This window comes from Lemur catta, chromosome 1, assembly GCF_020740605.2.
Source record: "Lemur catta isolate mLemCat1 chromosome 1, mLemCat1.pri, whole genome shotgun sequence".
In the NCBI taxonomy this organism is placed as follows: Eukaryota; Metazoa; Chordata; class Mammalia; order Primates; family Lemuridae; genus Lemur; species Lemur catta.
This window is the reverse complement of record NC_059128.1, coordinates 124,703,274-124,775,362: the sequence shown is the minus strand read 5'-3', so window position 1 is coordinate 124,775,362 and position 72,089 is coordinate 124,703,274. Positions and strand designations below refer to the sequence as shown.

The 72,089-nt window shown below is 42.9% G+C and overlaps 1 pseudogene; it reads left to right on the top strand.

Annotated features, from left to right (window-relative positions):
* Positions 1-52,647: 52,647 nt before the first annotated feature.
* LOC123641087 lies at positions 52,648-71,691 on the top strand (annotated as a pseudogene).
* The last annotated feature ends 398 nt before the right edge of the window (positions 71,692-72,089 follow it).

Below are 72,089 nucleotides of genomic sequence, written 5' to 3'. Positions count from 1 at the left end.
TGGTCTCAAACTCCTGGTCTCAAGCAATCCTGCCACCTTGTCCTCCCAAAGTGCTAGGATTACAGGCATGAGCAAGCCACTGTGCCCAGCCTGTTTAATTTTTTTAATGTAGCTACTAGAACAGCTTTAAATTATAGATGTGGCTCATATTATTTTTCTATTGCACAATGCTGAGTTTGACAAACAACTATGGCTCATGTTTACTAAGTGCTTTACTGTGTAGGAAGGGTGACCTAAGAGGTGTGCTATGCTACAGGTTTTGAGCACACTGGGTTTTCATTTAATCTTCATAATAGCATTATTAAAAGTGTTGTTATCATTCCAATGTTACAGGTCATGAAAGTGAGACTCAGAGAGAACGAGGAAAAAGGCTCCAGAGTTAATGAGTGACTATGCCTGAACTTGAACCCAGATGCTTACAAATCCAAAATTAAGGCTCTCCCCCACCAGGCACACAGCTTTCTGTTTAATAGCAGGGCTCTGTGGTCCTGCCTATGTTGAGGTCCTTTCCCTGCTCCTGTTCTGAGGGTTTGTGGTAGAACTTTCTCCTCTCTCTACGGGGCCACCTTGCTACAAATTCTTTAGTCCGGTGAAAAGAGGTTTCTCCCCTTTACATATTTTCCTAGGCCCGTATTAAATAACAAATTTAGAAGTGGAATGGTATATAGAGGTAGAATTCTTTCCAACTACTTCTAATTTTTGTCCATCTTGGCTTTCAGTGTCTTAAAGTATAAAATTTCTCAGACATCATAAATCCTTAAGAAAGTTCTCTAGGAGGTTTTAGACAAAAACAGATTTTCCAGATTTGCCTGGAATTTTTTTAGCTTTTTGCAAAGAAGGAAAGTTCTGTTTATACAAAAGCACTAAGTAAAATTTCTGTGGGCCTCAAATCCTTCTGTTATTTGTGTACATGAAAGCTACACATGCACACAAACATATGTACATACACAAGCACATGTGCACCTATAATCTCTTGTATAAGGAAATTGACCTTTTTAGTTTTTGAGATGCAAATCTTAAATACTAAAACAAGTAAGACCTGTGATTTATGAAGTACTTACTCAGGAATAAATAAATATGACTTCTCTTCCTTGTCTAATAACCTCCTGTTTTTTCTCTAATTGTTTTCATTCTCTCCAGTTGTGAAGTGCCGAGAAACTTTCAGCAGTGTCTAGCAGAGCAAAATTTAAACAAATATAATATGTTAAATAACATAGTTTTCTAGTGTGAACAGAGAAAGCAAAGACTGGGTTTTGGAAGACTTCTCCATCCATCCACCTAGCTATTCACCTATCTACATATCAAACCATCCATACACCTATCCATCCATCCATCCATCCATCCATCCACTCACCCACCTATCCATCCATCCATCCACTCATCCATCCATTCCTCCATCCATTCCTCCATTCATCCACCTATCCATCCATGCCCCAATCCATCCACCCACCCATCCATCCATCCATCCATCCACCCACCTATCCATCTGTCCATCCATCCATCCATCCACCTATCCATCCATCCATCCATCTGCCAATCCATCCACCCACCTATCCACCCATCCACCCACCCATGACAAGCATGGGGAATACAGATTCAACAATAAACAAGCAGAACTCAACCGTGACCTCCTGAAGCTTATACTCCTGTTTGAAAGGCAAACAATGAAAAAGCAAATAAGCAAATAAAAACTATGAATTGAGATGAGTCCCATGAAGGAAACAAACAGAGTGCAGAGATAGAGGGTGACCTACTTTAGATAAAGTCAGTGGTCAGGAAAGGCTCCACGCGTGGGAGCTGGTGAAAGAAATGGTCCAGCAGTCGAGGCAGAAGGAAACACAAGTGCAACAGTCCTGGGCTGTCTCGAGCATGCAGTGTTAGGAACGGGCAGTGAATGTTAATAGAACATGGTGAGCAAGGTGAGCACGCAGGAGAGGTGCAGTTAGAAGCAGCAGGAATGCCAGAGATCGCCCAGGCATTCTAGGCAGAGTAAGGAGTTTGGGTTTCGTTCAAAGCTCAGTGGCGAGCTACCGAGAAGTTCTAAATAGATGAGTGACACATTCGTATTTATACATTTTTGAAAGACTACTTTCACCACTGGGTGGAAAGTAGACTGAGGAGGCAGGAGGCAAAATGAGAAGAGTCTAGTCATTGAGTATTCCTTCGCCTCTTGACGTCACCGTTCTCCAGGTCGGTGCTGTTAACAATTGTGTGTTCTTCTTAGTTTCCCAAAATGCTCCATTGTTTTTACAAGTTAAAACCTTTTTTGTTTTCTTTCTTGTTCTTTTTGTTTGTTTGCTTTCTATCTGCATTTCTAGAACCTTTAAGCTCCTTAGAATAATGTTTCTTTCCCCAGGGCATTCTAAACATCTGGACATAATGTAATAAACACATGTAGCCCTGGTCCCAGTTGTGCCCAAAGCACCAAGGACTCTGCCTTAGGCCCATATTCTGCTTGGAAACCTATGAAACACTCTCTGTGGAACATTTCAAAGCTTCTTTACTTCTAAGCGTCCTATTTACTAGCTAGTCAGCACAGCGCTTGTCACAGGCGTGATGAAACACTGCCTGTAGCTTCCTGACAAAGGACTCAGGCTCCACGCCCTGCCCTGCCTGCGGGACAGGCAGGCCCCACTGGATCCTCCCTTAGCACAGCGAGCTCACACAAGCCCTTGTCACAGCCCGAGTGTGGACCTGGCCTTCTGCCCCGGGCTGGTTATCCTTGGATTAACACTCTTCTACCACCTCTTTAGGACATGGTAGTTCACTTGACGTAGGGCGTAGGGTGGGGACACCTTTCTCAATGAGTGAAAATCCCTCTTGTCCTGGAGATCTTCCATTTGCCTCCATAGACCCACTTGGCCCCTTCTCAGCCCTGCTGAGCCCCAGGAGGCTGAGCTGTGGGCACGACACAGATGTCCTCTGGCTTCTGTCGGGACTGGCCAGTGAGGGCCCCAATAGATCAGAGGGGAGACTGAGCTCAGAGTTTTTATTCCCTCCACTTCCTCTCTGAAGTTTGTCCTGGGGGGCTGCAGCCCATTCTGCCCCACGGCCCCCTCTAGGTGGACCCCCCACAGGGCCATCTCTGCCTCTGTACCCTTCCCCCTTCAGGCGGAAGGACAGTACAGCACCCCTGCTGTCACAGGTCCCAAGACTCCCTACTCCTACTCCATCTTTGTTTCTTTATAAAATGCTCCTTAAATCATCCCAGTTTGAATGTGCCCTCGCTTTCCTGCTAGGACCCTGACAGACACAACCGTCTCCTTGAGGTCCTTCTGGCCCTCTCACTGTGAGGATATAAGGATGTCTGACGCTCAGCTGAAAGTGACCAGTGTCTCACTCCATCCCATTTCTCCTCCCAGCTGCAGAGTCCTTCCCTACAGAACCACACCCTGTATCTCCCGAGTCTTTAAGACGCCTCATTCATTCCCACTGAGCACCGTGCCAGGCCACACAAACAAAGCCCCACCAATGACCACAGGCTACACGTGCTACTTATTATCTCTTAATGAAGACAAAAATGTGGGGTTCTATGCTAATCCCTACAGCACAACATTCAAATACAAAGAGATGAAAATATGGTGAACCATGGTATTATTTGAGAATAACAATAACAATAGCTAGCATTTATTGTGTACCATGTCATAGGTGATAGTTTAAGCACCTTCCATGTATTAACTTCTCTAATCCTCACAACAACCTTAAGAGACAGGGACTATTATCATCCTCATTTAATAGGTGAAAAAACCTAAATGCAGAGAGCTGATATAATTCATCCAGATCTGGCATTTGAACCAGGGCAATTTGGCTGTAAAGCTGATACTCTTAACTACAATATTGTAAATAATTAAAGTCTGTTGTGAAATCTTAGTGAGGAATCCTGCATTCAGTGCTTACAACTGGCTTGTTTTGGTACCCCTTATTATGAAAATGTTAGTAAGGAGAAAATGAAATAAATACTGGAAGCCTCCAATAAGAGGAAAAAGCAGACTGCTTAGGATGTTGACAACAAAATAAGAAGATATTTTAAAGTACTGTGTCAAATGATGTGACATTAGAACACTGGATTTGGGCAAAAAGCATATTTCAAATTCTTTTAATCATTAATTTTGATAGAACAAATTTAGATTTAGAAGGAGTTGTTGAAGAACTTATTATCCTAGGATGTTCTTCTTTACAAAGAGAGTATATAGCTATTTATAGTAGTGCTTCTCAGACTTTAGGGCAACAACCATCGAGGGCTTTGTCAGATATGAAGATTCCTGGGTCGCACATCAAACTTCTGAAAAGCAATCCCCAGGGAATTACAGCAGGTAGAATAATGGCCCTCTCAAGACGTCCATGCCCTAATCCTCAAAACCTGTGAATATATTTTCCTATAAGGCAAAACAGACTTTGCAAATGTGATGAAGTTAAGGATCTTGTGATGGAAAGATGACCCTGCAGGATCTGGGTGGGCCCAGTGTCATCACAAGGGTCCTTAGAGGGGGAAGAGGGAGCCAGTAGGGTCAGAGTCAGGGAGAGATGTGAGTGTGAGGACAGAAGCAGAGCCAGAGGGATGGAAGCTCTTTAGAAGCTGGAAAAGGTGGGGAAGCTGATTCTCCTCTGGACTTTCAGGAAAGCAGCCCTCCCTGACCCATTTTAGACTTCTGACCTCCAGAATTGCAGCATAATACATTTGTGTTAAGCCTCTAAGTCTCAGTTGTTACAGTAGCAACAGGAAACTAGCACAGGGGGCAGTTCACAAATCTGCATGTGTAATGGGCCTCTAGCAACAGGATAAAAGAAGCGATGGATGTTCATCTAGCATTTCCTCCTTAAAATGAGTGAATTAAAAAATATTTTAAAATAATATCCTGGTCTATTATTTTATTTATTTTTTAAATGTAACCCATTGGTTTACCATGTAGATTAGTAATTGATCATGATATTGTCATGCAAGGAAGTGCAGTCACAGGGGAAAAAGCATGGTGTGTAGAGGTAGCAGGACCTAGGACTACCTCGGTGCTTCCGAGCTGCATAATCTTCTGCAAGTTCCTTCACTTTTAGGAGCTTCAGTTTTCCCGCTTGTAAACTCTAAGATAATATCACCCCAAATATGTATATTTCAAAGAACCTGACATAGTGGCCATTGTTCTTTAACATAATCACCTTATTAATAGATTAGGAACAAAAGTCGTACAATAATCTCCATTGACATGGAAAAACGCATCTGAGAAAATACATCTATTCCCTGTTTTTTTTTTTTTTAAAAAGGTTAAATTAGAAACTGATGGATAGTTTCTTAATAATAGCTGCTCTGGGAAATTTAAAGTTCCTTCTGTTCTCCATCTCTCCTTCTCTTTCTTCTTTCCAATAATATAGGCAAAACACTGACATGATTCTTTGTATCTGAGTCTTCATATAATAGTATGTTAAGACCAGATCTTCCCAGTCTTTGTTTCTGCAGGGCCCCCAAGACAGCGATGCTAACCACCTCCACTTCCTGAAGTGCCGCGCCAGACATGCAGTCACAACTTGCACAGCAGATGTTGAACCAGTTTTGTTACCCTTACCCCGGATCCCACCTGGAGGGTATAAAATATCTGCAGGTTGGAGATTAAACAAGACGTCTCTGGAGGGTGTGATTGGTGTGCTATGAGCGTCCCCTCACCAGATGGGAAGGGTGATAACTGTCCCACGCAGCTGGTGTCTGATGTGTGCCTCAAAAATAAATCTTCTGCAGGCAGCAGCTGGTTGAAAGTCCAAGGCAGCAGGAAGAGGTAAGTTTGGGAGGTGATTGTGTGCCCTCTAGTGGCGGATCTGAGGGAAGCGTGTCCTGTGGGCTGGATGTGGGCACGTGCTAGGGTTGTCTTAAATCCGAGGGAAGGATATGCCCTGGAGGGGCCAGGAGATCTCAGCAAGAGGCTGGAACTGTCCTCCCAGAATCAGAGCCCCAGGGGATGGTCTAGCTTGCATCTAGAAACCGGCTGGGGAGAGATGCCCACTAGGTGGGGCGGGCTCTGAAGGGCCCACAAATAACCTCACAGGATGGGTGTGAGCAGGTGGTGTGGGGGAGGGAGATGGGGAGAATGAATCGTTTTCAGATCACACCCCCTGGTCCTGCTTGGTCAACATAATGACTTTTCTTTTTACTCAGTGTAAAAGGAAAGTTATATAAGATCATTAAAATTTTCCTGGAAAAAAATCATAGTCGGAGAAACATTTTTTAAAATTTCTGAAAAAATGTAAAGTCTATTTAATTCACCCTGTGAACCACACTGAAATCATTTGTTCACTCTTTTTATTTATTTATTTTTTTGAGACCGAGTCTTGCTCTGTCACCCAGGCTGGAGTGCAGTGGTGTTATCACAGCTTGCCGCAGGGCTCAAGCCAGACTCCTGCCTCAGCTTCCCAAGTGGCTGGGACTACAGGCATGCGCCACCATGCCCGGCTAATTTTTTTACTTTTCATAGAGACTGTGTCATGCTATGTTGCTCAGGCTGGTCTCGATGTTCACATTTTTTTTTTTTTGTACACACATTCATAGATCCTTTTCCTTTTCTCAGAAGGAAACTGCTTAAAAAAATAATTCACCAAGTACAGAAAAGGTCTAAATAAGAAAACTACCCTGTCACCCCAACTCTCAGTGTTAAACACTGGTAACGTCTTGCAACATGTTCTTCTGGACTTTCAAATGCAAAAGTTCTGACTCAGGAGCAAATGCCCAGAGATAATGGGCCTGGATGTCCCTCTCTGAAACATCAGGATTACCGTGCTGTCTGGCTGCACTTGAGTGTGTCCTTCAGCTACAAATTCATTATCTCACAATTCCTTCCACGCAGCAGGTGGACTTTGGGCTCGGGCTGTTTCTGTTCAAACCGTGGCTCCACCCTTCCCTACTCGTGTGACCATGGGTGAGCTAGGTAACCTCTGTGTTCTTGACTTTTCTCATCTGTGACATGGCAGTTATAATTAGACATATGTTATCAGGGTTTTGGAGCATTTAATGAGATGATAAATAATACAATTAACATGGTGTTTGGCATACAGTGAACTCGTGATTCAATGTTGGCTTTTACAGCACCTGTCTTCCCCGACTCCAGGTTGTTGTCCTCTGTCTGCCTTGTGAACTCCTGAAGGGTAAGTTTAGTCCTTTTTCCCTGTGAGGACTTCAGGTGGTTGAAGATTTCCTGCATGTCGCTTTGTGTCTTCTCTGGGGGTCCTCAAATTTGTCAGTGTTCTTAAAATACAGCCCCTCCAGTGGGACGTGGTACCCAAGACGTGCTGAGCACTGAGGAGCTTCGCCAACGGTTACCTACTCCCTCGTGGAGTCAGACAGAGCTGAGATTCACACCAAGGGTGCTTTTAAATTTACCTTGAGCAAGTTCATTGCTACGATCTGAATGTTTGTGTCCCTCTGAAACTCATGTGCTTAAATCCTAACCCCCCAGGAGATTGGTATTAGGAGGTGTGGCCTTTGGGAAGTGATTAGATCATGAGGACAGACCCTTTATGACTGACATTAGTGCCCTTATGAAAGGGACATCAGAGAGCCAGCACACCCCTCCCGCCATGTGAAGGCACATTGGAAAGAGGGTTCCTTACGTGATTAGGGAAGGGTCCTCACGAAACATGGAATCTGCTGGAGTCTTGGACTTGATCTTGGACTTCTCAGCCTCCAAGATAAGCCTTTGAGCAATAAATTTCTGTTGTTTATAAGCTGCTGTCTACTGTATTTTGTTGCAGCAGCACAGATGGACAAAGACACGTCGTTTCTCACCAGAGATTCATACTGATCTTTGTCTTGGGAACCGATACCCACCATTTCTCTCTCTTGTGTAACTGGTTTGAAATCACATGAAACACTTCATATCCATCTCTTATTTTTCATTATTGGGCTTAGTCCACTCTCTTCTGGAACATTATTCCATCATAATTCTTTCCCACTCTGTGCTATCTACACCGTTGTGATTACTCCTTTTTTTAGCTTCTCAGAGGGACTATGTAACAACCTGTTATATAATTTTTCTGGGGTTTGAGGAAGCTCACTGGTTTTAGTTTTCCAGAATCTTTCTCCTCTTAAAAAAGATTAGGGTATTTGCCTCCATCTGGTACTTCTCAAGCCTTCCTGATTATTAAGAGATTATCATCACATGTTTGGCAACATGCTAGTTGATTCTCTCAGTACCCTGCGGTGTTTTTTATCAAGGGACTGATCATTAGAACTTGCTCAAAGTGTGGCTTTCTGACTTCCCTCATCTGCCTGAGGCTTCTGTTTCCATTAGTCAATTTACCTACATTCTCTTGGATAAGGACATGAGAAAAAATATATCTACATATTTCATTCATAATTTCCTTATTAATGTTTATGTTTAGGTGTGAATATGCCATTTTATATGCCATACGGCCAGCATACCCTATTGCTAAAAGTATCCATTGACTTGCTTAAGAAATAGCTCAACAAATGTAGTATGTTCCTGGTGATGATGACAATGATGACAACAATGACGAATTAACAAGAAATGCTAAATTGCACCAGTTCACCTTGCCACGTTTCTCTCCCCTAAAGTTCCAATTCACTTGTTCCTTATGATCTTTCTAGCAATAGGAGTTTTAAAAATATAACCTCTTGTCCTTTGAGTAATGAGCTAATTTTGCAAAAATTAGATTTAGTAGTGTCAGCTGAGCTTGGTCTTTAGTACATTTGTAATTTTAGCTTCTAGAAATTAGCATCATTCTTTCAATTGAGTGGATTGTAAATTTTGTAATACATCTGGTTCCCTTAATTAAACTAGTCTTTAAATACAGTCTCAACATTTCCTTATACAAATTCTTCTTCTACTGGAAAACAATTAATATGGACCAACCTTTCCACCCATTCCCTTAGGAATAATATCTCTCGGTTATTTCACCAGAGTATAATATAGTGCGCTGAGGTTCTCAGACTCTTAAATGCATTGATTATAACAGATTTTAGAGAAAAATAATGTATTAAATATACACTTTGATTTTTTGGTTCATTCTATCTTTTTGTGTTGGCTTATTGACTTATTTTGTGCCATAAACATTATGGCAGAAGATGCCCATTCTTGCCTCTTGAGTTTATATGGTACAGACACAAGTCACACTAACAAATCTCTCTCTTCTTTTTATCTTCTTCCTCCTCCTTCCCCTTCTCCTCTTCCTTGACTTCTGTCTCTCTCTCTCATTCTCTGCCATCCCTTTGTTGTTATTCTTGAAAGTAATCTGAAAGTGCTACGGTATACAGGTAAGATGTTTAAAAAACACTTTTCTCTGGAATCTTCAATCTGAGTGGATGGTAAAATTATATCAGGGCAATAATTCAAAACCACTCTCCAGGGTATGCATGTGTGCCCCAAGCCTAATTAAAATCTTCTTTGAGATAAGCTAATAATAATTTCATAATTTGAAAAAATACATGGAGAATTTTCTCTTCAATTTTTTTGTATACAATTTTCTTTAACTTTAGAGTACCTGCTGTCACTTACTATGCTGAATCTAATGTGAAATCTCACCACCTCTAGAATAGACTTATTAAAATGAAAATAATCCTAAGAAAATTCAAATTCAAATTGTCAGCAGGCGATTCCAGCAGGCTCCATTTAAGTGCCCTCCCAATCCAAAAACCCCTCAGGATGCCACCAGCACCCCTTGTGAATTGCAAGGGGTATGTGGAGTGTGGGAGAGCATTCAATTGGGGAATAAGGCAGACATTCCAGAACTTGTCCTGTGAGAGCAGAGTGACCCACACTTGATGCTCAATATTTTCAATTGATGTGGACGAAGTTGATAGCTTTCAAGAGTGTAATAATTCCTGCAATGATGTAATTTCGGGTCTGTGTCATTTTGGACGGTTATGTAATAGGAATAGCAAACAGCCAACATTTCACGTGACTTTATTCATGTCATCATTTTTACCACTCATCATCCCAAGTTGTAACTAAATACTAACACGGTGACAAGTGAAAGTCCATGTGTTTCCTTAGAAAAGTTCTCAGAATTTTGGATGATCAAAACAGAACTTCTTAGTTCTTGGGAAAAACAAAACAAAACAAAACTTTAGAGTTTGTTAGGAAACTTCCAAGACTCTTGGCTTTCGACTCACTCTCACAAAAAGATGCTGGGATGAGTCGGGTGTAATTAAATCAGGAACATATGGATTAAATTCTCCCTCGAATACACATGGGTGCAAAGATGAAGGGTGAATGGCCAAGTGTGTTGCCAAAACAAAATGCTTTCAAAATAACTCGAGACAGTCGACAGACCCCAAACACAGCTGTGTTCTCTTATGTTAAAAAAATCCATTTTGCCTTCAACGTCTTGATCCGTGTATTAGATTTTTGCTGAGTGCCTACAGCATGTCAGGCACCTTAGAGAGCTCACCGAGTCTGAAGGAAGCGTTCACTGTTTGGAAACATGAGCTTTTGATGAAATGACTGGCATGATTTTCCACATCAATTTGAATCATTGTTTTTTATGTCTGTGCAGCAATGGGCATCGTTGTCAGTCCCTTTTCTGCAATTGATTTTTATGGCCTTAACCCACTTACTGGCAGTAAACTCCCTGGACAGGGGATGCTCGGATTTGGTTTTAATGAGAGAAATGGTGGATGGTGACCGAGGCTGTGCCAGGTGAAAGGAGGAGGAGCCAACACCACTTTTCAAACACTGACTTTGTTGGCTGTTTATTGCTGGGGCACAGTGGTCTAAGCTTAGCTGATTGGCATTGGCTTTTTTTTTTTTTTTTTTTTTTAATTTTTGTAAGACTAGAGCTTTCTCAGTCTGCGTAATTTTGTGAGGTTCAAAATTTTTCCATCATTTCCATGTTTGTCTTTTTGGAGAGGAAATTATGATGTGGGTCATGTTGCACATGAGAAGTATCTATTAATAGCTCTTCTGGGTTCTACATTGGTGACATGTGGCCCACCACCAGGCAGAGCTGAGCCTTGTCAAAGCGCCTTTCTAGAAGTAGAGTTACTGACTTCATTTTACTCATTGTGGTCAACAGATTCCTGACGGCAACCAACAGTCAGGATTCCTCCAAGCCAGATGTTTCTAGAATAATATCTCAGGGTATTCATTAATTCTGGGATTTATAAAGGCAACAAAGATGGATTGACCCTAGCAGGTCACTACATTATATTACATAATTACAATTGCTGCAATTTTTACTACACAGGAAACAAGCAGAAGTTCGCATATCTAACTATACATAACAGGTTGTGGGTCATCACAGAAATTTCTAGTTCTGCCTCACTAGGGAGCTGCTAGAAACCCTTAGAATGACTAAGAGCACAGTTTTCTTCCAAGCTCTACTGAAGTTCCTCTGCATGTTCCATAGTGAGTCTGCATGGGCGTGTTACTCCCTGTATCCAAGTCCTTACGACTATTTGCACAAAAGTTTCAGCTTGTGCCTATGGATTTCTCAAAAATCACAACAGACATAGACTTTATCCATGATATTCCAATGCTATCCTAAGAACATTCCTCTCTATAAAATGTTCTACCGAAATGCTTTCAACTAATTGTCTTACTCTCGAACAGGTTTTTCTTTCCACTGGAGAGGGCTTATGCACTGGTCGGTTGTAACCTGCACGACCTGTCCTACTCATCCTGGAGCAATGAACGTTGTGACCGCACAGTAACTTCTTGAACTGAAAGGAGATTGTTTCCCCTCAACATCTTCTTGCTCTTCTTTGCACCCCATGAAGCAGTTCCGTTCAAAAAATGTTCATGAGGTTCCTGTTCTGTCCCAGGCACTGGGCTAGGTGCCAGGGAGACAAAGAGGAACAAGACGTGGTCCCTGTCCCCCAAGGAGCATGTGACCTAATGGGGAAATGGGGAAATTGGAAATGTGCTATTAGTGCAGCATAGTGCAAGTACATAGTAGCTGCTGTGGGTGCACAGAGGAAGGGCAGGTAGCCCAGTGGTGGTGGGAGAGGGAGAGGGACTTCTGGAAGGGGATTACGATGTCCCTACATGCCATAACAAAGAACAGCAGACTTGGTAGATTAAAGCAATGCACATTTATTTTTTTACAGTTCTGAAGGTCAGAAATCTGAAATTGGTTCCAATGGGCCAAAACCAAGGTATTGGCAAGGCTGTGCACCTCCAGACGTTGCAGGGGAGAATCTGTTCCTTTTCTTTTCCAGCTTCTAGAGCTGCATTCCTTGACTCGTGGCCTCTTCCTCCATCTTCAAGGGCACCATCTTCAACTTTCTCACTGCTCTGCCTTCACACCACCTTCTCCTGTCCTGCAGAGTCAAGTCATTCTCTGCCTCCCTCTCTTAAGGACACTTGGGACTGCATTTAATGCCCACCCAGGTAATCCAGAATCTCCCCATCTCAGAACATTTTGTCACATCTGCAAAGTCTCTTTTGCCGTATATGGTAACATCCTAGGTTCCGGAGATTAAGCCTGTATTCTTGGGGTGCCTTGATTCAGACTAGCTAGGAGGTAATTAAGGAAGACGGTAGGCCGAGCGCGGTGGCTCACACCTGTAATCCTAGCACTCTGGGAGGCTGAGGCGGGTGGATCGCTCGAGGTCAGGAGTTCGAGACCAGCCTGAGCAAGAGTGAGACCCCGTCTCTACTAAAAATAGAAAGAAATTATCTGGCCAACTAAAAATATATATACAAAAAATTAGCCGGGCATGGTGGCTCATGCCTGTAGTCCCAGCTACTCGGGAGGCTGAGGCAGTAGGATCGCTTAAGCCCAGGAGTCTGAGGTTGCTGTGAGCCAGGCTGATGCCACGGCACTCACTCTAGCCCGGGCAACAGAGCGAGACTCTGTCTCAAAAAAAAAAAAAAAAAAAAGAAAGAAATTATCTGGCCAACTAAAAATATATATAGAAAAAATTAGCCGGGCATGGTGGCGCATGCCTGTAGTCCCAGCTACTCGGGAGGCTGAGGCAGTAGGATAGCTTAAGCCCAGGAGTTTGAGGTTGCTGTGAGCTAGGCTGACGCCACAGCACTCACTCTAGCCCGGGCAACAGAGCAAGACTCTGTCTCAAAAAAATAAATAAAATAAAATAAAATAAAATAAAATAAAATAAAATAAAATAAAATAAAATAAAATAAAATGGAAGATGGTAAGAGCATTTCTGCTGGAGAAAGAGAACAAGAGGGCACAGCGAAACCAGTCATAGCTGAGTGTGACTGGAGCATCAGGCGTGAGGCTGATAAGAGAAGGATAAGAGAGATTGCTTAGGCAGGAGGGAGAAGCCAGGCTGCAGAAGATGTCATGGGCCATGCTAAATTATTTGGGTTTAATTTTGTAGGTTGTAAAGAGTCTTTGAAGGTTTTTAAGCAGGGCAGTAGTGTGGTCAGATTAGCAATTTAGAGAGATCATTCTGGGAGACGCATTCAGGCAGGTAGATACCAGTGAGAGACAACGAGAGTTACAACTAGGATGGGGATCAAGATGAGAAATTTGTTGAATAACAAAAAAATGTTTTCCAGGTGAAATGAACAGGAAGAGTCACTCAGATGGTGAGGTGAGGGAGAGAGAGAAATCTGAGATGATCCCAAGCTTTTTACCTAGGTAGACAGTGGCACATTAAATGCAATAAGAAAAAAATATGTCCAAGGAAGGGAAACTTGGAGTTGAATTTGAATTTGCAGAATTTGAAGGTAACCTATGAGCAGGATTGACTTCATGAGTGTCGGACCCATGCAGGCTCCCCTCCCGCTTGGTTCATGCTCTTGTATCACCATCTGGAAAGTCTTAATCATTTTTGAACAAGGGGCACCACTCGGTCCCACAAATTATTTAGTCCATTCTGCCTGTGGGGTATCTGAGAAGCCAGGTTACAGCCGCGGTGGTCTTCAGGACAAGTTTTTAACACGGGTTCCCTTAAGCAGAACCATGGACTCCTTATCTCTTGGTCAGCACTAGTTTTTTTTTTTTGAGACAGAGTCTCACTCTGTTGCCCGTGCTAGAGTGAGTGACGTGGAGTCAGCCTTGCTCACAGCAACCTCAAACTTCTGGGCTCAAGCGATCCTCCTGCCTCAGCCTCCCGAGTAGCTGGGACTACAGGTGCACACCACCACGCCCTAATTTTTCTATTTTCAGTTGCCCAGCTAATATTTTTTCTACTTTTAGTAGTGACAGGGTCCCGCTCTTGCTCAGGCTGGTCATGAACTCCTGACCTCAAGGGATCCTCGCACCTCGGCCTCCAGAGTGCTAGGATTACAGGCGTGAGGCACCGCGCCCATCCTGGGTTCGGTTCTGATCCCACTTTAATTTACTTTGAGGACTCGATCCTTTGTCTTCAGGACATGCTTGCAGTTCGAGATAGATGACACTGAGGAATCGCAAGGCGGGAGGCCACGAGACAGCAGAATGTTGACGTGGTCACCAAATTTCAGGTCCTGCCTTCAGCCTTCCAGGGTCCAGATACTCTGTTTTCAGAGTGAACTCAGAATTCGCAGCTGCTCAGACCAGAAAGAGAACCCACCGACAGCAGGAGTAAGAGGGAAATAGCCAGTCCCTTTCTGGAGACAGGAATTCTGGCGCCATCGCACTCCTTCCGGGTATCAGGATGTGTACGGGACAATCGATTATTGATTAGAAAGCTGCTTAGAGCAACAGGGGTAGATTTCCTTGAGGGATATTTTATCCAGAGCACGATAAAGCTAAAGATCTCTCAATCCACATGGGAGTAATCGAAACACAAGGGGCAGAAGCAGCTCCGGAACCAGCCAGTCTCCCTCTCCGACGCGAAAGGAGACTACAGGTTTCCCGGTGTCCCTGCCGCTAGGTGGTGCCACGTGATCAGTGCTGGCCAATGGGGTGAGAGCAAAGGTGCCGTGCGCCACCTGTCGGCGGCCCCTGCCTGACCCTGCTCACCCAGGTGCGCAGGTGGGACCCAGAGATGCCGCGGTGGAACCGCCTTTGGAAAACCCGACTCCGTGAGTCACTGCGGGACCCCCCTCTCGCTCCCAGTGGATGGCAGTGTGACAGGGAAGTCACTGTGCTGTGTTTGGTCACTGAGATGTCAAGGCTGTTGGTACAGCAGTTACCCTGTCCTGACACAGAAAATACCAGATAAACTCTTACCAGCCATTTCATTTTGTGGGTCCCCTGTGAGGACTGTACAGACAACTTCCATTCTATGAGCATGCCCCTTCTAAAAACAAAGTCAAATGCAACTGAATCATTTTACACTGTAGCTAATTTCCCACTTATTTCCTGCTCAGAGATTGACTAGGACGAGGCCTTGTGCTCACAGGGACTAGCCCCTGGTCGCTCACTGGGTATTTCTGCTACGGGATCAACCCGGCTCTCAGGCTCCTGGAGAATGGGCCGAAATGTTCTAAGGTTCAAGGTTCTTTTTTCAAAAGTAAAAAAAAATGTTTGAAATAGCTTCTTTTTTGAATGTAAGAATAATACATATTTTTAAGGAATAAAAATATAAAACTTATAAAGAAAGTAAAAATTATTCATAATTCCAAAATAACATTTAGTGAATATCCTTTTTCTGCTTATATATACTCTATGTAAATGGACACATATGCAGATGTACACACACACACACACACACACGCAGTTTTCCTGGTTACATTGGTGGGGAGAGGGAAAAGAATGTTGGCAAAAACTAGGAGTAATGGGGGCCTGTGGATACAGAAAAGCAGGAAGTAGAAGAAAATAGAGTTGGAAAGAACCTAGGAGGTGGATTGATAGAAATTATAGGGTCTGTTTCGCAGAGGTAAAAACAAAAGAAATAAATTAATTAAAAGATCATGAAATGCTATCTCTGGGGAGAGTGCAAACGGATGGCCGGGTCATACTCGCCTAAAGCCAAAGGGTTAGGTCTTGGCCTAACGGGGAGCAGGAGAGGGTGAGCCACCCAACGAAGTCACCATCAGAGCAGGACCCAGTCCCTGGAAAACTTCCATGCCTAAAACGGTTGCACTTAGAGCAGAAGCCCACATTTCTTAACACAGCTTGCCAGGGCCTTCATCATCCGGTTCCCAGTTCACTGTCTCTCTCCCTCGCTGTGCTTCAGCCACATCTATCTATTCAAAGGCTTCCAGACAGCTGTGGTCCTGCCTATGGTCTTTGTATGATCTGTTCTCTCACGCCTGGAATGCTCTTCCAGGGCTGGCTGAACTGCTCAGCATCCTTTAAGAGTTAACCAAAATATCCCCACCACCAATATGCCTCCCTGACCTCTGGCTCCAACTCTACCCTAGATAGTCTCTTTCTGCTGTGGTTTGAAAACTCCAGGTGTGGGTCTATTAATATGTATCACCCTCCTTGATACGAGCTGCTTGACAGCAGAGAGCACACGTGTTTATCCTTGAGTACCCAGCCCCTGGCAGAATGCCTGGAAAGCAGAGCATGTCAATAAATTCCCCAGCAGTGAGCAGGAAAGAATGGGAAGGTCCCAGAAGAGAAGCAGGGATATTTTATTGACATGATCTGGTGAAAATTATGGGACATATTTTTAACCTAATTTTGTGAAGTTTATACCTGGACAGTCCTGTGTATATTTTTATATTTTGTTGTAGTAAAAGACAAAATTTTGGGAGAGAAATTTGAAAGAGGGGGCATTTGGCTTTGAACTGCAGAGGCCCCACATCCAGAAAGAGAAATCTCTTCTTCTTCCCCAAGAGTAAGAAGTTACTTACAAGAAGGACTGGCTGACCAGGCACCTCTTGGCTTTGAGGGGAGGACGCGTCTACTGTTGGCACCTGTTGCACAAACAACACTGGAGTCTGGGTGTGGCTTCTCCGTGAATAACTTGCCCAAATGCCAAAGGCTTTCCCGCCCCCCACGAAGGCAGGCGGGGCAAACCCTTCCCAGGATGCAGACCAGCCTGCACATTCCTGAGAAGCAGCCTTGGTCCGTGGTCACTAACTCCAGCTCTACATCAGGGCTTCTCAGCCAAGATGATTTTGCTCCTTCTCCCAAGGGATATTTGAAAACATGCAAAGATATTTTTGGTTGTCATAACTAGTGGGGAGGGATGGTGCCACTAAGCATCCTACAATGCACAGGATAGCCCACTCCCTCTCGCAAAGAATTAGCCGGTCCAAAACCTTAATAATACCAAGGTTGAGAAATCCCATTCTAAGTGATGTCATGAGAGATGTTACTAATTTTCAGAAATACCATGACTAAAACACTCAGCTCTAAAACACCCCACCCAGTGACTTGGGATCGGCACACCCTGAAACGTGCTTGGGCATCTCAGCAGATTCTGGGTCAGGTGACATGACCACTTCAAATAGTCACAACGGCAATCACTTCCCACTCTGCCCATTTACTCTCATGTAGGAACCTTGTGCTCTGCTGAGAAATTCTTGGCCAGTGTCTCTCAGCTTCCTTCCCTTTCCTTCCAGTTTCCCTGAGCCAGCACCTGCTCTCCCCTCCATATCTTACTCTCATGGCTAAGATCTCCACCTGGGACTGGAGCTCATCCTCTCTGGACTCCTCTGAGATCTTGTTCTTCCAGTTGTCCCCTCTTTTCATGTCTGGCCTCATCAGAATCTTTGGTGCCTTCCCTTAGTCTATAAATATTCATAAGGCTCTGAATCCTTAACAAAATTTAAGAGCAGAAAAATTTAATTTGAGTAGAGTCCAGCTTATCCATTCTTTCTTACAGGGATTGTGCCTTTTGGTATTGCATCTACAAAGTCCTCACAAAACCCGAGGTCATCTAGATTTTCTCCTATGCTGTCTCCTATGAGTTTATAGTTTTGTGTTTTACATTTAGGTCTCTAACCAACGCTTGTGGAGTTAATTTTTGTGAAGGGTGTAAGGTCTTCATCTAGATTCATTTTTTGCATGTGGCTGTCCAGTTGTTTCAGCATCATTTACTTAAAAGACCATCTTTTCTCCATTATATTGCCTCTGCTCTTTTGTCAAAGAGAATGCCCTCTGTTAAAAGAATGAAAAGACAAGCCACAGACTGGAAGAAAATATTTGCAAAAGACATTTCAGATAAAAGACTGTCATCTGAAATATACAAAGAACTCTTAAAACTCCACAATAAGAACACAAACAACCTGATTAAAAAATGGGCCAAAAACCTTAACAGACACCTCACCAAAGAAAATATACAGATGCCAATAAGCATATGAAAAGATGCTCCACATCATATGTCGTCAGGGAAATTCAAACTAAAACAATGATGAGATACCCCTACACATCTATTAGAATGGCCAGAACTCAGAACACTGACAACACCAAATGCTGGGGAGGATGTGGAGCAACAGGAACTCTCACTCACCACTGGTGGGGAAAGCAAATGCTTTGGCCACTGTGGAAGACAGTCTGGCAGGGTCTTACAACACTGAACACACTCTTGCCATATGATCCAGCAACCATGCCCACTGGTATTTACCCAAAGGGGCTGAAAACTGATGTCCCCGAAAATCTGCATGTGGTTGTTTAAAGAAGCTTTATTAATAACTATCAAAAATTGGAAACAACAAAGATGCCCTTTGGTAGCAAATGGATAAAGTGTGGTATATCCAGACAATAGAATATTAGTACTAAAAAGAAACGAGCTATCAAACCATGAAAAGACATGGAGGAAACTAACTGGTAATTAACTAATTACCAAGTTAAATAAGTCAGTCTGAAAGGCCACATACTGTATGATGCGACTATATGATATTCTGGAAAACACAAAACTGTGGAGACAGGAAAATGATCAGTGGTTGCCAGGAGTTGTGGGGAAGGAAGGGAGGGATAGGCAGAGAACAGAGAATTTATAAGCCAGTGACATTACTCTGTATGATACTGTAATAGTGGATACATGTCATTATACTTTTGTCCAAACTCATAGGATGTACAACAGCAAGAGTGAACGCTCACGTAAACTATGGGCTTTGAATGATAATGATGTGTCAATGTAGGTTCATCAGTTGTACCAACTGTACCCCTCTGGAAGGGGATGTTGATAACGGGGGAGGCCGTGCATATGTTGGGGCAGAGGGTATATGGGAAATCTCCGTACCTTCCCCTTAATTTTGATGTGAACCTAAAACTGCTTTAAAAAATAAAGTCTATTTAAAAAAAGATTAATGAAAGTTTTCTTAATCCAATCCCTCTCAAGTCATAATCTTATAGTCCTCTATCTTTTTAATGCCTAATTTATTGCATTTATCTTAACATATTCTCACTGTAAAAATTTTGAAAAATTTGAAAAAAGCTCCAGTCTGCCTGTGATCAGCCCTTATAGTAACCAGAAACAGTAACCATATGAGTCAGTTTGGGCTTCCTTCTAGACTTTTTTCTGTGTATTTATTCAACTATATGATAGAGATTTATTTTGTGAAGATTTTATTTTCCCATAAATGGTATTCTGTGTATCCTGTTCAAAAAATTTTTTTTCACCAGTTGACTGTTTTATCTGAGCAATATTCCCAGATCTCTCTATGCTCTTTCCTGGATTCCAGGGGCTGGATGTCGGGAAAGTGCACTCACTGGGCTCCCGCGCCAGCACGTTTCTGATTTCATTTCCATTAACGCAAGAACCTTGCTTGAGATTTGGGAGGTGGAAGCGAAGTAGAGGCCCTTATTGCTTTACAAACGTGGGCAGGTTGGGGGGCGTCTGTAGATGGCAAATGCGGTTTCTAGACACCCTCCTGTGAGTAGGAGCTACAGGTGGCTAAAGTCTTCACTGGCGTTTTCCTGTCATTCCCGAACTTGCTAATATCCCAAGTGCTAGCCTGGCCTTTCCTGACTTTGGCTTCTTCATTTTTTTCAAGAATTTTATGAGCCCCTCATCGCCTGAATTCATATTTTTCCCAATTTAAATAACCTGAATGATTTCTGTTTTCCTGACTGAACCCTGCCTGCTAGGGCATTTTGTCCAGAAATGGTTTTAGGAAACAGACCCACAAAGAATGGGCAACCACTCTTGAGGGAAAGCAGCCCCTTTTCTCTGTCTGATGAGAAAGTTCCCCGGGCTTGGAGATGCTTGCAGCGTCCTCATCTGAAACAGTTTTACACTAGGAGAGGCCACACCATGCCTGGGACCCACCCTTCCACGTCTCGTGACCTCCAGACCGGTAACTGGAGTCGGATCCCAGCCAACTTTTTGGGGAGGCGGCGTGTGCGCATGCGCAGGGAGGAGCTGGACACGGGAGGGAGGAGGCACGAACGCAGGAACTGGGTGATCAGTGGTACTCACAGCTCTACCCTTTGGAAAGAGTTTTCTCAACATTATCTTGTAAGGTCACCCCTGAGTGTGACTGCAATGCATCTCCTGTCCATTTTAAGCTTGCACCCGCGTAACAAGCCAATCTAATCCTTCCATAGGCCAAGTTCAGGCTTTTTCCTCCTCCTTCAGCATCTTTTCTTTTGCCTTCTACGGCCAGATGTGCAAGTCGAGGGAGAGGTGTTGGTACAACCCTGGTGGAGAACACGGAATCTGGGCTGACGTCTCATGCATCTGACCAGTGTCTCTCAGACTCAGTCACCGACATGGCTTTTCCACCCGATTGCGGACGGCTACTGCGACCCCCGACTTCTAGAGAACCGGCTCATCATGCCCAGTCTTGGAACTGGAAGTAACAGGTGCGTGGCCTCGCGGCGCTCCGTGGAAACGCATTCTGCCTCTACTGGACCCAGTAGCGCACCAGGACTTATTCTAGAAAGGGCAAAGCAGTATTCCTCGGGAGCTCGCCAGAGACTCCACGTAACCTTTCCCACCGCTTCGCTTCCAGGGGTTCTGCTGTGAAGGCGCAGGTGGCAGGACTGCGGGCGGCTGCCCGGGCTTGCTGCGGGCCCTTTGCTGCCACAGGGGTCGCTCAGAGGCACCGGCCTGAGCTGCTCAGCACAGGAGCCGGAGCCCTGTGCCAGATGTGGACTGTGAAAAGGCCACAGGGCTAGAACGGTCTTCTTCGTGGTAAGAGATGCAAGATGCAGCAATTTGTCTTTGAATCTGGAAAGGACGTCCTGGTGCGATCCACAGCCTTCACCAAAGTGGCAGGTCCATGACTCTTCACGAAGACGATCTCCTACCCTGTGGAGTACGTGTGTCCCGCCACGGTCTCCTGCTGTCCCCTCTTGCTCATCCTGTCCAGTCAGTAGGTGTCCCCGGTGTAGCAGATCAGTTTTCTGTTCTGCAGGATGACGTCTGAATATATCGCCAGTTATCTAAAGAGATCACTTAAAGTATCGCTTAGGATCATGTTTACCAAGGGGACCGGTTTCATTTCATTCCACCCCAGCTCTTTGCAGTTACTGGATAACAGGGAACTCCCCCTAGGACGAAAAGCATTACAGAAAGTGATGGAGCTGCCTTTTGCTGTAGATACCACCACACTTGATATTATTAAACTCAAATTTTAGTCAATCTATGGAGGAAAAAGGGTGTCTTTGTTTTGTTGGCTTCATGTCTCACCTCCTTTTCATTCTCCAGCCCCCTCCAATCTCGCATCTCCCCACCAGCCCTAAAAATATGCTTTGGTAGAGCTACTAATACTCTTCTGGTTACGAAATCCAATGTACACCTTCATCATTTTTCTTACTGCTTTTTTACCATGATTATAATTCCTCCTTCGTAAGTCCAATTTCCTGACTGTAAGGTTGATTATATTGTCACATGATTATTGGCCTCTTGTACTTCCTTAGCTGTGAGTTGCATATACGTACCCTTTGCTGTTCTTAATTGGGTTGTATTCCTTTTTCCTATTAATTTCCTATTATTAAAATTAATTGTATTAACCAATATAATTATTAGAATAATTAGAATAACATATGAATATATATTTATATTAACTAATATATTAATTATGCCAATAATATGTTGATATATAATTCATTATAATGCAGTTAATAATATAATGCATGTTATGTATATATTACTAATATATAATGTATGGATTCTTTAGTAACAAGTATGCATAATACGATTACATTAATTGTAGTAATATTTACATATACAGAAATGGATACTTTTAAAATATAATTATAATATCTTGATTAATATAAATAATAATATATTAATATAATTTATGTTATTGGTTATACTGATATATAAATGTAATGAATATTAATTGATCTGTTATGTATGTTGCTAAATTTCTTTCAATAAAAGTCAATGTTCATCTATTTTATTTACCTAACTCCTCGATATTTGAATAAACCCTTTAAGATCTGGCTTTTGACTCTAGAACCCTACTGAAATTTCTCTCCTAACGTCCTGAGTGATCTTTAAAAGTTAAATCTAAACACTTGGTTTTCATCTTCATCTGCCATATCTGTACATTTTGCACTCCCTGAAACTGGCTTCTTCTTCAGCTTCCAGAATATGCTCTCCTGGTCTTCTCCCTACAGCTCTGGCGGTTATTCCTCAGTGTCTTCTTAGAGCTGTTCCCTTGGGCTGCCCCTTAGATGTTTGTTTTCTTCCAGGGTCTGCCTTTGATTCCATCCCTTGCTGTTGTCCTTCACACTCTTCCTTGGTGATTCCATCTAATCCCAGTTGCTCATCTGTCCAATCAGCGGGTGTCCCCAGTGTAACCCCAGGCTTCAGCAACCCCTTGTGCATTGCTGCAAACCAGATCTATTTTTCGTCCAAGGCATGTCCCTTAGCTCTGGTTTTTACATCTGACTCTTTCTGGACATCTCCACTTCAATGTCACACAGTAGACCCAAAATGGAAATGTCACCTTCCACAGCCAATCTCCTGCTTCCACTGGCTTCATGTCTCACCTCCTTTTCATTCTCCAGCCCACTCCAGTCTGGCATCTTCCCCCACCAGTCCTAAAAATATGCTCTTGGTAGAGTTACTAATACTCCTTTGGTTATGAAATCCAATGTACACCTTCACCATTTCTCTTACTGCTTTCTCACAGTGATTATAATTCCTCCTTCATGAAACACTCCTTCCCTTGTCTTTCTGACACCCGGGCTGTCCTAGTTTGGGTCTTCAATGTCTGGTAGCCCTTTCTTGGTGTTATGTGTTGGCTCATCCTCCTTGCTCTCCCCTTATGCTGCAGGTTGACGTGCCTCAGTGTATCCCTCACCCCTGCACTGTGCCAGAAAACCCTGAAGTGTCCAACAGCCACCCTGTGTCCCACAGTGTCATTTTCGACACTGTCTTCCTAGGGGGACTCGCCTTGTTACATTCTTGAATTCTCCTAACCCATTCTTCCCTCCTCAGCTGGAGAATTTTATGCAAATGAAAACCCCTTCCTTTAGGGTTAATGTGACCTCAAATGCCACTGGGGATCCCTGGCCACCCTGCGCTGCCCCAGCCTCTCCTCACACCCTCTCTCTTTCACTCACTGAGCCCTTTTCAGTCCCTTGGTCCCATGCATTCTCCTCTGCTTTGCAGCTGTCACACGTGCTGCTGCCCGTGCCGGAGCGCCCTCCAACCTGTCACTGTCTGCACAGAACATTCTCACTCCTTCCCAGCTCCGTTTAGAGGCCCTGTTTTCCAGGAAACTTACCACGACTCTCACCAGATTCGGTCTCACTCACTATGCTCTCTTGGCACTCCTAAACTTCTCTTCGACTCCTTTATCACAACTAATTATTCACTATAAATAAATAAATTTAATAAATAAATTCCTTTTTCCTATTAATTTGCTATTATTAAAATTAATTGTATTAACCAATATAATTATTAGAATTAGAATAACATACGAATATATATTTATATTAACTGATATATTAATTAAGCCAATAATAGGTTGATATATAATTCATTATAATGCAGTTCACTAAATAACTAACGCATTCACTAAATAACTAATTATTCACTGTATCACAACTTTAATTAAGTAATTACTAAAGGAATACGTGTCTAATATGAATTTTCCGCACTGGACTGGAACCTTTGCAAGGGCAGCAACAGCGTCTGGTTTACCCCGATGGCCGGAACAGTGCCGAGCACTTAGTGAATCCTCCGTAAATCAGGATTCCCCACAACTTCCTAATCCTGTTTTCCCTTCATGTGGTAAAAGCATCACCAACCACCCAGGCTAAAAAGTCTGAGTGACTCTGGACCCCTCTCTCCGACTCCATATCCTATACGAATCAACTCTCAAATCCTGGCCATTCCACCTTCAGAAATAGCTCTCAGATCCAGCCCCTCCTTTCCATGCCACTAATAGTCTGTGACCCTCCCCGACAGGCCCCTCCAGGGCCTGGGCTCCTCCCACTTCATTTCTCCCTCCAGGGTGATGATCTGAGACTAATTGAATCGGGTGACCGCCAAGGTAAAGACATTGGCTACTTGTGGTCTGTACAGATCATTGCATTTAGCACCTTAGAAAGGTAAGTCTGCAATAAAGCTTCCACCACTGCCCTGTGAAGCTCATGCTCTAACCACCTGACTTCTTGCCATTCCAAAACACAGCGTGCCCTTTTGTGGCTCTGTGTCTCTGCACAGCTGTTCCCTTTGCTTGGGATGCTTTTCACTCCAAGTGCCTTCTCATCCTTCAAGACCCATCCCAACCATCTCAAATATATCCTATTTGAATTATTTCCCTTTTTTCCCCAGGAAGAGATAGATGCTTCTTTTCTCTGTTCCTCCCGCTTTTTTGTGGGAGGGAGGCAGGGCAGGCAGGGTCTCACTCTGTCACCCAGGCTGGTATACAGTGGCACAATCATAGCTCACTAAAATCTCGAGCTCTTGGGCTCAAGCAATCTGCTGCCTGAGCCTCCTGAGTAGCTGGGACTACAGGTATGCACCACCATGTCTGGCTAATTTTTCTTATTTTTTGTAGAGATGGGGTCTTGCTATGTTGCGCGGGCTGGCCTCGAACTCCAGGGCTTAAGCAATCCTCCCATCTCAGCCTCCCAAAGTGCTGGGAGTACAGGCATGAGCCACCATGCCCAGCCTCTTACTGTTTTCTAACCACTCGTTTGTTTACCACATATTACATTGCATTCTAGTCACCAGTTTACATGCTTGGGCAGATGGTGTGAAATTTATCGTCCCAATCTGGATGTGTCAGAAAAGCAATTTACTTTATTTTCTATAGTAAAACTCAGCTAACTGTTAAGTCACATATCCACACATATCAGAAAACACATATTCTGTCCACTTCAGAATCCCTTCTAGAGTAAAAGAGCCTCTGCAGAGTGAATGTGCAGGCAATTTTAAGACCCTATCCATTTCCCTTCTGCTAACTTTCTCTCTGCGTAGAATCCTAAGTTTCTGGGTGACTCTGGTAACACCTTAGCATTGAAGGAAGGAGGGTCTGGATCGTGAGCCTTTCTCCAGCCCTTCCTGGCCCCTGAAGAGGAGAAGGGCCCTCCCACCTGGTTTCAGGTATAGAGGGCTGGCGTCAGTGGCTGATATACCTGGTCCGTGTCATGGCCCCCTGCCAAACCACTAGGTCCACCCATCTTCATCTTCCTCCAGGCTCCCTCCCTCCACACCCCTGCACCCCTCCTCTCAGCAGTTATGTCTCCACTTTCTCGCAGGCTCCGGAACTTTGACCTGACCACTGCGTAGGGTACAGGAATGTGCAGCTCATCTATCTGGAACACTTGGACCCACGGTTACTCTGCTGCTCTGCCCCCTACTCAGTGTGGGCCTGTCGCCCACCTGGACCCAAAGAGCAGGCACTGTCTCTGGAGGGTGGGAAGGTGCTTTTGGGCACTTCACTTACTCTCAACTTACTTCAATCCCTCCAAGTTTATTCCACTGGGCTCAGGAAGGACTATCATGTCCCACCTTCAGCATAAACTTGATTTTAATCAATTATGTCGTCCCCTCCAGATTCTGAAGTTTTGATTTTCTAAAGCGTGCGTTTTCTCTCCCAACCAAGCCTACTTCCTGAAAAGCAAATGTGCTTGGCTTTCAGGCCAATATCTTAGCTGAGGAGTTGAAAATCGTATTTTGAAACTCAACGCTGGATAATGCCTGTTTTTTGCTAGCTGCATCCACCCTTCCCCTGGGGACGGTGCATAACAGGGCGGCTTTGCTGCTGTCTTAGTAGGGGGATGGTCAGAGAATAGAAAAATGCAATCTAACAGCAGAACTTTTTCCCCATGGCGTTGCTTGTTTTCTTCACAGAACTCTAAGCTCTGGGTGGCAGTGCGCATGGGTAGAGCTGCAATGCTTAGGAAGGCCCGGAAACAGCAGAGCCCTGGGGTTACTGACAGCAAGGGGCAGAGTGTCAAAGCTGTGGTAAGGCCCCAGCTTATACGGAGTTGCAGTAAACCCACGCGTGATTCCCAAAAGCTTCCTCCTTTGCACTCTAGTATGGAGACCGGAAATTTCAAACACAGACTTGATTTCCCAGTTCCCTGTGCAACTAGAGTCAGTGGCAAGATTTTGTCGATTGGATATGATGTGACAACCTGCTGCTAAGTGTCTGAGCAAGTTTTTGCTCTCTGAATAAAAGAGACAGATACAGCTACTAACAAACGTTCCCCTTTCTTCCTGCCTTAGTTATTGGCTACCTCCCCACATTGCCGGACCTGTGGGTAAGAACAGCTGTGGTAGGAAGGGCTGAGTGAAGGCCGTCTGAGCTCTCCTTCCCTACTCAAAGAGCAAACAAAAAGCAATAGCACATTCCTGGAGAAGTGTAGGAACTGGTACCTTCTTAAAAGTTAAGGAAGATGAAGGGATGGCATTCCTATTGGATCCCCATTAAATTCAGCCGCAGGTAGGGCCTTTGCAGCACAGACACAGGTCTTGGAACACGACAGTGGGTTACCCTAAGCCTAGTTATGATAGTGAGGGAGTTTAATTACAGCTGCTCTTCTGCAAATCATCTGTTTATTGGAGCAGGTAGCACATGAACAGGTACCTGGTATGCGGCTATTAATCTGGAAAATGTTTTTCTTTTTTTTCCTCTGACTCAACAAACAGAGAAAACCAGAAACAGTATGCTTTCACCTGGCAGGGACAGCAGGACACCTTCACTATCTAGCCTCATTTCTGCCCTGGCCTTATCCAAGGAAATAGTTTGAAATTTTAATATTCTTACCATGCGTACAACCTCCCGCTTGTTCACGATTTTCATGACATTTATATGGCTGAACTGGAATTAGGAAGTTCTTTGGGTGTCCAGTTAAGACAAATGCCTGCTAAAGTGTCAGAAGAAAATGCCATGAAACCATGGATCTCCTACCGTTAAGAAAGGATCACAACACATGATGAGACTTTATGGATTTTGGAGGCTAACTATTAATATATTACATTTAGGCCTTTTTCTGCAGCACAGATACTGAGTGAACTGAAATATTGTCGGTTGTCATCTTTGAGTGGCTCCCAGAGCAAGAGAAGTCTTTGTGGATCTTGAAGCTAACTTTGTTTTGTTTTTGTTTTGTTTTGAGACAGAATCTCCCTCTGTCACCCTGGGTAGAGTGCTGTGGCATCAGCCTAGCTCGCTGCAACCTCCAACTCCTCGTCTCAGGTGATCCTCCTGCCTCAGCCTCCCAAGTAGCTGGGACTACAGATGTACACCACCACGCCCAACTAATTTTTTTAGTTTTAGTAAAGATGGGGTCTTGCCCTTGCTCAGGCTGGTCTCGAATTCCTAGCTCAAGTGATCCTCCTGCCTCAGCCTCCTAGAGTTTTAGGATTACAAGTGTGAGCCACTGTGCCCGGCCTTGAATCTAACTTTGAATGGAGAATAGGGTTTTAGAGCAAAGCTATGCTGTATTATTGCTAGTAACAATTTCTGTTTTGAGAAACAGCTCGTGGCTGGCTACTGGATCCTGTTAGAAACCGAACTTCTGACTACAGGACATGAGATGACATGCAACTGAGCTGCCCATGACAAGATGGTTGTTTTTGGATTCACTTCTCCATGCAGTTGAGGTGCCCAGAAGCACTCTTTGATCAAGTGAAAGTATCAGACACGTAACCCAGACTAACAGGTCCTGAAGACACAAACAAATTGCACGAACGAGTGGCTTATATTCCCAGCAGATCTACTCTGTCCACAGCTACTGCAATCTCAAAACACATGGGGAGTTTATTATATCCAGTGAACTGATGGGAAAAATCTGAGCTGGATTAGCATGTTACAAGGAGTAACATGCTAGCACCAGCTGGAAAAGCATGCCATGTTACAGCCTCACTATAGGATTTTGGTACAGACTTTGAAGTAACAATCAATATATAGCATTGGTTTTTCCAAAGCCAAAATACAGTCAACCCTCATCATTCATGGATTCTGTATTTGCCAATTTGCCTACTTGCTAAAATTTATTTATAACTCCACAATCAATACAGATGTCACTTCCATTATCATTTGGGACATGTGTTAAGTGGTGAAAAATTCAAGTTGCTGTATGAGCACGTTTCTAACTCAGGTTAAACAAGGCAAAGTTCTGTCTTTTTTTCAGTTCTTATACCATAAATCATAAATCAGCATCATTTTTTTATTTAGTGCCATGTTTTCCACATTTCTGTGCATTTAGCTGTTTTTATTTTGTTTTGTGTTTTGTTTTTTGTTTAGACAGGGTCTTGCTCTGTTGCCCAGGCTGGAGTGCAATGGTGTCATCATAGCCCGCTGCAACTTTAAATTCCTGGGCTCAAATGCCTGGCTAATTTTAAAAAAATTTTTGTAGCAGTGGGGTCTTGCTATATTGCTTGGGCTGGTTGAGAGAGAGAGAGAGAGAGAGAGGGATTTATTATAAGGAATTGACTCATGCGTTTATAAGGGTTAAGAAGTCCAGACTCAAGAAAGCCAATGATATAACTCCAGTCTGAGTCCAACACCCAGGAGAGGTGATAATGTAAGTTTCAATCCTGGTCCAAGGGCAAGGGAAGGCCAATATCTCAGCCTGAAGACAGTGAGGCAGAAAGAGAGAATTCTTCCTTACTCAGCCTTTTATTCTATTCTGGCCTTCAGCAGATGGAAGCGGGAAATCTGCTCTACTCGGTCTACTGATGCAAATGCTAATTGCACCCAGAAACACCCTCATAGATACTCTCAGAAATGATGCTTAACCAAATATCTGGGCACCCCATGGCCCAGTCAAGTTCACACATAAAATTAACCATCACACCCAGGGTCAGGAAAATCTTAAACTCTTCTGCTCTAGTGCTGGCTGGCTTACGTGTTTCCAAAGGCAACAGAGTGTGAAGAATGTTAAATTGCAGGCGAGGCAGGTTCTGCAGATCAGGAGGCTGCAGAAGAATTTTAAACACAGCTGCCAAGTGTTATATAGGAAAAAGTTACGTACACAAGTAAGTTTACGATGCTGATGAGACTGTCTTGTTTTACGAGGATGTTGGCAAACAATCCTATATAACAAGAACAATGTTTCAATTGGCAAAAATGTTATGCCCAGGGGCTAACAGGAACCTAACCCAGTATTTCCCCTTGGAGCAATAGTTCATTATTTGCCAATTCAGTGTTAGCAGCAAATTTATAGAACATCATGACCATGAATAATGTAGGTGGACTGTATGTGGATCAGAAAATCAAGAAATTGAAATGAGAGTAGCTCCTCCACCTTTATACCAAAAGACCCCTCAATATTTTTGTTACAGTCTTCATGATTCTGGGCTCTGATTGATAGTTTAGGAGTCAAATACCTAAGAAATGAATTTTTCTACAAGGGGATACAATGACAGTCTCTCAAATATATATTTTTTAATTCTCTAGTAGTTGCTGCTATTTATTTGTACTCTTACCCCACCCTCCATATATGTGTGTGTGTGTGCACATGTGTGTGTATAGTGGTACAGTGGGTGAGGGTAAGAAGTTTCCCATGAACTCACAAGGTCATCTACACTGCTGTCACCACTATTCTTTTTTTTTTTTTGGAGACAGAGTCTCGCTCTGTTGCCCAGGCTAGAGTGAGTGCCGTGGCGTCAGCCTAGCTCACAGCAACCTCAAACTCCTGGGCTCAAGCAATCTTTCTGCCTCAGCCCCCCAAGTAGCTGGGACTACAGGCTTGCACCATCGTGCCCGGCTAATGTTTCTATATATTTGTAGTTGTCTGGCTAATTTATTTCTATTTTTAGTAGAGACGAGGTCTCACCCTTGCTCAGGCTGGTCTCGAACTCCTGACCTAGAGTGATCCTCCCACCTCAGCCTCCCAGTGTGCTAGGATTACAGGTGTGAGCCACCACGCCCAGCCTCCACTATTCTTTTTTAACCTTCTCCAAACTAGTTTTCATGCCCATTACTCTACAGAAAACGCTGAGGTCAACTTCACCGGTGCCCTCCGTATTGCCATACCCAATGAATGTGTCTCTGACCTCAAATTTCTCTAATTCTCATCAGCTTTTGACTTAGTCAACCACTAGCCCCTTTTTGAAACCTTCTTCTCTGCAATTCTGTGATTTCCTAACCTCTTTCTACTTTTTCTCCTGCCTCGCCTCTCGTTTGTTAAGTTCTCTGCTCAATCAGCAAAATTTGATCCTCCTCAAAGCTTGGTCCTGGGCCTTTTTATCTTCAATATCTTCTGTATCTAAATATTCTCATCCTCTCCAATATCTTTACATATAAATTATGTCACAACTCCCAAATTAGTATCTTCAGCCTAACTCTCTCTTTCTCCAAAGTCACATACCCAATGGCACACCTGACATCTCCGCTCAGCTATCTCACAAGTATCTCAAAGTCCATTTGTCCAGAGAGACCTCGAGATTGTCACCTCACAGCTCTGGTTTCACCTCCAATCCCACTCCTGGTTCTCCACCTATTTTAGCAAATGGTAATGCATTCATCCAGGAACTAATTAGAAATCTAGAAGTTATTCTTGACTCTTCCCTTTTGTTCATCTCTTGCCTGGGATTCAAGCCTCCAGCAGATTCTACCTCCAAGCATTTTTCCATCCCGTCCACTTCTCTCCACGTCCACGGTGCCAGGTGCCCACCATGAAGTGGGTGGGAGTAGAACGAAGTCATCCACACGCTCAGGCTTTCATGACCCCAGAGTTGAGACCCTGGAGTTTCTCTCTCCCAGCATTAACATAAAACCCCAGAGAAGCAGCTCCAGATTTGGGTTATCTGCCACTCGTTTTGACCTGCGGGATGTAAAATATGCCAAAGAAAAACAACACCTGTGAAGAATGGAGGCTGGTGACAGGGGCTGTCACCTCCCTGTGTGGTCTTGTGTGCATTTTCCACACAGACCAGAACACTTGAAGTAATCAGCACTTAAATGAATTGCTCCCATTGTAATGCCTAGAAGCTTTGAGCATTTCCTAGACTAGGTATTAGACAGAGCTTGCAAATAAAACAAAGCCTTTTAGGGTTCTGAAAACAATGTTATATTTTGTTGAATTAATAGGTCTGGTTATAAGTGGAAGGTGTCGACCTCTGTGGTCTTTTTCAGTCTTTCAGGATGCTTTCAGCTCTGAACTAGCAGGGTTCCAGGATATGTTCACACGCATTCTCCTTCCTGAATTTGCAGTGCAATACTGTTATGCCTATGAGACAACCCAGAGTGGAAGAACTAAGCAGTAAGACATATATAAAAATAAGTTAACATGGGGTTTTCTTCTGTCCCTTTGTCCTATTCCGAGCACTTACAGTAATTCAAATTAATCTAATCTATCAAAACTTACATGTCCTCGAATGTTTATTGCAGCACAATTCACAACCGCAAAGATGTGGAATCAACCCCAGTGCCCATCAATACATGAGTGGATTAATAAAATGAGGTATATATATATATATATATATATAGATAGATAGATAGATAGATAGATATATAGATAGATAGATAGATATAGATAGATAGATAGATAGATAGATATAGATAGATAGATAGATAGATAATGTGTATATATATATATACACACACATATATATATTATGAAGTACTGTTCAGCCATAAAAATGGAACAGGTAAATTCACACCTAATGGGTACAATGCACGCTATCTTGGCTATGGACACACATATAACTTTGACTCAAACTGCACAAAAGCAAATTGTGTTACCAAAACGTTTGTACCCCCATAACATTCTGAAATAAAAAAAAAGATCCCCGAAAAAAAAATAAATAAATAAAACCCCACACGTCTTCTTTGAATGTTTTTTATAATTAGAGAGTTCAACTGGAATTTCGATTTCCCAAAACAAAAATAAACACGAAAAATCTCACAGGGTCAGAGAAAATAGTTCTTACCATTCCTGTTCTTCCTGGAGCAACCAGCAGAGGGCGCACATGATGGCAAATGAAACGGGGGATAAAGTCTCGCCCACTTCACGGCGGCCGCTGGTAATTCCTAACTCCAGAGCATCACAAACGAGCGAATATGGCCTTAAATGCAAATTCGACTTAACCCCGGCGTTGTCAAGTTGTTTCTGTAAGATCTTAGTCTGTAACAGAGATTAAATCCGTTACAAGCCGAACTGCTCAGCTCCTAGAGGCCGGTTTTGGAAAGCTGCAAATAACACGGATTCTTAATCTCATGACAGGGTGTCACGCGCCTGCAACACCAGAACATCACTTACCCCGAGCACTTAAGTATTCGCAATGTCTGTAGAATTTAAAACCAAAGGAAGGAAAATTTATTTTTATACACCCTCAGTTTGAAGTAAGGACACACCGAAGCATTATGGAGAGAAAAGATAAGGATTTTGTGAACCTTGATGCAAGAGAAAGGTGATAACTTTCTATTAAAATTTAAAAATATATAATGTATGGCCTCTGCTCAGTTGTGTTGCCTTGTGGGCCTTTTGAGTAAAGTCCTCTTTATACTATAACTCAATGTGTCAATGCTCAGTTATTAGATGGGCAAATTTTTTTCAAAATGATAAAATCCACTTTGGCAAAAACTATGGGGACATGTATCATTTTGTACACTGTTGGCTGGAGGATAAATTGGTACAACTTTTGGGAAGCAATTATGCAATATCTGTCCCAAGTCTATGCGAACATCCTACATGAACCCTAATTCTCACTTCTCTCCTATATAAACACCAGTAAAAGTAAAAATATGTGTATAAGAATATTCATTGTAGCACTGTTTGTAATAAAGTTTAAAAAGAACTTAACACTTCCCTAAGGAAATGGTGGAGCAGGTCATGGTTATGGCACACTGGCTACGTGCTCCAATGTTGCTCCAGGTGCTTTACCTGCATTAATTCATTTAATCCTCACAACAAGCATTTTATCACAATGCATATTACAGATGGAGAAACTAAGAAACAGAGAGGTGAAGTAATTTGCCCAAGTTCACACAGAGCCTAAGTGGCAGAAATGAGTTTCAAACCTAAGTAGTCTGTGCACTTAATTCCTACACTCTACACTCAACCAGGAATCAAAATTCCAGCTGAACTCCCAAATTATAAAAATGTTCAAAATGTTTACTGTGCTGTTGTAAAAATGAGGGAAATTTGTATTTACTATGCAAAAAAAATATATCCATAATACAATGTTAAGATTCAAAAAGAAGTTTTTAAAAAATATTATTTATTTATTTTTAGAGACAGGGTCTTACTCTGTTGCCCAGGCTGCAATGCAATGGTGACAACATAGCTCACAGCAACCTCAAACTCCTGGGCTCAAGGGATCCTCCTTCCTCAGCCTCCTAAGTAGCTGGGACTACAGGCATATGCCACCATGCCCAGCTAATTTTATCTTTGTTTCCTTTTTAATTTCAAAATATTAGGGGGTAAAAATGTTTTTGTTACATGGATACCTTGTATAATGCTTAAGTCAAGGCTTTTGGTGTGCCTGTCACCAGAATAGTGTTCATTGTACCCAATAGGTACTGGCTAATTTTTCCTATTTTTTGTAGAAATGGGGATCTCACTATGCTGCCCAGGCTGATCTCAAACTCCTGGCCTCAACTGATCCTCCCTCCTCGGCCTCCCAAAGTGCTGGAATTATAGGTATGGGCCACTGCGCCTGGCCCTAACAAGCAGTTTTTTTTTTTTAATAATATGTGTACAGATAATATAATCCCATAAAAACTATCTATGTGTCAATATATAACCTGCTACATTGTTAGAAGTGGTTTCCTCTGGGGCAGGAAATTTATGGAGGAAAGGAAAAGATGAGCATGTTCACTTTTTATTATATGTACGTGTATATGTTTTAAATTTGTTACAAGCACAAATTCCTTATATAAAGATTTTTAAAACAAAATGAAAGCTTAGTTTTATAGCTCCTACACAGGGACACCTAAGTTAGGGCTCCCCTAGTGAGCTATAAAATCACTTACAATGATAAATCTGGAAGATCAAAGGAGGCAAAAGCTAGTTTTCCATACAATTGTAGTTGATCACCTGAACATTCTTACTGATGCTCAGAGCCAGATTTGAATCAGCAATTTAGAGTGACTTATTGGCCTAACAGCCCCAAATCAACCAATTTTATATCAGATGCTGATTACAAACCAGGTCATTGGGGGTGTATCCATACATAATTGTGAAAAATGCAGTCAATATAATCACAATCTGACTGAATAAACTATGTTACCCATAGAGCTGGATTCCTAAGGGGCATTGGAATGCCTTAATTAATATAAATTTGAAAGAAATAGGCACACAAAAAGAATTTTATTTTTGCCTTTTTTTTTTTCATTAGAGGAGCCTTTGTGTCATTAATGTGGCCATTGTGATGGTGACAATAGTCATTTTGGAAAACTCCAGTTTTTATGGCATGAGTAGTGGCTTCAGTAAACTGCGCAGTCATGGCCCAGGCGTGGCCCGCGGTAGAGGTCATTTTCAGTGGACATCTCCGCAAGCCAAAGGTCTGGGCTGCCTTTTGTTGAATAGCCTTCTAAATAGCCTTTCTTTCTGCCTGTGTGGGATGCTTTGCAGTAAGTTGTTTCTCTTTCACACTCCATAAACGTACCTCTTGTTTTTCAGCCTTATCTTGATTTTTACCCAAAATTTTTCTACAATCTGGTTTTATTTTGTCTTAGCTTCTCCCCAATCTAATCTAACAGCAGCCCATGAAAGTAGGGGACAGGAAACCAACATAGATGGGCACCCACCATGTGCCAGGTACTGTGCGGGGTGCTTTGCCTACATTTTATCACTTAATTCTCCTAACAACACTTCAAGACAGGTCCTACAACTCTTCATTTCCCCAGTGAAAGAATGAAGTCAGAGAAGTTAAAAGCCAGCCTCAGGTCGGGCCACTTGTAAGTGATGGAGCTGGAGTTTGACCCTGTGTCTGTCTGGCTCCAAAGTCTACACACTTCCCAACAACCCACACTTCCTCAAAAAATGTGTTTATATTTCTCATGTTTCTATCACTTGCTATCGAGATCTTTCCATAGTCAATGCTTAGAATTTATAGGACAACGAAGTCCAGTGTGCAAATGTTAATTTAACGCCACTGACTTTTCCTAGACTTGTGTTTAGGATCCAAACAGAAAGTTGAGAATTTTCCAAACTTGAGGACTTTTCTAATACAGAGACAACAGGTTTATTCTGTTCCATTAAGATAACATTTATGTTACGGGATGAATTCTAAAGCAAGGAGATTAAAGAAAGACCAGAGGTTGCAGTGGTGGCCAAAGGAGCAGGCAGGAGGGGCACTGAAATCTCAGTTCTCTGTGTGGTCCCTAATGTTCCTGAAACTTGTTATGGTCACTTTTCCATTTCCTTAGAATGTGGAGGACCTTTAACCTGTTGGTAGAACTCTGTCCATCTCAGCAAAGGAAGACCCATCAACATTCTTGCCAGATGTGACAATAAAAGCAGAAGAAAAGCCTTGCTCGGATGCTGACAACACAACAGTATTCACATGGCTCGATTTGCCGGCGTTTAGCCAAGCAAACTGAAGGCCAAGAAAAAAGTAATATAGTTCCCAAATTTAATAAGACTATAGAGACATTCTTATTGGAAAGAAATGAATAGTCCTTCAAAAATGCAAAATTCTCAGTGAAATCTTCCTACTTTGCGAGTTCTAGATTAAACACTCATGACTTCATTCAATATACACAAAAGATTGTTGTTTGTGGCTTTAGTATTATTGATGTACTGATGGATCAGCAAGTCTCTGCTTGGAATGGGAGCTTGACCAAGAACTCACACTAATAATGAATGAAGAGACTGAATTTTTTTTTTTTATTCCAAGACAACATTTTTTCTCTATTTTTTCCTTAAAAATGACTTCAATTGCTTTTGCTGTTATTAATCTCTAAGTAATGAATGTCCATTGAGAAGCATTTGAAGACATCACATAGAATAAAGACAAATACAACAATGACACTGAACATTACTACCCATGAATGACCACGCAATATTTTGGTGTCATCCTTCTAGGTCAATGTGTATGTAAATATATTGTAGGCTTTGGACTTGCCTTTTAAAATTGGGATTATACTAGGCATACTATTTTATTAGTAGATTTTTTCACTTAACAATTTGGTTTAGACATTTTCTTATGTTATAATTAAGTAGTCTCTTCTAATATTAAAATAATCAATGCAGAAAATGAAAAAATAAAACAAAATGTTTAATATTGGCGATAAAGTTCAAGTTAACTGATATATCCCATTTCACCAGCCTCAGGGACAGGATTAAGTCAAATATCTCTTAAATAGTCTATTCAAATTTCTCTGAAATCCCATCTCACCAGTTGAAGAATGTTCTTCTCCTCAGGGGTCCTCTCTGTTATTATATTAATAACCTGAAGAACCACAGAAATGCTTCAGGCAAGAAATGAGTTTGGGCCACCAGTGCCTCAAGTGTGAGACAGCAGGAAGCCGGGTGTCAGCCAGGGTTTGCCAGCTGCTGTACAAACCCCCAGTTTCCGTGGCTTCCTGCAACACAAGGCTGTTTCTCACTCCCTGAAGAGTCCAACCCTGTGCTCCTTGTTGGGGAGCGGGCGGTGTGCAGCAGCTGTGATTTCCATCTCCTTGGGTATTGACATTGACATGCACGGGGGCCACTCAGGGAAAACGCTCAGGGGCTTCCACCGCGTCCCACCAGCAGATGTCCCACCATACTTCCCCACCAGGCAGGCTGGGAAATATGGTCTGACTGTGCGCCCAGGAAGAAGAGAATAAGAATTTGGGTGAGCACAGTCAGTTTCTGCCACCTTCTACTCTTTTGGCACCAAATACAGAGGGTCTTATAATTTTTTGACTTACAATTTTTTTTTTTTGACTTTATGATGGTGCAAAAGGAACGAATACCCAGGGGAAACCGTACTTCGAGTACCCGAACAATCATTCTGTTTCTCACTTTCTGTACAGTATTGGATGCATGCATGAGACGGTCAACATTTTCTTGTAAAACAGGCTTTGTGTTAGATGATCTTGCCCAATTGTAGGCTAATGGAAGTGTTTTGCATGTTCAAGGTAGGCTGTGGTGTTTGGTAGGTTGGGTGTACTCAATGCATTTTCCACTTTTGGTATTTTCAACTTCTGATGGGTTGATCGGGACGTGGCCCCATCGTAAGTCAAGGACCATGTGTACTTGTTTGCAGCCTTCTTCCTACACCAGATGTGTTCACACCCTCCTCCACCGCATGAAGCTCACACTCCAGAACCTTGTCTGGTTCCCAGTTCCCTCCCTCAGGTCCGGATGGAGATCTGTGCAGTCCAGTGAGCGATGAACTAAAATATAAGTCATCTGGGCACCAAGATAAATATAACAGAGTGCCTGACTTTCAGGGGTCCAAAAACACTTCTATGTTCAACCATCATGGAGTATGAAAATTGTTCTACTAAAAGCATGTGCAAGGCTCAGTGGGAACACCAGGAAGGAAAATCGAGTGCCTGAGAAGGTCAGGGAAGGTTTTCTGGAGGAAACGGCACAGGAATCAAGCATGAAGACTGAGTCAGGGTTTTCCAAGAGGGCACAGGGGCAGAGAACTTTCCAGGCTGAATAAACAGGAGGTGTAAGGTAGGAACAGCTCATTAGAGACAACTTGTACCTCTTTCTTGGCAATTGCTCAAAGCTCAGGTTTTAATCAGCTGGGCATGGTGGCATGTGCCTGCAGTCCCAGCTACTTGGAAGGCTAGGCAGGAGGATCTCTTGAACCCAGGAATTTGAGGTTTCAGTGAGTCATGATGACACCACTGCACACCAGTCTGGGCAACAGACAGAGACTTTATCTCAAAAATAAATAAATAAATATTATCTTTTTGACAGACAGGCCGCCCCAATATGCTGTGTTCTTGGGTTATATTTGGTATCTTGGAAGCTTCCCTTACCTACACTCTTCCACACAGGCACCTCTAGAGAATACTGGAAGGTTCTAGCAGGGGGCACAGAGTGAAGAAGCATGCTCCTCTGTCTGGGAGGCCAGCCTGCACCACAAGCAGGCTGTGTTAGGCAGGAGGCATGTGCCGCAGTTACGTGGAAACCCAGATGGGCAGAATCAACTCTGCAGGCAGGGGGTGACCCTGCGGAGGCCACGTTGCCCTTCCAGCCAGTGCTCTTCTTCGGCTTTGGCCCTCTCCTTTCTCAATGGCGCCAAAGCTGAAGAGGTGTCTCTTCCGGAACAGTCTGCAAAATGCCTGCTGCCTGGTAAGGCATGTCTCCGCCTCACACTGAGCTGGCTGTAGCTCTCTTCAGTGCCAGATGTCCACCCAGTCTCTGTCCCTATCCGGGTACAGTGGGGACGAGGAAGCTTTGCGGCTCATTTGAAAGAGAGAAGAACCTGCAGAGAGAGGATGATTGGAAATTTTTGCCAGAGACACTTTTCCTTCCCAAACACCCCCTCTTGCTGGTGTAGATGGGGGGGGTGACTACTTACGCTTCACTTGTGGGCGCTACAAAAGCACACGACCCTGCAAATGTCCACAGATTTGTGTCATAATCTGACTGAGGGGAAACTGGAGGATTAATGCTTGCTCAGCATTTCCTAATTATCTTATTTATTTTTCCGATGAGTCTAGATAAGTTCTTATAAGGAAAGAAACTACTGAGCTGAAGTCAGGATCCTTTGGGTACAAAGAACAGAGACTGAGGCACCTCAGGAAGAGCAGGGCTTAGTGAAAGGCCACAAATGGCAGGAGCACAAACAAGTCTCAGGCAGAGCAGGGACAAAGGCTTTCCTTCTCTTCCCTTGTCTTCCAGAATCAGTCTGTTTCCCCATTCCAAATTCCAAGAGAGGAAATGGATCCGCCCCATTCACTTTTCTCATGAAGTCACTGGATTTTAGGTTCGGCGCAGCCAGTGGGCAGCTTGTCCTGTCAGAGCTCCTCCTCTAGATACTTAGGTGTGGTGGGGGGTGGGGGGGTGGGGGGGATCCAGGTTGTCCCTGCCTCCAAAGAAGAGTGGGTGAGGAAGCCACCCCCAATATATCTAATATCCTGTGAAACTTAGGGCAGCAATTAGGAGCTATATTTGGACCCAAACTGCCTGGTTCCAATGTTGGCTCCACCTCTTCCTAGCTGTGTGACTTTGCTCAAGTTACTTAACCTCTCTGAACCTCTGTTCTCAGTTTCCTTATTCTTAAGATGGGCAGATAAATAGTACCTTCTCCCAGGGTTGTGGTAAAGATTAAATGATAAAAGGCATAAAAAGTACTCATGGCTAGGCACAGTGGCTCATGCTTGTAATCCTAGCACTCTGGGAGACCAAGACCCAGGTAGGAGGATTGCTTGAGGCCGAGAGTTCAAGACCAGCCTGAGTAACATAGCAAGACCCTGTGTCTACAAAAAAATAAAAAATTAGCTGGGTGTGGTGGTCTGCATCTATAGTCCCAGCTACTTGGGAGGCTGGGGCAGGAGGATCGCTTGAGCCCAGGAATTTGAGGTTGCAGTGAGCTATGATGACACCACTGCACTCTAGCCTAGGCGACAGAGCAAGGCCCTGTCTCAAAAAAACAAAAAAAAAGTGCCCAAAACTGTGAACGGCATATAGTGAGTACTCAATCAGTGTTGCTATTATCATATTTTGCCAAAAACAAGCACCCCTTCCTCGGAGTTCTGTTAATGGTGTTATTATTCCCCCATAGATCAAAACTAAAGCTACATGTCAACTTTTATGTCCTGTTCATTCTTCCTTTAGTAGACTTTTTACTTTATTCACTGATTTATTTACCTGATTTACAGTTTTTGAGCATCCATTTGCTACATAAAAATATTTTTTCCTTCCCAACTTTGCTGGCATCTCTCTGACTTAAGCCATTAATACCTCTCACTTGGCGTTAAGGTATTGGATTCACTTCCTAACTGGTCTCCTTGGCTCCTGCATACCACGGTGGGATTAATGTGACTAACATACATTCTGATCGTGTCACTCCCCTGCTCAGCGGGTTTCAGTGTTTCCCTATTGCTTGTAGCATAAAGTTCACGTTTTACAACTCGACGTGCAAAACATTCTACAGTCTGGATCTGATCTGCCATGCTAGCTTCATTCCCACGGCTGCCCTATCTGTAAACTACACTCCGACTAAGAGCATCATCCTCGTTTCTCGCTCCGTGGCGGCTTCTGTTATGCTGTCCCGCCTCTGTGCCTCTGCTCATGCTGTTCCACCTGGAACGCCCAGCCCCCGGCTCAGGGGCTGGCAGTGCTAGCGTCACACCAGGGCTTGTTAGGTACGGCACACCCAGAACCTACTGGATCAGCATCTGCATTTTAACAAGATACCCAGATGGTTCATCTACACGTATTTTTCTTATATTTTACAAGATAAACTATCTTGTAAATGTATGTAATATCTTGCATATTATGGGTTAACGCACCCGATTCCTCTCCCTGGTAAAATTCTACCCTCGCCTCAAGGCCTATATCAAACAATACGCTTCATCCAGATGTCTCTGCCTGCTAGAGCTGAAATAATCTCTTCATTCTCTGTATTCCCGTAGCTGCTCTCCTAATTCTCTTGAATTCCCCCCAGCTGAATTCTTCACCTCTGATTACTGTAAGGTAATCAGCACGTGCTTTCTTCAGTGTTATCAGTGGTCTGTCCTCTCTCCTGCGGGACTCAGCTTCCTCGAGTACGGGACTGTCTGTAGCAATTACCCAATACATGTCCAGACATAGATTTTAGGGTTCAAAATACGAAATAAAACACAAACATGTCATTTTGCTAGTCCGTCAGAAAACATGACTTAAGAAATGACATTTTATCTATCAGTCGCTCTAGATCAGGGCCTAAGGCTTGATGGGATTTTTCAGAGACAAGAAATATGTTTGAGACCTGAAAAAAAGTGTATGGGCTCCAAGATATGACAATATGACAATAAAACTGCAAAAATAAAATGAATAAATGTTTAAATATCAAAAACCATAATATCCCAAATTTCTTAATGGCTAAATTTAGTATTCAGAATAATCTCATTCTCATGAAAACAATTTTTATAGATTTTTCTTGCTTTGCAGGGATTCTCAAGCATGCATGTTGATTGCCCAGAAATCAACACAGTATGACAAACAAACAAACAGACAAACGCAAGTGCAGATAACGCCAAGTGTCACCTCACTTTAACATAGGAGACAGGATAAGGCTTTCAAAAGAGCACCTGGGCTCATGAAGGCTTGGACATATCCCTGGACACAAATGCTCTCAGCCCATGCTGGTGGGAGCAGAAATTGCTCCAAACGTCTAGAAGTAACTTGTAAGTGGGCACAAGCGCATTAGAAATGCTAAAACCTTTTGACCCAATCATACTCCTTCCAAAACTCAATTATATGGAAATAGAGATGTGCCCTCAGGAGTCAGTAATTCTCTTTCTTTTTTGCATACTATTCCACATTTTAAAAAATTCTTACACAATGCACAAGCACTTTATAATAAAAATACCTTGCAAGAAAAAATTAACTGTATTTTTAACAGACGATGAAGAGGAAGAGGAAAGAAAAGAAAGATAAGAAGAGGCGAGGACAATCCCATGCCCTGGCCTGGATGCTTTAGGCTTTCCCACCTGCGACGCATACGTTCCCCTTTGGTCCACACCCCAAAACCACAGGCCAGACATCGGTTCCAACACACAGTCCCAGCTCCCAGAGAACCCCGCAAACCCCAAATGCGTGGGCATTTAATCTTTTCAACATTTAATCTTCCCAACAATCCTAAGCTGTGAGCACCATTTTCCTGCTTTTCTAAATGTGAAAACATATTCAAAGAGGTTAAATCACTTTCCCAAAATCACACAGCTAGGAAATGGCAGAGCTGGAGTATGAACGAGGATGTCTGCTTTAACCATAGGTGCTGCCTCAATTACCCCAAGCTGCCCTTGGTGCACACTCTGTAGTGGACATGTGTGTCTAATTGTTCAAGTTCAAAGTTCTCACCTTTTTCTTTCGGATCTCCTCATCAGAGTACGCTCTCTCCTCCCTCCTCCTAATATGATCAGATAGATGTACATAGATACTGACCAATTTAATATACAGAATCATTTTGTCTCTGAGAAACTATCTCAATTTGGAAGCCAAACATAATGGGAAAGGGATGACCTATCATATATTGGTTTAATATTTTTGTTCTTATATCAGTATACCTTTGTCTGGGTATCTCTTTTAAACAACAAACATCTATAAGGCAGAGACTGATTCTATATAATTCTCTTGATACTCTCCTCAGCAAAACACAGTGGTCAGTTAAATGTTTAAAATTATTTTTCATAATGAAAAATTTGACATGGAAAAAGTAAGAAGAATCACTGTTTTATATTGGAATACAATAATCCTTAAAACATAAAATAATCACACTTTGGATTGGAAGACAGAAGGAATCATAAAAATATGTGTTTGGACAATCTACTTTCATCTGAACAGAGATTTCACTCTCCAGGGAAGAGAGGGTGGTGAGAATGGACAGAAGGCTCCAACTGGCTTTTGATCAACTCCCCCTGCAAGTGCAGCCAGGGAGGAGATTTCTAGAGTGTATGGAGGGCTGTATTTACCAGCTTTGGGAAGCCAAGGGATATAGGCCATCTTTAAATCAAAGTAATGCTGAAGGCTCATTTGTGAAAACAAAGAATTTAGGACTCAGAAATGAACATTGTAAAAAATCATTGTGTCCAAATGTATTTTACAATATGGAATGAATTAGCTCCATTCTGGCAGCACTAAGTATATATGCAGTTATTCAACAGAACACTGTGCTTTTTAAGAACATTCACATTTTACATGAAGAATATCATTCAGTAGCAGGCATGAAGATCTTTAGTCTATATTGAAATATCCCAGAGAAATAAATTTTATACCTGTTTTGAAGATTGTGGTTTGCTACTAGACAGCTCATCCTGCCAATGTAAAAAAACTGGCCTTTTTAATTCAAAAGCAAGGAGTGCTCTAGGTTGACAGTGGACAGCATCTTCAAATACAATCGTGCACCGTGTAATGACATTTTGGTCAAAAACAGACTGCATAGACAACAGTGGTCCCATAAGATTGCAATACCGTGTTTTTACTGTACCTTTTCTATGTTTGGATATATTTAGATACACAAATACTTACAATTGTGTTACAGTTGTTTATAGTGTTCAGTAGAGTAACACACTATATAGGTTTGCAACCTAGAGGCAGTGGGCTGTCCCACAGAGGGTAGGCGTGTTGGAGACTGTACCATCCAGGCTTGTGTAAGCACACTCAGTGATGTTGGCACAATGACAAAATTGCCTAGTGACTCATTTCTCAGAAAGTATCCCTGTCCTTAAGCAATAAATGACTGTATATACTTTTTCCAGTCAGTTCAAAGATCTCTTTTGATTCATTATATAACATTTATGCTCCAATAGCAAGAAAATGGAACTTTATCTGAAAATAACATGACTCAACTTGAGTTATCCACACCCCAAATGTTAAATAAAAACTTCCTTTCACAACTTCACTTTTGTGTTTAAAATAAAACAAGCTAAATACGCTAAAAAAATCACTGGCCAATAGTTTGCAAAAAAGGTAGGTTAGGCAAGTGGTTAAGTTACAAGATGTTAAAAACTCTGGGCTCTGAAGCACAATATAAACTTTGTTTGCTTTTTTTAGTTTTGTTTGTTTTAGAGTAATTACTCCTACTTTATTCTTCTTTTTCAAAATTGCTTTAGTTCTATTTCCTTTGACTTTACATATAAATTTTAGAATAATCTTGTCTGTATCTACAAAAAACCTTACTAGGATTTTAATAGGCATTGTCTTAAACCTATAGATCAATTGGGAGAGAACTGGCATCTTCACTGTGTTGAATCTTCCAACCCGTGATCTCAGTATATGTATCTTCATTTAATTGAGATCTTTTATTTCTTTCATCAGTATTTTATAGTTCTCAGCACATAAATGTTATATGTTTTATTAGATTTATACCTAAGCATTTCCTTTTTCTGAGAAATTATAAATAGTGTTCTATTGTTAATTTCAGTTTACACATAGTTATTGCTATTATGTAGGAATCAATATTTTTTTTATATACTTATCTTACATCCTGTGACCACATATGCGTGGTCCAGCAGCTCTGCATCCCCCCAGCACTTGGTGTTGCATCATCCTTTATTTTCGCCATTCCGATCGTCATGTAGAGATATCTCCTTGTACTCTTTTCTTTTTTTCCAGAAGATTGGTTAAATGGGCATTTGTTTTTAATGTGGTAATAAACACATAATATGAGATAGACCCTCTTAAAATTTTAAGTGTCTAGTACAGTATTGCTAACTATAAGCACATTGTTGCACAACAGATTTCTAGAACTTTTTCATCCTGCATGACTGAAATTCCATACCCATTAGACAGCAATTTCCCATTTCTCTCTCCCTGCAGTCCCTAGCAAGCACCACTCTACTTTCTGCTTCTATGAGATTGAATATTTTTGATACCGCATATAAATAGAATCATGTAGTATTTGTCAATATGTGACTAGCTTATTTCACTTAACATAGTATCCATGAGGTTCATACATGTCGTAGCATATGACAGGATTTCCTTCATTTGTACATATATATTATAAAGTGTAAATGTACATCTTGTATATGTGCACATTTTGTTTATCCATTCACCCACTGATAGACATTTAGGTTGTTTCTACCCGTTGACCATTGTGAATAATGCTGCAATGAGAAAGGGCGGACAGATATTTCTTCAAGATTCTGTTTTCAATTCTTTTGCATAATACCCAGAAGTGGAATTGCTGGATCGTATGGTAGTTCTATGCTTAATTTTTTGAAGACTCTCCATACTGCTTTTCCTAGCAGCTGCACCATTTTACACTTCCACCAATGGTGCAGTTTCTCTATATCCTCACCAACATTTGTTATTTTCTATTTATTTTTAATATATGATGGCCATTCTAACAGGTGTGAGGTGACTGTGGTTTTTGATTTGCATATCCCTGATCATGAGTGACGTGGAGCATCTTTTTATATATCTGTTGGCCATTTGTATGTCTTCTTCGAAGAAATGCCTATTCAAATCTTTTGCCCATTTTAAAATCAGGTTATTTATTATGTTTTCTGTTGAATTGTAGGAGGTCTTAATATATTTTGATTATTAACCCCTTATGACATTTATGGCTTACAGATATGTTCTCTCATTCTGTAGGTTGTGTTTTCACTCTATTAATTGTTTCTTTTGGGGCACAGAAGCTTTTTTAGTTTGATGTAGTTGCACTTGCTCACGTTTGCTTTTGTCGTCTGTGCTTTTAGTGTCATATGCAAGAAAGCATATCAAGACAATGTTATGAAGCTTTCCCCCATGTCGTTTTCTAAGAGTTTTATAGTTTCAGGTTTTATGTTTAAATCTTTAATCCATTTTGAGTTGATTTTTGTGTGTGCTATAATAGTCCAATTTTATTCTTTTGCTATGGAGACACAGCTTTTCCAGCAATATTTACTGAAGAAACTATTTTTCCCTATTGTGTAGTCTTGGCACCCTTGTTGAAGATCATTTGACCATTTATACGTGGGTTTATATCTGGGTTTTCTATGCTATTCCATTGGTCAAATGTCTTTATGCCAGTACCATACCGTTTTGATTACTGTAGCTTTGTAATATGTTTTAAAGTCAGACCGTGTGACTCCTCCAGATCTGTTCTTCTTTTTCAAGATTGTTTTAAGAATTGAGGTCTTTTGTCAAAAGACCTTGATTGTTTTCAGGATCCTTTGTGGTTCCAGAGAAAGTTTAGGATATATTTTTTTTAATTCTGCAAAAAATGCCACTGGGATTTTGATAGGGATTGTGTTGAATCTGGAGATCACTTTGGGTAATATAAACATTTTAGCAATATTAAGTCTTCCGGTCCATGAACACAAATGTCTTTCCATTTATTTGTGTCATTTTTAATTTCTTTCAATAATGTTTTATAGTTTTCACTGTACAAGTCTTTTACCTCCTTAGTAAAATTTATCCCTCAGTATTATATTTTTTTGTTGCCATTATAAATGGAATTATTTTCTTAATTTCCTTTTTGGATTGCTTGTTTTTAGTGTATAGAAACACAACTTATTTTTGTATGTTGATTTTGTGTCCTATAACTTTGCTGAATTCATTTATCAGTTCTAACAGGTTTTTTGTGGAATCTTTAGGGTTTTCTACATATAAGATAATGTCATCTATTGTTTTTCTCTTCTCTATTTCATGTATTTCTACTTTAATTTTTGTTATTTCCTTCCTTCTACTAAGTTTGTGCTTAGTTTGTCTTTCTTTTTCTAGTTCCTTGAGGTATAAAGTTAGTTTGTTTATTTGAGGTCTTTCTTCTTTTTTTAACGTAGACCTTCACTGCTATAAATTTCCCTATTAGTACTGCTTTTCCTGCATCACATAAATTTTGGTATGTTGTGTTTCCATTTGTCTAACATATTTTCCAAATTCCGTTTTGATTTCTTCTTTGACCCATTGATTGTTCAAGAGTGTGTTGTTTAATTTCTTTATAGTTGTGAATCTTTTAGTTTTCCTTTTGTTATTGATTTGTAGTTTCATTCCATTGTGGTCAGAAAAGATACATGGTATTATTTCCATCTTCTTACATTTGTTAAGACTTGTTTTGTGACCCAACATGTGACCTATCCTGGAGAGTGAGCTGTATGTTCTTGAGAAGAATGTGTAGCCTGCTACTGTTGGATGGAGTGTTGGGCGTATGTCTCTTAGGTCTATTTGGTCTATAGTGTTGTTCAAGTCTTCTGTTTTCTTATTAATCTTCTGTCTGGATATTCTATCAATCGTTGAAATTGCCTTTTGTAATCTCCCACTATTATTGTGTTGTTATTTCTCCCTTCAGTTCTGTCAATGTTTGCTTCATATATTTGGGTGCCCTGATGTTGGGTACATACATATTTAAAACTTTTGGATCTTCCTAGTGAATTGACCCTTTTATCATTATACAATGTCCTTCTTTGTCTCTTGTGACAGCTTTTGACTTACAGTCTATTTTATCTGATATAAATATAGTCACTTCTGCTCTTGTTTGTTTACCATTTGCATGGAATATTTTTTCCATTCTTTCGCTTTCAGCCTATGTGTATCCTTAATCGAAAGTGAGTCTCACGTAGACTGCATATAATTGGATCTTAGTTCTTTAATTGATTCATCCACTCTGTGGCTTTTAATTAAAGAGTTTAATCCATTTACATTTAAAGTAATTACTGAAGGGAAGAACTTACTGTTGCTGATTTGTTAATTGTTTTCTTTCTTATAGCATTTTATCCTTCTTTTCCTCTGTTGCTGTTGGCCTTTCTGTTTCACTGATTTTTTTGTAGGGCATGCTTTGATTCCTTTCTCATTTTCTTTTTTGTGTCCTCTATAAGTATTTTCATTGTCTTTACCATGAGGCTGACACAAAACATCTTATAGTTGAAACATTCTATTTTAAGCTGACAGCAATTTAACTCCACTCGCATCCCAAACAACTTTTACTTCTCCCCTCCCCACACTGTTATTGCTGTCACAAATTACATCATTTTATATCATGTCTCTATTCACATATTTTCATAGTTATATTTATTTTTTTTACTTTTGGTTTTAAACTTCTATACCAGAATTATAAGTGATTTTTACATACCACAGTTACAGTATTGTAGTACTCTGTATTTTTCTATATATTAGCCTTTATAAGTGAACTTTACACTTTCATATCCTTTTGTGCCGCTAGTGCCTAGCATCTGTTTGTTTTAACGTGAAGGACTCTCTTTGGCATTTCTTATAAGGCAGGTTTAGTGGGAATGAATTCTCCAAACTATTATTTATTTGGGAAAGTCTTTCTCCTTCATTTATGAAGGACAATTTTGCCAGTATAGTATGCTTAGTTGACAGGTGTTTTTTGGTTTTTGGTTTTTTAATTTCAGCACTTTGAAATCCCACTCTTTTCTGTCCTGCAAGGTTTCTGCTAAGAAATCCACTGATAGTCTTATGGGGGCTACCTTTTCCATACAAGTCACTTTTTTCTTGCTGCTTTCAAAATTTTCTCTTGGTCTTTGACGTTTGACAATTTGATTGTAATGTGGCTTAGTGTAGACTTCTTTGGATTTATCATAGTTGGAGTCTATTGGGGTTCTTAAATCTTATTCATTTCTTTCACCAGATTTGTGCAATTTTCAGCCATTATTTCTTCAAATAAGCTTTCTGCCCCTTTCTCTCTGTAATCTTTCCATAATGCATATATTGGCCTGCCTGATGGTGTTCCGTAAACGCTTAGGCTTTCTTCACTCTTTCTCATTCATCTTTCTTTTTGCTCCTCTGAGTGGATAATTTCAAATGAACTGTCTTCAATTTCACTGATTCTTTCCTCTTCTTGATCAAGTCTGAAGTGAAATTTTAATTCTCCAGTGAATTCTTTATTTCAGTTATTCTTCAGATCCACAATTTCTGTTTGGTTCCTTTTGTATATTTTATCCCTTTGTTGATATTCTCATCTTTTTCCTGAGCTTGTTGAACTTCTTTATGACAGATATTTTGAATTCTCTGTCAGGTAGATCATAGATCTTTATTTCTTTAGGATTGGTTTCTGGAGATTTCTTTTACTCTTTGAGTGGCCACATTTCTTGTTTCTTCACGTATCTTGTAATTTGTGATGGGATCCACACACTTGAAAAAACAAACAGTCAGCTCTCTGTGTTTGTAGACTGGCTTTGTACAGGGAAAAAATCTTCACCAATCAGCCCAGCTAGTGATCCCTTTTGAACATTTCTGTAAATGTGTCTTCTCTAGACTTATGCATTTATTCTCAATTAAAGGGATTTGCCAGTTTCTTTTTTCAGAAGCTACTAGTCTCTTGCTTTCTCTGGTGTCTGTCTGTAGCACTGCAGATTCTCTTGAGCTCTCTTAAGATGCCCAGCTGTCTTTTGTGCTCAGCAGCCCCCAGGCTTGTAGGGTATGCTGAGTCCCATCTGCACTGCAAGCCAGGGGAAGCCGGAATGTTGGATACGTGCGCTGCTCTTCTCCCCACTCCCCCTCCCACCAAGGAGAGGCCACTGAACTGTGTGTCAGCCTCTGCCTGTTGCACCACAGCTCTTCTAGAGCAGCAGCAGCTGCTCAGGTCTCTTTTGTTCTAAATAACCCTGAGTATCTAGAGTATACGGGGTTCTGTGAGCAATGAAAGACAGGTGAGACAAAAACCAGTCCCTTGGGCAGTCCCCACAAAGGCCAGGACATTGAGCATGAACTTCACACTTCTCTTTCACTACCAAAGTAAAAGCTGGGATTAGAGATTTTCTCCTGACCACAATGAAGTGAGCCAGGGTAGAGACTTTGGTGAGTGCATGCTAGCCCAAACCTTCAACTTTGTTCTCAGTGGCCCTCAACTGGCACCCTTACCTGTCACTGCTTAGATCCAGGTACAACAGAAACCAGTCCCTTGGGCAACCCCCTGAAAAGTCTAAACATTGGATGTATGTTTCAGTCTTCTCTTTCCCTCCCCAGGGAGAAGCCAGGAACTTGGAGTTTTCTGCTGATCGTGCCATGATAAGCCAGGAGGAGGAACTATGGAGAGTGGGTTACCCCAGATTTTCCAACCAGCTTCCATAAGGCTGGTTTTGTGCTCACCTGGGTTGCAGAAGCCTCTCAATTGGTTTCTGGATTTCTCACACATGAAAAATTGGCCAATATATTGCTGTTACATTGGTGTCTCCATAGTGGGGGTAAGGAGGGTCCGGGGCTTCCTGTTTCATCATCTTGCTGATGTCTAAATGTCTTTGTGCTTTTAATTTGCATTTTCCTAATGGCTAATGATGTTGAACAACTTTTCATGTGTTTATTTGCCATGTGTATATATGTCTTTGTGTGTGTATGTATGTGTGTCTATATATTATACATATAATATATATAAATGTAATGTCTCTTCATGTCGTTTGTCCATATTCTAATTGGATTATTTGCCTTTTTATTTTGAGAGTTCTTTATATATTCTAGGTGCTAGTCCTTTGCTGAATACGTGATTTGCAAATATTTTCTCTCTGTAGCTTGCCTTTTCTTTCTCTTAATAGGGTACAATACAGTCATGCATCACTAATTGATGGGGATACATTCTGAGAAATGCAGCATTGGGTGACTTTTTCATTGTGCAAACCTCATAGGGTATACTTACACAAGCTTAGATGGTATAGCCTAGTATATACCTAGGCTATATGGTATAGCCTATTGTTCCTAGGCTACAAACCTATACAGCATGTGTAGGCAATTGTAAGACAATGGTATTTGTGTACCTAAACATATTTAAACATAGAAAAGGTACAGTAAAAATATGATACTATAATCTTATGGGACCACCATCATATCCGTGGTCCATCGTTGACTGAAACATTATTATGCAGTGCATGACTGCATTTTGCAAAGCAAAAATGTTTTCATTTTGATGAAGTCTAATTTATCAATTTTTCCTTATATGAATCTTGCTTTTGGTGTCAAGTCTAAGAACTATTTGCTTACCCCTAGATCATGAAAATTTTCTCTTACATTTTTCTCTAAAACATTTATAGTTTTACATTTTCCCTTAAGTGCATGATCTATTTTGAGTTAAACTTTACATCAGTGTGAGGCTTCAGGTGCAGTTCACTTTTTTCCCTTATGGATGTCCAATTACTCTAGCACCATGTGCTTAAAAGGCTATCTTCTTCTACTGAATTATTTTTTCAGTTTTATTTGTTTTCTATTCATAATTTTACCCTATATAAGAACATGATTTAGAAAAGTCCTATTTTAAAGTCTTTAAAAAAGTCTTGTTTTTAAATTTTTGCCATAGTGAATTCATCTTTTGGTTGCTGGTATGTTGAACTAGCACTAACAGGAGTTATACAGCACTTATGATGGGCCAGGCACTCCTCCAAATGCTTTGCAAATATTAATTCATCTAATCCTCACAATTCCATAAGGGAGTATTATGCTTTTATTCTACTGCAATTTGTTCTGTGAGTTGTGAGTTGCATTAAAGAGTTTTTAAAGGAGTAATAGAAAACTGCTAGTGTACATCTTAAAGAACTTTTTAATGGACATTTTCAAATATATATAAAAGTAGTGAGAAAAATATAATAACACCCATTTATGCATCACCCAACTTCAACAGTGATTATCATTTTGCGCATCTTATTTCACCTGTTTTACTCCTACACACGCTCATGTTTTTCTAGAGCACTTAAATCAAATTCCAGGTGGTGACTTACTCATTAATACTTCAGTAGATTTCTCTAGAATATAAGTTTTTTAAAAAACGTTGCCACAATACCCTATTAAAAAACCAAAAATAACCGTTTCTTAAAATCCTCCCTTAATAAATTCCCATTTCTGGGTCAAACTTCCCCATTGACTCAAAAGCTTCTTTTTACAGTTGGTTTGTTCCATCACTATCAAGCAATGTCTACTCAGAACAGCTGGCTGGTTTGCCTCTTTCCCACGTCATTTATCTGTTAAATAACTTAAGCCTAATATATGTTCTTAAATTCACCCTGGATAAACAAAATGTGGTAGAGACGTACAATGGAATATCAGTCAGCCTTAAAAACGAAGGAAATTCTGCCACACGCTACAGCACGGATGAACCTTGAGGACGTCATGCTCAGTGAAATAGGCAAGTCACAGAGAGACAGCACTGTGTGGTCCCACTTAGTGAGACACCTAGAGCAGCTAAGTTCACAAGTACAGAAGGTAGAATGACGGTTGCCGGGGACTGGGGGAGGGGGAAATGGGGACTTAGCGTTTAGTGGGTACAAAGTTTACAGTTTTGCAAGATCAGAGTTCTGGAGATTGACTGCACAACAGTGTAAACGGATGTACGTAACACTACTGAACTGCACACTTAAAAGTGGTTAAGATGATAATTTTATGTTATTTGTATTTTATCACAATTTTATTTACTTATTTATTTATTTATTTTTTAGAGATGAGGTCTTGCTCTGTCACCCAGACTAGAATGCAGTAGTAGAACCATAGCTCAATGCGGCCTTGAACTCTTGTGCTCAAGCGATCTTCCCACCTCAACCTCCTGAGTAGTTGGGACTACAGGCCTTTGCCACCACGCTGGCTAATTTTTCTTATTTTTTTTAGAGATGGGGTCTCACTATGTTGTCCAGGCTGGTCCCAAACTCCTGACCTCAAGCAATCTTCCCGCCTCAGCCTCCTGAGTCCCTGAGATTACAGGTGTGAGCCACCACCCCTAGAGTATTTTATCACAATTAGAAATTTTACAAAAACCACTCTAGCTGCTGTGTGAACAGTGTGTGGACAGGAAGGAGCAGAAGTAGCTGACCAGAGGGAGGCTATTGTAGCGCTCCAGGTGAGATAACAGGGGCTTGGATTAGGTGATAGAGGTGGAGGTGGTTGAGCAGAGATCAGATTTTGGGTCTGTTTTAAAAGTAGAGATAATAGGACCTGATGACATGTTGGATACTGTGTGTGAGGGAAAAGGACAAATGACATTGGACTCCTAGGATTTTGGCCTGTTCGACTGAGTGCCTGACGGTGCCATTGAGTGGAATGAGGAAACTGGGGGAGGAGCCAGCTACCAGGTGGCAGGCTGATGACATTGGACCTCTTCCATCAGAGAGGGGCAGCGATTTGTTTCCTTTGGAACAGGCACGTTTCCGGATTTGGATTTGGTTTCCCTGGCTGTGCCACCCTGCTGCCAGCGCTCCCTATGATCTTGCTGGATGGCTTGTGCTCTGCGTGGTCTCCCCCATTGCTTCTGACCAAGACACGACTTTGCAAAGAGAAAGTAAGCCAATGGGCGAATGCCCGGGGGGATTCCCTGATCTTGCCATGGTATCCCGTCCCCAGAAGCAGGTGGCTCAGGAGAACAGAGGAATGGTCCATTGGCAGCCAGCGCCTGTGCCAGCTGGAGAGACCCCCTGCAGGGAGGCAGCATGTTCTGCAAGCCGGAATCCACCCGGCCGGGAATCCAAGTGGTGGAAGTGGCGGTAGGGCAGGGGGGCTTCTCAAAGTTATGCCCGCTGACCTACCCAAAACCATCCGCCGTCTTTACCCAAGGTTCTGTCTGGGAGATCTTGGTACCCAGAGGAGAACTGCTTCATCTGCAGACACAACCTTCCTGGAATGACTGACTGGCTGAGTCCACGTCTTGGCTATTGTGAGTAGCGCTGCAGTAAACATGGGAGGGCAGGTGTCTCTCTTTGACATATCGATTTCATTTCCTTTGGATGTATACCCAGTGGTGGCATTGCTGGGTCAGATGGTGGTTCTATTTTTAATTTTTTGAGGCACCCACATATTTTTCTCCATAATGGCTATACTAATTTAGATTCCCACCGATAGCATGCAAGTGTTCCTCTTCAACACATCCTCAATGGCATTTGTTATTTTTTGTCTTTTTGATAGTGGCCCATCTAATGGTGAGTGGATAAAGAAAATGTGATATATACATATACACAATACACACACACACACACACACACACACACAATGGAATACTATTCAGCCATAAAAAGGAATGAAATCCTGTCATTTGAGGCAACATGGGTGAACCTGGAGGACATTAAGTAAGTGAAATAAGCCAGGCACGGAAAGACTGGCACAATGCCATTAGTGGCTCTGCCAACAGCCCTTCAACACAATACCTTCAGGGCGTCAGACAGGAGTGGGATCCACCCTCTCGTTGTCCCCTGGGCCCACTGGAACTCTGCGTTCCTGCAGGCCTCCCAAAGTCTCTCTCAAACGCAGACATTTTCCATTTTTTTCCTTTGTTCTTTGCCTGCAAACAACCATCAAAATGCTAATAACAACCTTTTCCCAGCCTGGCACAGTGGCTTGCACCTGTAATGCCAGCATTTTGGGAGGCTGAGGCAGGAGGATCTCTTGAGGCCAGGAGTTTAAGACCAGTTGGGGCAACATAGCAAGACCCCATCCCTACAAAAAAAAAACGAAAAATTAGCTGGATGTGGTGGCTCATGCCTGTAGTCCCAGCTACTCGAGAAGCTGAAGTAGGAGGATCACTTGGGCACAGGAATTAAAGGCTATAGTGAGCTGTGATGAAGCCACTGAACTCCAGCCTGGGTGACAGAGAGACCCCACCTCTAAAAAAAAAGGAAAAAAGAAAATCATGTTTCCATAGGAACTAGCTTTGTCTTCATTCACACAGAGCCAAAGCTGCCATCCCTCACACCGCAAATCAAGAGAAACACCACTGGCCGGAACCCACAAACCAGAACACGGTTCATCTGCCTTCGGATTAATTGGTGACGCCCCAGTTTTTTCAAGAATAATAAGGTGCTACTTTTTGAGTACAATGGTGCATATTCTAGCAAATTTTTCAAAACAAACACAGTGGGTACAAATCACTGAGATCTTAAACTCAGATATATAAGAAATGAAACCCTATTTAATTTTTTATAACAGTAATTTTTGCCACCGACTGTCACCACTCACCACCCCCTCCTAAGTGGTGACAATTAGATCTTAACCAATTCAGGCCAGTCTCGGCCAGGGTTACAATTTCTCTCAACAGTTCAGGATTGTCCCCTTCCTTCCCTGGGACTACATGGAAACTCTGGGAATTAGGGTGGGGGGAGGTGGGATTGCCCCAGCCGCAGGAAGAGATGCCCGTTCCCCGGGGTCCCCATGTCCTCACAGGCATGCCCTGTCCTCTGCGACAGCTGGCCGGTGGGTGACAGCATCCCCTTGCCATCCTCCAGCTCTCTGTGGTGCATCCACGCTGTTCCCAGCCACACAGGGAAGTGGTGGCTGTTGCCTGTGCCTTGTGGGGCACGCAGGGAACCGGAGGCTGCCCCGGGCCCTTGGGCCTGGACACCTTGGGGCCATCTCTCCTCCACTGCTCCCAAGCCGCTGCCTGGGGGGCTCTCAAGGCCTCCCCCGCCACACCCGCCTGTCTCGATCTCCTGGCCTAGCTGGGGTATCATCAGTGAGTGCGGAGTGTGGAGCTACAGACAGCTTCCTCCCCTTCCGGACGTTCTCTAATGTCCGTGGGCCTTGGCTGTCTGCCAAGAGAGGGAAGGTTGGGGCGGGGGGGACGCAAGCTAAGCCTGGGTTCTTGCAGTTTGCAGAAGTCCCCTGCACCCACCTTAGCTTGTGTGTGACAGTCCAGCGCCAAATGTTCCACTTCCCACTAACACAACCCAGAGACGGAGACGCATAGAAGGCATTTGCTCTTACGGAAACTCTTGGAGATTGTCTCCAAAGCAAAACCAAACCAAACCAAATCTCACCCCCTCTGGCCTGGGGAGTTCTGTTTTCCCTCCGGCCAGTGGAGACCGGGATGCTCCTCCCAAGCACCGCAGCTCTGCGATGGCTCAAGAAGTTCAGGGCAGGGTAAGGCCAGGGGTCCCTCCACCCGGGTGGTCAGGGCTGGGGTCGCCAATGCAGAGCTACATGCTACAGAGCTTTCTCCCTCCCAGGACAAAGTCCAGTTCGCTTAGAGATTCACAGGAGAGCTTTTCAATTCAGCTGTCCTACTTATGCCCACAAACCATAGTATGTTTTTTCAGTGTAGTCTCATCCCAGCCCACTAATATTTATTTCTACAGCAATGAGGATTTCTGAGAAGTTGGCCTCATCTCTGCGCACTAGTGTTCTCAGGTCCCGGAGTGACCTGCCGCAGGTTCCGTTCTAAGGTTTGTCTTCAGTCCGTGGGGCCAAGGTGTACTGTGACCTCGGACAAGCACTTATTCTCTCTGTGATTCAGTTTTTCTTCTGTACAGTGGGACACACCGTAGTATCTACAATATAACGACATGTGAAGCCCTATCTCCCCTGTCCCTGGGTTGCGTCTAACTCCTGGACCTTTGTGGGAACTAACAAGCAAGATGGGCATCCGGCCTGCTGTTGGCCAAAGTCACTGCAGATGGCCCTGGGTCAGCTGCCCACCCAGGTCTTGCACGGGCTGAGCTCCATTTCCCGCTTCCCGGGGAGTGGGGTGGCAGACAGCACCTCCATGAGAAGCAAACTTCCTCGGTGAGGGCAGGTGCAGATTCCGAGATGGGGCTGTGGTGGGGTGAGTTTTTAGAATCCTGAGCCATGTGTTTTTCATCAGTGGTAACTTATTTCCACCCACGGCCCTTTCACCAGGCAGAGCAGACGGTGAGGTGTCTGTCGTATGTCCCAGGAAAGGGTTATTAGATCAGAAAATCAGAGGAAATGGCTTTTAGAGCTTCAAACATCTGGGGTTTGCAGTATCAAAAGCCTGGCCTTGAAAGAGTTGCAGCATCAATTTTCAGCCATAAACACTCGATTGGAAAGAAGACGAGGTGGTGGTTAAAAGCCAGGTCTTCCAAGCCCTGATGAGACTCAGATTCCCAAGGTCGGAAGAGAAGACAGTGAGGAGGAAACAGGTAAACCAGATTCTGTGTGGGTGGGTGACCGGTAGTTCACTGTCTAAGCCGGGACACGTCTGAGAGTGAAAGGGAGTCTATCCGTAACTGTGCCGTGGCCACAGGCGCGACCCGGACGGGCCCAGGCAGGCCGGCACTCATGTGTGTTCACCCCACCTGCAGGTCTCCCTCCATGCGCCCTGCCCTGGGCCTGGGCCCAAGGAGAAGTGAGGGTTTCTAGAAACCATTGATCTGCTTGAAGAGTCTGAGAGGGGTGCTCCGGTCCCTCCAAGCTTATGGAAAGCCCAGGGTGTGACAAAGCCTCCAGGGTCCCCTCAACCAGCGCAGGGGCAGTGGGTGGCTGCAAAGCCTGGCTGCACGGTGAGGGTGGAGAAGCCGCACACAATTCCCGACACGCCAGCCTGTCAAGGGAGTGCGGCCAAACGTTCTCTGCCTCCGAGAGGGGAGTGGTGGCCAGGAGAGAGCCAGGCCTGGCGAGGCCATGCAGCCAGGCCAGTTGGGCAAGCATGTGCCCCCGCAGGGGCCTCTGACAGCAGGTGACAGCGAGAGAGAACAAACCCACCCTCGTCACAGTCCCCACCATGGCCAAGCAACCGTGCCTGCGGGTGTCAAATGACCCCTCACTAACTGAGCGACACCTGGAACTCCCTAAGAGCCCTTAATTTGACTGAGACCTCATTTCAGGAGCCAGGAAGATGAGATATGATGTAGAAATGAAATGGTTATGAGTAGGGTGACATGTGCTGCACATGCGAGTGGGTGGCCTGAGATCCACGTCTGCTTTGCAAGGAAACAGAGGACCACAAAGGTAGAGTTTCACGTTCTAGAGGCAGAACTCTGCCTGTCACTTTTAAATAAAAGTCTCCCCTTTAAAAGCATTGCTCTAGTGTCTGGTCTTCCAGGACACAGCCCAGCATGCACAAGAGAAGGTCAGGACTCAGGGGAGGCATTTTGACAGCACGTAGGGAAGCAAGAAACAAAAATTGCACTTGAAATTCAGCCCAGTGTCTTATTTCGCAGCGTCTGCCCCAGAGAAACAATTGCCCATGTAGAGTAAGAGGGAAGTACAAGGATTTCCAGAGTTATGTTGTTTATGACACCAAACAATTGGAAATACCCTAAGCGTCAGTCAATAGGGAGTGGTTAAATGAACAGCTGTATCTGCATGCTGCAGAACACGAGGCAGCATGTTTTTAAAAATGTAAGTCTAGGCTGGGTGCAGCGGCTCACACCTCTAATCCCAGCATTTTGGGAGGCTGAGGTGGGCAGGTCATTTGAGCCCAGTAGTTTGAGCCCAGCCTGGACAACATAGCAAAACTCCATCCCTACAAACAAATAGAAAATTAGGCAGGTGTGGTGTTGCATGCCCGTCATCCCAGCTGCTCGGGCAGCTGAGGTGGGAGGACTGCTCAAGTCCAGGAGTTCGGGGCTGTTGTGCACCGTGACTGTGCATGTAACAGCCACTGCACTCCAACTTGGTCCACATAATGAGACCCCATCTCGATTTTAAAATAAAGATTTTGTAGGGAAAGTTGGGTTTTATAATCAAGAGTACTGGCATAATTGGCTTTCCATCTGGTAAAATATAAAATTGAACCTCCCCCCACTTCAAACTACATGCAAAATAAGTTTCAGAAGTATTAACGATCAAAACATAAGCATGAAAACACCAAAAGGAAATTTTGAGAATATTTATATAACTTTTGAGTGGGAGATGCCAAAAAAGAAAAGGCCAACATATTTGACTACATAAAAATTAGACACAGACACATATAAAAGGGAGAAAAACCCTAAAACAGTCATCAGACAGACAATGCACTGTGGGCCAGTGAGTTGGAAGGACAGCTACTGTGCCCGTCCTGCTGGATAAATGCTGCAATGTTTGAGTAAATGTCACCCCAGTGTCTTTCCAACCTGAATGCTGACATCATGGAATGCAAGATGAGGTGAGGCTGTCTAGGTGACAACTCTAACTGTCTCTTGACTGATGATCAGAATCGCCCCAAGCCAGATCGGGAAAGGAAGAAAGTTCTGGGCTGAGGTTAGGGCAGGAACCGTGGCGAGGGGAAGAGTGCAGGTTCCCTGGGAGGGGGAGAGGCGCAGGAGGCAAAGGTAGGAGAGGCAGTGTAGCCCATGGTGGTCAAAGGCACAGGATTCGATTCAGACTTGGATTCAAAAGCTGACACCCTCTCTCCTCCCAGACCTGGGTAACTTACTTAACCTCCAAGACAATGGTTTCTCAACTGGAGAATATTCAGCAATGACTGGGGACAGCTTGGGTTGTCCCAACTGAGTGTGGGGAGAGTGGGGTGCTATGACATCTAGGGGCAGAGGGCAGGGAAGGTGCTAAATACCCTACAAAGAACAGGACCGCTCTGTAACAAAGGATTACCTAGTGCCAAATGTCAACAGTGAAAAGCTGATCACCCCTGCTCTAAGACTTATCGTAAATTAGTGTTAATAATACCAACTTTTTAGAGGTCTCTGGGAATTAAGTGACTTTATGTATACAAAGCACCTGCCACATAGTATATAAGAATAAGAATAAGAAAAAAAAGAGGAGATGAAGAGAAGTTGGTTAAGGGGTACAAAAATACAGCTATATAGGAGGAATAAGTTCTAGCATTTGACAGCCCAGTGGGGAAATTAGAGTTAACAATAATTTGTTGTATACTTCAAAATAGCGAGAAGCGAAGAATTGTCATGCTCCAACACAAAGCAAAGATGAATATGTGAGGTGATGGGTATCCCAATTACCCTGATTTGATCATTGCACATGTATACAGGTACCAAACTATCACATGTACCCCCAAAATATGTACAACTATTATATATCAGTAACCCCCCCCAGAAAAGGAAGAACAAAGCTGAGGGGGATACTAAGATGGAGAGAGGAAGATGCTGATGACAAATTTCCCTTTGCAGTTTTGGATCGAGCATTTATTTGCAGGGCGAGGATAACCATCTTTTCTTCTGACCATTGATGCTTAAAATGTACTGTCATAATCTAGACCAGGGGCTGGGTTTGCTGCACATCTGCAGTAGAAGCCTTCAGGGAACCTGGTATCAGCTAAATTCCTAAAACCACCCGTGTGGGGAAGAAGAAAGAGAAAACGTTTTCTGCGTTCCAGTCGGAAGAGGTGTGGGGTTGTGGTGAGGTCAGCTATGCTGAATCTAACAACGCAAAGTCTGTTTGTACTTAATGCTGGGGTTGGGGAGAAGGAGAGATGCCTGTAGCTCTTATTTTGCTTTCATTTCAATCATTGTAAAATATTATAAATTCAAATCTGAGAGGAAAGAAACTGGAGGTATTTGTTGGCCAAATCAAAGTGCTTGAATTTTTTATTTAAATTTTTATTTACCTTTTAAATCTTTATGCAAGTCATTTTGTGTTCATTTTATAGTGGAGGAGGGCACGGGGGAAACTGACAAACAAAAAGAAAAAAGAAAAAAAGAATCACCAATAACCCTACCATGCAAAAATAATTGCAATTATTTTGGTATGCATTCTTCAGGATTTTTTCTAGGCATATACAGCATTTAGAATAAATGCACGTTTAAAATTAAAATTGGAATCATCTTATTCAGAAATGTAGCCTACTTTTTAATTTAATACCTTAGATAATTTTCAGTGTCCTCCTGTATTAACTTGTCAAAATATGAAGTTTTTTTCCTAATTACAAGAAGAATAATGACTAAACGTAAAAAAAACAACGCAATCAACATGGAACTGTATTGAAAGGAAAGGGAAAACCCCCCACGGTACTTAACCAAGGAAACCATGACTCCAACCACCATAAACAGCTAAAAGCAGAAAGTTCCGAGGAAGGATGGGGGAAACAATTTCATCACAGTCCCTGTTCTTCTTCTTCTTTTTTTTTTTTAATGACACATTGTATTGTGCATGTTTATAGGGTACAATTTGATGTCTCGATACATATGAATGTTGATAATGATCAAATCAGGGTCTTTAGCATATGCATCGCCTCATGCATTTATCATTGCTTTGTGGTGAGAACATTCAAAAGCCCCTCTCCTAGCTATTTTGTGATGTACAATACCTGACTGTTAACGGTGGTCACCCTTCTGTAATAGGACACCAGAGCTTATTCCTCCTAACAGTCACTTTGTACCCAGTAACCAACCTCTCCTCCTCCCTCTCCCATTCTCCTGCCCAGTCTCTGATGACCTCTGCTCTAGTCTCTGCTTCTATGATATCAATTCTTTTTTTTTAGATTCCACAGATGAAGGAGATCATGCCGTATTTATCTTTCTGTGTGTCTGGCTTATTTTGCTTAACATGATATCCGCCAGGTCCATCCATGTTGTTGCAAACAGCAGGATAGCATGCCTTTTTGATGGCTGAATAGTATTCCATTGTGTATACATACCATCTCTTCTTTATGGTGTAGATATGCCACACTGTCTTTATCTATCCATCCATTGATGGACACTTAGGTTGATTCCATACTTTGACTATTGTGAATGGTATTGCAATAAACATGGAAGTGCTGATGTCTCTTCTACATACTGATTTCACTTCCTCTGGACAGATGCCAAGTAGTGGGATTGCTGGATCATGTGGTAGCTCTATTTTTGATTTTTGGAGGAACCACCATACTGTTTTCCATAGTGGCTATACTAGTTTACAATTCTACCAACAATGTGTCAGTGTTCCCTTTCCTCCACATCCTTGCCAATGCTTGTTTTCTTTTGTCTTTTTGATAACAGCCATCCAAACTGGAGGGAGGTGGTATCTCACTGTGGTTTTGATTTGCAGTTCCCTGATGATCAGTGCTATTGAGCACTTTTTCCGAGTTCTTTCTGCCTCTTTCCTCTGCCATCTTTGGTGGCCTCGTCTCCATGCTCATCCTCCTCATGGCCACAGGGTGGCTTCCAGCGTCAATCAAAGCTAACAGTTCCTTCTTTATAGCCCTGCCCCAGAACATGCCCTAGGTCTTTCAGTCTAATTGCATCAACCTGTGGTGTGAGCTCTCAGACCAATCACCAGGGCAGTGCTGTTCACCGCTGGGATGGGCATGGTCAGGTGCAGAGCCCTGGGTGGGGCCAGCTTGTGCTGAAGTGCTTGGCCATGGGAGAAGGAGGCGGGGGGTGGCTCTAAACCCAGCAGGGAGCAACCAACAGTGTTCCCTTCAGTGCTGCCCTGCGGCTGTCCAACATGGCTATAGTCTTTCCCATACACTGATTGAAAAAATATTCACAGCTTCGTAAAACGTATGTAGCCCCTTCCTACGGGGCGACAATGAGGAGTCCCTTCCAACTACAGCACGTCGTAAGTCCCAGATCCCAGAGATCTGCAGTCCTCTCCATTCTTTTCTTTTGCTTTTATGTCTCTTTTTAATTTTCTTAAGAGTATAAGCAATTTTATGAAATTCAATTCCAAAGAGAACTCTCCCTTTGTTTTATGAGTTTTGAGTTCCTTTCCTCCTCTTTGTTCTTTTTTAAAGGGTGGGAGGCAGAATCATTGCACAGACGTCAAGTTTCATTTCTTCTTGCCTCGTGTCTTTGTAATCCTGGCCATTCTACATGGGCCTGCTATTCACCCCAAAATGATATTCACGTGGTCTCTTTTGCTTATCTCCCTGTTTGCCTGAGCACAAGTTGCATCTTCCCTGTGGAATGTGAGCTGCGCTTGGATCAGCTCCGTTTATATTGGTCCCAAAGCTGTTGGAGAAAGGTGAGGAGGGAAGAGGTTCTCTGAGCAGTCAAAGCTGGGAACTGTTTTTACAATCATTTTGTTTCTGATTTTGTGGAAACCCTTGAATAGCGGCCCTATCCAACAAACAGAGAGCCCACCCTGCCCGGAGGACAGGTGGTGGGTGTAGGGATGTGGGTTTGTCCCCCCTCTCTGGCCGATCAGATGCGGAGCTGGAGCCCAGCCCGGCGGTGCGTGGATGCCTTGTCTGCTGCAGGCACGAGCTCCCCGCCCAGCCCGCTCTGTCGGCAGCTGCCTGGCCCTTGGAGACAATTGTTGCTAGGCTATTTCTGGACTCTTTCCCACCACTGTAGCCTTGGACTGATGTTTGGATTTACGGTGGGGAAAAAGGGCCCCACGCAGAACATTCCAGATCTTTGTCTTGCCAACTCAGCCCCTATTTCCTGTCCCTCCAAAGTGAGATTAGTGGGATTTTTTTTCCCAGAAATTCAGCCTCTTATCACCACACTGTGCAGCTCACTCCAAAAAGGGAGTTGTGGATTGGTTCCCAGAATTTTACTTCAATTTAGGCCTAATTGTTTTTTATTTGGATGTATCGGATGTTTTGCGTTTGGATTTGGATTTCTCGAAGTCCGTGGTATGAGGTTGGGAAAATTTCCCAGAGTCGGTGTTGGATGATGTTTTTCTTTGGTGTATTTTGTTTTCTTCTTTGCAGGCAGTGTTACAAGGAGATTTTGTAAACCTATTAATACAATGCTGCCTTTGCCGGACGTTCCAACACCGCTCTTCATGAGGACCTAGCTTCCCATCACATTCATTCGAAGCATGATGTTCTCGACCAGTTTCCAACTGGCATACATTTAGGTGATTTCCAATTTCTCATCATTATAAAAATGCTGCCAAAACTTTGAACATAAATATTTGCCCATATCTCTGACTATGTCTTTAGCAAGTTATCACATTTTCAGTGATAGGAAGTTTAACAGTACTTTACCCCTTCTCAGCCCTGTCTTCATTTCTCAGTTATGTGGTTCTAAATAAAACCATCAGAAAAGCCTTTGCCATATTGTGAAATGCTTCCAGCATGTTCTCTTTCCACCAGACCATATGTTGACCCAGATAAATTAATCCCCACATCCAGCAACATGGCAGGTCCCCCAGGGATGGGATGTTTGTTACCTTCGCTTCCCTTCTTCCTCTGCTCATGCTCGTGGCCCTCATGCCCTCCACGGCTCCTTGCGCTGCACCTTCTCCTTATTCTCCCTCCCTTTCAGCTGCTTCTCTCCACACACCTCTGAAGTTCTGGAATGCATGTCCACCAAGGCATTCAACTTGTGAAGGCCAGTGTGATAGAAATAACAGCCATCTGTTCTTAGCACCCCACTCATCAAAATAAAATCTCACACACGTGCTTGCCGGAGGCCCGATGCATCACTGTCAGAAGCCAGAAACCAGCAATTGTGTGTTTATCCAACCTGAAGACCACCTGCATGAACACCCTCAGAGATGCTTGTTAAAATTTAAAGTCCTGGGCTACACATCAGACTTACTACATTAAAATCTTGCGGGACAGGCACCAGCCCTCTAAGAACTCTGGTACTCATTAAAATGCACAAACTTCTATAATTACAAGAATGCTTGTATCAAAGCCCAGCTCTGCATAAAGTTCACACTGCAATTCCCTTCCCATCATGCCTTTTTAGTAAAAATTCCATTATGGGTGTTCCTAAATGGACAGCAATACTGGTACAATCTACATCTAATATAGATTCTTTTCCAAATAACATGGTGGGGTAGAGATTACGAGAATTGTGATATCCAGTACTTCTTTTCTTAGTTGCTCTTTGCTCTTAGCTGGGGGCCAAGTGACCAGGTCTGGCCACTGGGCTGTAAGATTTAGTTTCTGAGACCGTCATACCGTGCCCTGCTGTGGTGCCCTTGAAGCTGTGTGCTGAACTGTTAGTGTCACAGGATAGTGGAGCCAATGTCAGCTTGGGTCTTTATGGTCTGTGGACTGAAACCTGTGTCCAACTTCAATGGATGTACACTATGGACAAGAAATGTCATGGAAATTGTCATTGCAGCATAACCTCGTCTTATTCTGACTGATAAACTGAAACCCCTAATTCCAGTTCTTGCATCAGTGTCCCTGAGTGTTTTAGGTTAATTGAAAGTATATAGTTTTATAAATCTGAGCTTTATTAGAATATTGGCTTCTGAAAATCAACTATCTTTGTAAGTAACTTTACTACATTCAAATTTGTGTGAATGAGAGGCTACACTTTCTGTGGGTGAAAGAAGGTATTAGAAAACTTAACGACTTGAAAAAGTAATCGAGGTAAAAATGAATCAGTCAGTGGTTGACCTGGAGAAGGATCCTAGCTTGCTCTGCTGCTTGGTTTGATAAAAATTCACTTTTTTCTTATTCAAATCCCTACCATTAACTAGGACAGGAAAACTCAAATTTCTCTGAAATTTTTCTCTTTCTTTTATTTCCATTTGCCTTCCTTACTTCTCTGTTAGCATAACTTCTGGTTTCTACTTTCTGTTTGTCTTTGCCTTGTGTGCCTAATCAATTAGCACGGAAATTAAACATTTTTGGTGTCATAGATATCTTTCAGAATCTGATGCAATCTATGAATTCTCCTTAGAAATTCGCACATACACTGTATTTAGAATCTCAGATTAAGTAATTCCTCTAAGAATCAGATATTCTTTCCTCAACTAGAAGTCTTTAGTTCCCTTCCCCTAATGCATTTTTTTGAAATCCAGTTGCCCCATAAGAATCTGATTCTTGCATTTTCTTAGATATTTTCAATTCTACTTTTTCAGTAACAGGTTCTTGATGTTTGCTCAGAAATCTTTTTTAGGAGTCAGGCTACGGTGGAGGAAAGAGCATGAACTTTGGGATAACCCAGGCCTGCACCAAAGACACTGCTTTTAGTGCTTGTTAACTGCGTGACAACAAAAAACAGATGGAAGCTCTTGAGGGTCTCTTGCCTCCTCTGTCTGTTGCTTCTCTTGCACAGACAAGGTAAGAAGCAGACCAAGGATCTAAGACCAGCAGTGTCTGGGCCCTGGCTGTACCCAGCACTCTTTATAGAACGAAATGGGCTCTTTGCACTCATTGCCAGCAGCATGAAACTCAATGGAAACTCTAAGACAACAAGAAAATGAAAAATTAATATTTTCTCTCATAAGCTAGACAAAAATTCAAATCATAAACATTATCAGTTAGAGTGAAAATATTGAACTACCAGCCTCCAAAGGATTAATTTTTCTTGTTTTTTCTTTGAAAGATCCCTTCACATAGCTTGGTGATGTTCTGTCTTTTTATTCCTTCATATCATGCAGGGCTTGCTCTCTGTGCTTTCTTCTCTCTTATTACTTCAAAATCATTTCATTTATTTATTTATGAGACGGGGTCTCTCCCTGTTGCCTGGGCTAGAGTGCAGTGATGTCATCACAGCTCACAGCAACCTCAAACTCCTGGGCTCAAAAGATCCTCCTGCCTCAGCCTCCTGAGTAGCTGGATTGATAGGTGCACACCACCATGCCCAGCTAACTTTTCTATATTTTGTAGATATGGGGTCTTGCTCTTGCTCAGGCTGGTCTCAAACTCCTGACCGCAAGCGATCCTCCCATTGTGACCTCCCAAAGTGCTAGGATTACAGGTGTGAGCCTGCTACTGTGCCTGGTCTAAATTTCTTTTTAAAAGAGAAGACAACCTTCTTGTTTCAACATTGTAGCCTTTATCTCATCAGAGGTGTATCAGCTCCTCCAAATTTCTTATCTATCTAACAAGATAGAAGAGAACCTGAACTCACATCTGCTTCTTACACACTCACGCCGACTATTTTTCCATTGTTTACACATGAAGCCCTACGTGATTCTAGTCAGACCAAAATGTTGGCAGTGATACATTATTGTATTATTCAGTGCTCAAAACCAAAGATTTCAAACAAGATATAAAGTAAAAAGATTCTTCTGTAACTATAAACAAGTCACAAAACCTGTAATATGTTCTAATACGCATCTCTACAGCACTCAACTCTGAAAGCAAACTTTGAAGGGAAATATTAATACATTCTCCCATTCTGACATGAAAGGAGCCATTTATCACGGTTTTGGAGTGGTTCTGCCTTATTCCTTTGAAGTGTGTGGGTTTGACACGAATCATTCCAGAATGTCGGAAGGTGGTATCTACTTTTGATATCTCTCCTCCAAAATGGCATTAGAAGGACATGGGGGTGGCTGATTATTGAGCATCATACCCACTGAAAGGGTGGTGAGTTCAGGGTCAACTGGATAGAGCGGGGGAGGGAAAGAGAGGCAGGGGAAATTATAGTTCCAGAAAAGTCACTCCATCCTAACCTTGGCCCATATTTCAGGTCATCAGAAAAGGGTGGTAAGTGGAACTTAGGTATGAGAAAGGGGGAGGATCTGTCTGGTTGACATTTGAGGGCAGATGTGAGACTGGAAGAGAATAAATACAAGCATGATGTCCGGTCTAACTTAGTCCCAGCCAGAAAGCCAACTCTTCCCCTGCCCTGGGATGGGGATTGGGAGGGATGATGTCACCTGAGTTTCCATGTGGAAAAGGCAGAACAATGGAGGAGACTTGGAGGAGGGTGGAGGTGATTATAAATGTCTTTCTTTACTCTTCTTTCTCTGAGTGCAGTGGTTGGAGCTTGGCCGGTAGCTGCGGACCAGCCCTAAGGTGTAGAGGCTTCTGCCTACACCACGGAGGTGACCTCGCCACAGGTTCATGTGAGTGCTCCGCTCTCAGAATCACGATTTGGTGCACCCTTCTTGGAGAAGGCCATGCTGACTGCTGTGAACACTATAATGTACCACCCAGACCCCGCTTCAGGAAGGAAGGCCTCAGTCCCCCAGCTGTGGGAGGCTGCCAGGGGACAGCTCTCAGCTGTCGGTCTCCTTGAGAACTGCCTCTGCTGAAAAGACAAGCCTCACCCAAGGTCGTTCACGTCCAGTGAATAATTGACCTAGACTCTCACACAGTGGGACAGCTCTGTAGGGCCTCCCAAGTTCAAAGCTCTCTGTGGGGCTGACTAGAGGTTTTTTCAAGACTTCATCACATTGGCCAGGCACAGTGGCTCATGCCTGTACTCCCAGCACTTTGGGAGGCCAAGGTGGGAGGATCATTTGAGGCCAGAAGTTCAAGACAAGCCTGGGCAACATAGCAAGACCCTATCTCTATAAAAAATAAAAAAAAATTATCCTGGCATGGTGGCAGGCCTGTAGTCCCAGCTACTCAGGAGGCTGAGGCAGGAGGATCACTTGAGCCCATGAGTTGGAGGCTGCAGTGAGCTATGATGATGCCACTGACCTCTGGCCTGGGCAACAAAGCAAGACCCTGTCTCTAAAATAAAATAAAAAATAAAAAAAAGACTTTGTCACAGCCCAACTTCTCCCTTTGCCTAATCCTTCCCTTCTTTTCCCCTCTGGAGGTAAGTTCCCGAGAGCACTCCTTGATAAACGTCCCACACACTAGGTTCCATCCCCGAGTCTGCTTCCTGGGGAGACTCAGCCTTAACATTGGTACTTGCTTTAAACCACTGCACACATTTTCAGAATTTTATTTGTGTAGAAAACCGTCTTAGCTGTGGTACAATTTCTTGAGACTTCTGATAGTTGATTGTTAATATTGAGCTAACATTATAGAATAAATGATTCAACTGGTAATTTTTGTTTACTTTTATTTTGAAAGTGAGAAGCTTTAAAAATTGCAGGCTTGGAAATACAGGAAAGTGAACTTGGAGTCCGGAGGTTATGTCAGTTACACTGTGCAAGTCTCTCACGTGCTAAGCAAGATGCGCTGTCAGGGAGCAGCCCTGGGCACCCAAGCCCCCATTCATTGCCCTTAATTTTTAAACTTTCAGTTGTCACTTAGTTTAACCCCTATCTCCTCCTCCAATAACAGGGGAGTGGGGAAATTTTGCATGAGCAAACTTCGCTCAAATAAAACATCTCCCGGCTGCCCCTACCCAGCCAGCAAAGACAAGAGAAAAAAACCTCCCAATCCACACAAGTGCTTGTGCTTGTACAGGAATGGGAGGGAGGAGGAGAAATTGTGCAATTACTTGGCAGTGAAGGTAACCTTTATGACAGAGCTGTTGATGACACCTAAAATGGAAAGAAGAATATCGATTCCTTTAGTCCCAGTAGAGAGAGGGAGGGAGGAAAGGTGAGGGGGAGGGAAGGAATTTTGAAAGAGAAATGATTTGACAAACAAGTACGTACTAGCAGGAAGTCCCTGATAGACAGAAATCTTGGTTCGGGTAGAAAATTGGCTGTAATTTATGTGCAACTCTTTTGATAAGTTCTGTTGTCTCCCGGAGGAGGTATAAACATAGGCATGTCAAATAACAAACAAAAAAACAAAAAGCAAGAAAGAAGGCGCTGATTTTTTTTCAAGTTTATTCTCTTGCTCATTTGTTTCCCCAGAAAGCAACAGTTTAAAATTGAGAAATAGCTACTCTTCTGTAATACACTCTGGGGAAAGAAAAAAGAAGAGGAAAGAAAGAAAATACAGTATTACAAAAAAATCTGTGCGGTGTTAGCTTAAATTGGAAATGGTTGAGGGTTTGTTCTCTCATCAGAAAAGAAAAAGAAAGGTAGGAAAGAATAGATGAATACATCTGAGAGGGAAAGAAATGAAATTCTCATTATACACAGGAAAGATTAAGCTACTTAAGAAAACTGAAGATCGTATATGCTAGCATATTACTTTGAGAAGAAGTGGAAAATGTTCTTCTGTGTAGTCTCTATTTGATTCTGACCTTGCATTGAATTTTAAGGGAATTAGTAAAACAACAGGAGGATGCTGCTGGCAGGGCTTGCTGTGTGTCACACCCCCTCTGACTCGACCTCTGACCGCCCCAGTCCATTACGTGACCGATCGGCCCAGGGTGTTAGTGCGTAGAGATCACTGGAGAATCCATGAAGAAACCTCTGGAATATGCTCTCTGTAAACCTCCTAGCAATTCAACAAATATCCAGGTTACAAACAGTGTCACAAATTTCGTATATTGTGTGGCTACAAACTTCAAATGCAGTCCTTTAGGGACTCATCTTTAATTTGAAATCATTAAAGGTAGAATCTTCTTTGTAAAAGGATCTAAACTCGCTGGGTTTGGATGAAATATTTTACACATATACTAATCTCTTTATCAGTATTTTATTCTCGGTAGGCAACCAAGTCAGATTTCAAGTCCCCCATTCGAAAGCAGATCAATGCTAAGCAGTAAGTGACATCATAAACATAAATACTCTGTGTCTTCTGAATAAGTCTGCACACATCACCCACTGGAGTCATCTGTGACAAGTACTTTAGGCAAGTAGTGTGTGTATTTGCTTTTAGTCTTTACACCGGTTATATCTATATTGGGGCGGAAGCCTTTAAAGGGGTGGTGGTTGTTAAAATACATCCAAGGATCCTTTCAGACTCCTCCCCACAGGAGGTGGAACTTAATTCCTCTGCCTTTGTGTGGGGGCTGGACCCCATCTAGCCAACGGAATAGAGCAGAAATGATGAGGTGTCACTTCTTTTTTCTTCCTATTTGAAAGCAGTCACTGTGTGTTAACTTAATCTTTTGGGCAAACTTCTTTCTCAGGCACTTGATCTTCAGCTCTGTGAAATTCCTTCGCTTTTGCTTATAGGTTTCTGGCAAAGCAGGAACCTTCTTTTTCTTCTCTTCCACACCCTTCACGGTTCCAGCCGGAAAAGAGGTTATGATGTCACTTCTTGTTTTTTTTTTTTAATTGTGGTAAACTATATACAATAAAATTTACCATTAAAACCATTTTTAAGTGGACAATTTTGTGGCATTGCGTACAGTCACGTTGCTGTGCCACCATCTCCACTATCCATCCATCTCCAGAGCATTTTGCTCTTGCAAAACTGCAATTCTGTACCTATTCAACACTGACTCCCCCATGCCCTACACCCCCAGCCCCTGGCAGCTGCCACCCCACTTTCTGTCCCTGTGGGTTTGCCTGCTCTCGGTAACTCAGACGGGTGGTATCATAGTATTTGTCCTTTTGTGACTGGCTTATTTCCCTTAGCATGATGTTCTCAAGGTTCACTTATGTTGTAGCATGTGTCAGAATTTCCTTCCTTTTTAATGTTTAGTAATGTTCCATAGTATGCATGTGCTGCATTTTGTTTATCCATTCATGTTAGTAGACAGCGGGTTCTTCCACCTTCTGGCCATTGTGAGTAAAGCTGCTAGGAGCATGAGTGTACATGTATCTCTTTGAAACCTGTTTTCAGTTCTTTGGGGTTTATACCCAGCAGTGGAATTGCTGGATCACATGGTGATTCTATTTTTCATTTTTTGAGGAAGCGTTGCACTGTTTTCACAGTGGCTGCACCATTTTACATCCCTGCCACCAGTGCACAAGAGGTCCAATTTCTCCACATCCTCACCAACACTTGTTATTTTCTTTCTTTGATAATGGTCATCCTAGTGAGTGTGAGATGTCACTTCTGAGATAAATAATAGTAGAATTTATTATTAGAATTCCATTATTAGAGGTGGGTGGCTGGTGGCAGAGGATGAGGGGCTGGGCAGCACCCAGGAAGCAGGCTTTGGCACCAAGGCGCAGCGTCACCTGCAACCTAGAGGCTCCAGCAAACAGTTGGAGTCGCCCAGGGACCAGCCCTTCCTGGGGCTACTGCAGCCAAAGACCTCAGTTGGGAGCAGTTGGTTGACATGCTGAGGGCAGCCGTGGTGGACAGTGACGCCGAATAAGCCACAGGGTCTGCCAGTGACAAGAAGACCAGAAGAAGAGCTGGTGCTGCTCTCGGTGCTGCCGGAACTGAGCCAGTCCCTGGGGCTCGGGAAGCGGGAGCGCCAGGTTGTCTGAGCCCCTGGGAAGGAGAGCCCTGGGCCTGCACTCCTCTCCAGTTGTCCCCAGACAGCAAGCTGCCTCCAGAAGTTCTTCCCCCACTGGCAGGGAGCCCAGAGACGCACAGCCACCTACCGTGCTTGTCACTGGTGGGATCCCAGCTGTTTCTGAGGGGAAGAGCCCAGCAGCTCTGAAACTTGAGCACACTGATGGAGTCAATCTCGTACTTCCAGTGAAGGTCCCATCCTGAAGGACATCCTAGAAGGTGTCAAGAAGATCCTCAGCCACTTCTCTGTGGTGGCCACAGGCTCAGCTGTCCCCAGTCCAGCTGCAGCACTGACAGTGTTTCCCTGGCAACTACGGGTGCACGTGACACTACAGCTGTGCTCTGTGCTGGGGGACCACATGTACTCTGCTCATGTGGGCACTGCCCTGGCCAGAGCCTTCTGCTGCCAGCTGAGAGCACCAAGCCCCAGAGACAGGTCCTGGCTGCAGCCCTTCTCAGACACCTCCACCTCACCCCTCCCAGCTGCCCAGCTGCCCTTGCACCTCCACCTACATTGTCTCCTCCTGGGCACCAGGCGCAGGAACACCCTCATCAAGCTCCTGGCACCCCTGCTCCCTTATTTCTCCAGGACCCTACAGTGCCTGGGGCTCCACCAACAATAGTTTCCCTGTTTCTGACTCCCCCCTGGAAAGCAAGTCGGGGGGCTGTGGCCAGGCCCGAGGAGAAGGAGGTCAGTGCTCAACATGCAGGAAGGCCATGGCTTAAGGCCTGGGTTCTGTAGTCAGACAGACCTAAGATCAAATCCTGGTTAGGCCACTTGCTTGCTACATGGCATTGGGAAGTGACTTTACCTCTCTGGACTTGAGATAACAGTTCCTATCTCATAGTATGGTTTGGGGGATTTGCTAAGAAAGTAAATGTTTACCAGGGACCATGCTTTCTGCTGAGTTGAATATGTAGTTTTTTATTTTTATTTTATTTTGTTTTTAGAGATAGGGTCTCACTATTTTGCCAAGGCTGGTCTTGAACTCCTGGGCTCAAGCAATCTTCTTGCCTCAGT